This window comes from Brachyhypopomus gauderio, chromosome 1, assembly GCF_052324685.1.
Source record: "Brachyhypopomus gauderio isolate BG-103 chromosome 1, BGAUD_0.2, whole genome shotgun sequence".
Lineage (NCBI taxonomy): Eukaryota > Metazoa > Chordata > Actinopteri > Gymnotiformes > Hypopomidae > Brachyhypopomus > Brachyhypopomus gauderio.
In genome coordinates this window covers 44,519,688-44,590,997 of record NC_135211.1, presented here as the reverse complement: position 1 = coordinate 44,590,997, position 71,310 = coordinate 44,519,688, and the positions used below count along the sequence as shown (strand labels likewise).

General features: G+C 40.6%; 4 protein-coding genes and 2 long non-coding RNA genes across 8 annotated transcripts; 2 read left to right on the top strand and 4 right to left on the bottom strand.

Moving 5' to 3' along the window:
- Positions 1-28,257: 28,257 nt before the first annotated feature.
- LOC143527611 (uncharacterized) lies at positions 28,258-29,184 on the bottom strand. Its single transcript, XR_013134195.1, has 4 exons — positions 29,148-29,184; positions 28,986-29,055; positions 28,751-28,792; positions 28,258-28,279 (listed from the first exon to the last, which is right to left on the bottom strand). It is a non-coding gene; the product is annotated as an uncharacterized LOC143527611 (long non-coding RNA).
- A 5,373-nt stretch (positions 29,185-34,557) lies between these two features.
- Positions 34,558-35,533, top strand: LOC143527603 (uncharacterized). The gene is made up of 6 exons (XR_013134193.1): positions 34,558-34,585; positions 34,697-34,732; positions 34,839-34,874; positions 35,028-35,045; positions 35,155-35,224; positions 35,308-35,533. It is a non-coding gene; the product is annotated as an uncharacterized LOC143527603 (long non-coding RNA).
- A 330-nt stretch (positions 35,534-35,863) lies between these two features.
- odam (odontogenic, ameloblast associated) lies at positions 35,864-37,838 on the bottom strand. The gene is made up of 9 exons (XM_076996080.1): positions 37,833-37,838; positions 37,657-37,725; positions 37,536-37,580; positions 37,390-37,443; positions 36,883-37,095; positions 36,446-36,571; positions 36,154-36,237; positions 36,004-36,020; positions 35,864-35,891 (listed from the first exon to the last, which is right to left on the bottom strand). Exons 1-9 carry the CDS (start codon positions 37,836-37,838, stop codon positions 35,864-35,866), a joined length of 642 nt encoding a protein of 213 aa, XP_076852195.1.
- A 1,008-nt stretch (positions 37,839-38,846) lies between these two features.
- scpp9 (secretory calcium-binding phosphoprotein 9) lies at positions 38,847-44,704 on the bottom strand. Its single transcript, XM_077015383.1, has 13 exons — positions 44,424-44,704; positions 43,700-44,044; positions 43,558-43,596; positions 41,085-42,924; positions 40,856-40,930; positions 40,752-40,766; positions 40,222-40,368; positions 40,005-40,118; positions 39,829-39,888; positions 39,608-39,682; positions 39,259-39,309; positions 39,094-39,166; positions 38,847-38,984 (listed from the first exon to the last, which is right to left on the bottom strand). Exons 5-12 carry the CDS (start codon positions 40,898-40,900, stop codon positions 39,125-39,127), a joined length of 549 nt encoding a protein of 182 aa, XP_076871498.1. The 5' UTR covers positions 40,901-40,930; positions 41,085-42,924; positions 43,558-43,596; positions 43,700-44,044; positions 44,424-44,704; the 3' UTR covers positions 38,847-38,984; positions 39,094-39,124.
- A 5,203-nt stretch (positions 44,705-49,907) lies between these two features.
- LOC143521884 (ribosomal protein S6 kinase beta-2-like) lies at positions 49,908-57,949 on the top strand. Of its 3 annotated transcripts, none has more exons than XM_077015357.1 (16): positions 49,908-50,096; positions 52,094-52,148; positions 52,474-52,511; positions 52,594-52,708; positions 52,834-52,902; positions 53,140-53,287; positions 53,724-53,781; positions 54,047-54,147; positions 54,608-54,698; positions 55,161-55,251; positions 55,663-55,770; positions 55,863-55,925; positions 56,088-56,165; positions 56,568-56,675; positions 56,929-57,041; positions 57,180-57,949. In XM_077015357.1, exons 2-16 carry the CDS (start codon positions 52,095-52,097, stop codon positions 57,334-57,336), a joined length of 1,392 nt encoding a protein of 463 aa, XP_076871472.1. In that variant the 5' UTR covers positions 49,908-50,096; position 52,094; the 3' UTR covers positions 57,337-57,949. The 3 variants fall into 3 exon arrangements, with proteins under 3 accessions (XP_076871472.1, XP_076871482.1, XP_076871463.1); XM_077015367.1 differs by having other exon boundaries at positions 49,908-50,115; XM_077015348.1 differs by lacking the exon at positions 49,908-50,096 and adding an exon at positions 51,509-51,997.
- A 276-nt stretch (positions 57,950-58,225) lies between these two features.
- On the bottom strand, positions 58,226-60,436 carry LOC143521878 (uncharacterized). The gene is made up of 2 exons (XM_077015336.1): positions 60,291-60,436; positions 58,226-59,028 (listed from the first exon to the last, which is right to left on the bottom strand). Exons 1-2 carry the CDS (start codon positions 60,340-60,342, stop codon positions 58,229-58,231), a joined length of 852 nt encoding a protein of 283 aa, XP_076871451.1. The 5' UTR covers positions 60,343-60,436; the 3' UTR covers positions 58,226-58,228.
- Positions 60,437-71,310: the final 10,874 nt, after the last annotated feature.

Below are 71,310 nucleotides of genomic sequence, written 5' to 3'. Positions count from 1 at the left end.
CTCACACACACACACGCAACGTGCAAACTAAAGACAAGCACACGACACTGCGCGAACGCACATTAAATAGACAAACTACATGAGCCCCGAGTGATTACGAGACGGGCCACAGGTGGGACGAATGAACACACGCAGACACACCCACGAGGATCCACAGACGCAGACGGCAAGACGCAGACGACGTAGACACTCGCCCACAGGGAGGGGTCCGGAGCTGTTCCGTGACAGGATAGAATTTTGCCTAACATTGTATGTGACAACAAAATACTTTATTATCACAATCAACATTTTTGTTTAGAAACAATGGATCAGTAGCAAAACAAAGTTTACCTTAACATTAGAAAAATAAATCTTTTTTGAGGTAGAATACACAAAAAATACAAAAATAAATAAAAATGATCGCCTCACTAGATATCTTTTCTATTTCTTTCTTTCTTTGTTTATTTTTTCAAATAGAATTGTTCTTAGTGTAGCCGGGTGGTTTTGTTTTAATAAGAACTAATTTACGATCAATTCCATTGGTGGTAATGTAATTACTACATGTAGTTTATTGGTTCGTTTAATTGCGAGGCTCCTATAAAAAGGGGCTCGATTGAGGCCATCAGGACTGCTCTGGGTTCCCCCTCTACTTCCGGGTCGCTGCTTTGCTCCGAGAGTCTGTCGTTACTGTGCTCTGAGTCTGTCGTCACCGCACTATACCGTGTTTGCCACTATCTGAGCCTGGTTGGCTTAGGCGTTGAGTGGGACTGCCGGCGTTTGGACCAATCGAAAACCTGCCTGCGTTTTGTGCCTCCGCGGAACTAGTTGTCGCTGTGAGCGATTACTAGTGGCTGTTTCAGCCCAGCCATATCCAGCCTTGGGGGAATAAGCTGCCATTTTGCCTCAGAGAAAAGTGTTTTTAACAGAGTGTCTGTCTACAGTTGATCCGAGGCAGATTATCACTGTAGCGTTATTGTTTGTCTTCTAGATGTTGTATATTTCTTTTGGTTTGGCTGTAAAGAGCAGGAACCTCGAGTACAGCTGCTATCCACGACTGTGAAGCAACTTCGAGTCACGCTAGTGGCGTATATGAATATCTGTGTGGTTGCTATTGACTTATCTTACTTATTTTATTTCTTTTATTATGAAGGGAGGTGCGGAGGCCGTCAGGAGGTGAGGTCAGCCGTTTGATTCTGTTCACTGTGCTGTGGGGAGTTTGTGATTGTTTTCTTTTTATGTACACGAGTGAGTGGTTGTGATTTTCATTTATTTGATTTAAGCTGCCTCACCGAGTGTGCTCCTCTGCTTTGCTGTTCTCTTTCTTTTTATGATTCTTGTCAATTAGCAGCCAGGAGTTTCTGCTGGAAGTTGAGCCAAGTCGTCTGTGTCTTTTATTTTATTTGTCATTGTCCATTTCATGGTTGAATAAAATTGTTATTTTTAAATCTCTCTCTTTGTCCCGTGGTACCCATGGACCTGTGTTAATTCTCTGGGTGTAATTCCCAGGGTGGCGTAGTTGGTCTTGGTTTATTAAAACTCCAAATATAAATTATTAGATAACTCTACATTCCTCCTCCTCTCCCGTGCGTCACGTCACATTCGGAAAAAAAGGAATTTTCGTCCTTTCATTGCAATTGTTTTTTTTATTAAATAAAGAGGTTAAAAAATATCACTCAACACAACTTAATTTCAGAAAATCATTAATCTAATTTTTATTACCTCTGTATGTTTAAAGTCTCTATAAATTTCATACTTGTATGGCTGTGTAAATATTCCTTGGAGTTAAATTGTTCAGTTTTTTCTAGTCCACCTCTCATGATATTATGATATATCTTTTAAGCCTTATGTAATTTTGTTTGCACTATGTGCATTTGCCTATTGCTTTAATTTTATAAAATTCCGTTGTGGGATAATTAAAGCTTTATCTAATGTTATCTTAGATAACACTTTTACAAATACAAATGTACTAGGTTATTTCAATGTCTTAATTTAATATATATATGTGACGCTGGGCGGCGGTAGACGGACGAGACACAGAATCCGTTCTTTTCCTTGCGACAAACGTCACGCTTTATTTTACACACACACTTATTGCGCAATAGCGCACGTTGAACAATCAAACATACACAGCAACGTGTAGACTTAGACAACGACGAGCACAGGACACTGCGCGAACGCACATTAAGTAGACAAACCACATTAGCCCCACGTGATGACGAGACTAGGCACAGGTGAGACGGATAATCACTAGACGGAACCACCACCACACGTATCCACAGATGCAGACGATGACACACGGACTACGTGAACACACGCCCAAAGGGGAGGGGCCGGGGTCCTCAATGTGACAGACGCCCCCTCCAAGGGCACTACCCGTCCCGGGGTCCCAACAGGACTGAGTGCCCCGAACCCACGATGATGGGCGGATCCGACGCGCTCAGTCCTGCGTCTGGGAGGTGACTGCCCTTGGCGAAGCGTCCGTCACGAATCGCCTAGCACACCCTCCCTGGGAAGACGGGGGAAAAGACGTTAGACACACTCAACGAAACAGATACAAACACACACACTGGTACATTAACACATAGAGGAACAAACGGGAATAGGGGATTCGGCACACATACGGGAAGACTGACGAACACTGGCACAGACAAACACATAACAGGCGCCAGGCTGCGTGCCAGGAGTAGAGCATAGAGGGTAGAGAGATCGGGAGCCGCAGTGGTCGGTCCTCCGCCAGGCGTCGCTGCGAAACCTCTGTTGGGAGCAGCTTGGCTGGCGGACGCGCCTGGTGCAGCGCGGCTGGCTTGCGCGCCTGATGCAGCGCGGCTGGCTTGTGCGCCCGATGCAGCGCGGCTGGCTTGCGCCCCATGCGGGCCGTTTGGGGTTTCCTCTGCAATGTCCATGCCCTCCTCCCTCCCCTGGCTCCGCTCCATGGACTGCTCCGGGCTGCCACCCCGGGAGCAGTCCATTTTACAGTCGCCGGAGCGAGTGGAAGAGGGCGTCCGCTTCCCTCTCACGGTCTCCACAGACATCTCTGAGGGGGGAGGGCTCTCTTCTCCCTCCGTGGTATAGGAGCCCTCGGACGAAGGGTACTCCCCGTCTTCCTCACCTTTCTCTGCGGTGCGAGAGGGGCACACGGGCGGAGGGAGGTAATCCTCGTCCTCCGACTCGTCCTCCGACTCCTCCTCCCCACCGTAGTCCACGGTGGAGGCATCACCCACAGACGGAGGGTAGTCGTCCTCCTCTTCTCCTCCACCGTAGTCCACAGTGGAGGCATCACCCACAAACGGAGGGTAGTCGTACCCTCTTCTCCTCCGAGTGGGGGCATCGCATATAGAGGGGGGGTAGTCCTCTACCTCCTCTTCCTCCTCCGAGTCCTCTGACCCGAACTCGCTCTCTGGGGTGGACTAGGTAGCACCCATGACAAACGAGCCCACCCTCAGAGGTGAGAGAGCGCGGGCTGGAGGAGCGTGTCGTTCCCTCCACATACGGATCGCGCCCTGGCGGAAGATTTCCGCCGTCTCGGGGTCCCGGTTCTCGAGCCCCCGGGCTGTGGCCAGCTGGTAGGCACACACCGGGTCTTTCTCCAACTCCTCGACCGTCGGTATGGCTTCTTGGCACAGGGAGGAGCCCTCTAGCTCGTGGATGCCCACCCGTATGGGCGAGGGATCCCTGGAAGGAAAGGGGTGCTTCTCCTGCCACACCCTTACCGCCGTCTGGCGGTATTCCTCCGCCAGCCAGGGAATAGCGGTCTCCCGAGCCGCGCACAGCATATAGGAGCACTCCGGGTCTTGCTGGATCTGCTCCATAGTCGGCGTGGCCGGACGGCGCGGAGGGGAGGAAGACGTGCGGTGACGCCGCTTGCTGGGGCGCTGTGCCTTCTTCGGCCGGGTTGCGTAGCCTGGCATGGTGTCTCTCAAAACGGCTTGTCGTTCTGTGACGCTGGGCGGCGGTAGACGGACGAGACACAGAATCCGTTCTTTTCCTTGCGACAAACGTCACGCTTTATTTTACACACACACTTATTGCGCAATAGCGCACGTTGAACAATCAAACATACACAGCAACGTGTAGACTTAGACAACGATGAGCACAGGACACTGCGCGAACGCACATTAAGTAGACAAACCACATTAGCCCCACGTGATGACGAGACTAGGCACAGGTGAGACGGATAATCACTAGACGGAACCACCACCACACGTATCCACAGACGCAGACGATGACACGCGGACTACGTGAACACACGCCCAAAGGGGAGGGGCCAGGGTCCTCAACGTGACAATATATATATATATATATATATATATATATATATATACACAGTGATCCATCGCCACTTCGCTTCACTCTTTCCTCTTTCGCAGGTTTTTATAAGATATTAATTTGAAAAATAATTTACGGCTCTTCGCTTTTTCGCCAGTTTTCTGCATTATTCGATTGGTGGAAAAATATATATTTTATAAATTTTGACATGAAAAAATCCAGAAATGTATAAAAATATATTATAAATATTAATTTAAACAATAAAGGAATATTATAAATAATAAAATAGTACGAATTACAGTATATAGTGCATAAATGAGGGATTACTGTACTTCTCCTCCTCTCAGACATTTCAATACTGCGGTGGTGTCTCTCTCCATACTGTGAGTGTCGACTCGAGGAGAGCGCTGATTGGGTGGGCCAGACTGAGTCTACCTGCATGGCTGGCGCAGCTGAGTCATGTGACAATGCAACAACAAAAGATGAGAGAGGGGCGGGTCGCTGCTCTGTGCTGTGTGATGCAGCGCTTCTCAGTGTCAGTGCGTGCAGGAGAGAAAAAAAGCTAGAGTATCAATCTTTTTACATGAGTATTGTTCAATATGAATACCAGCGTTGGTATCGATAGTATCAATAGTGTAGTTGGTGTTATTGGTTCTTATATAGTGTAGTTGGTGTTCATGGTTCTTATATAATGTAGTTGGTGTTCTTGGTTCTTATATAGTGTGGATGGTGTTCATGGTTCTTATATAATGTAGTTGGTGTTCTTGGTTCTTATATAGTGTAGATGGTGTAGTTGGTGTTCTTGGTTCTTATATAGTGTAGTTGGTGTAGCTGTTGTTCATGGTTCTTATATAATGTAGTTGGTGTTCTTGGTTCTTATATAGCAGGGGTACTCAACTGGCGGACCGCGGTCCGGATTATTTCAGGGCTATTGGAAAAACACTCCGTCACGAGTGTTACGTTCGCCACTCCGCTCAACAACTTACGTTCGCCGCCACTCCCCCCCCCCGCTCAACAACTTACGTTCGCCACCCCCGCCGCACCGGACCTCAGGTCACAGGTATCTGCCAAAATTGGACCCTGGACCAATTTAGTTGAGTACGCCTGTTATATAGTGTAGTTGGTGTAGTTGGTGTTCATGGTTCTTATATAGTGTAGTTGGTGTTCTTGGTTCTTATATAGTGTAGTTGGTATTCTTGGTTCTTATATAGTGTAGTTTGTGTTCTTACCTAGGCGTGTCAACCAAAACAAGCACTGCTGGTCTTCTCTAAGAAGCTTTCTGACAAAAATATACTAATAATATCTCTATGAATTATGAAAAATCATCTTTACAAATCTGAAATTCAGGGATATCTTTATTTCAAAGAACCATCAAGAATCACTGAAAACAAGTCAGTCACATGTAACACAACACACATGTGTCATTGGTTGACTCATTTGCCCCCAAATTGTGGGAAGAATGGGTTGGAATTAGGAAGAAATCCTGGAAAGTAGGGTTGCTGGGGGTTGATGTTGTTGTAGTTGTAGTAAGGATTGTACGATGGTGGATACTGTGGCCTAAACATTGAGTAGCGCTGAAAATGCACAGGGACTCAGTTAGACATGTCAGCTAAATGACCCAGAACCGCATAGAGCTTACAGAATACATTGCATTTATGAGCAGTGTACTTTTATGATTCTGGTTGATATGAGTGACTGCGATGCTTAACACATGTCTCATGAGATACTTGAAGACACGGCGTGTTGTCCTGACTGAGACTACTGACCTCGTTGCTTGATGAGCGTCTGTCTCGATGGACTTTGTCTTCAATCTGTGTAAGCAGAACCCAAGCAGATGAAAGAAGGTTAATCTAATGTCCATTAGTAGTTCTGCACACTAATGTATTGTGTTGTTGTTGGTGGGGGTGGTCTGGTTAAACAAGTGTTGTCCATATGTACCCTCACTTACAGGTAGAGGACAGCACAGTCCGATTAGGCACATTGCAATGAGGACGGCCTTCATGGTTTTCCCTTCATGACAGAAAAAAGGGATCCATTTTCATCACTCACTTTGATTCCATAATATTTTACAATTGCATATACCGTCTTAACATCCGTAGGCAGGGGGATTCACTTCAGGTTTGAGTCTAATACAGTAATTATATAAATATGTGCTACATAAAGAGATTTCCTGGCTGCAAATGAGCAATCCTTATGCATAATTACATGGTGGGTGTAGTCTAATCCCCACACCTTTATGGTGTGAAAATCAGTCTATCGGTTTGGAAATGAGGTTGATAATTTAATCTACATGGAAATTAATTAAAGTTGAAGACTTTGAGGGCATTAGGGAATTTAAGCACAAACCTGGCACATTTCATTTATTTTTCTAATTTAAAACAAATATCTCACTGTACAATTTGTGTACTTAATTGCATTATTTTCAATATGCCACACATATTCATACATTAAGACAATGCTATTGTTCCATCTTACCTCTGAAAAGACTGAGGATTCACAACTTCAGGTGTGGTGTCAATGCAGAAGTGCCCTGGGATTTGCTTTATAAAGATTTTTCAGTCTACAATTGACCAATCAGTATGCAGTGTAACATGGTGAGATGATGGTGGATCTTGGGATTTGGGATGTGGGATTGCCAGTCCCAGACTCTCTGCACCACACCTTTTCATACAATACAAAGTCAGTTTTATGTGTTTATTTGTTGCGCAATGCAAACTGAGCATGATGGATTGGAAATCAATCATGTGCTTTACAGTACCTTCTGAAATTATATCAGACAATCACATTTACTTCAGAATACACACTGAGTAACACATAAAAAAATCCAGAGCTTGCCCATTGTCTTGTGGTCATTTGGTTGATGCAGAATTAGAATAACTGGAATATTGCATTTCTCATGGACTACAAACTCCATTTGTGTGTTTATATAAATTCTGACATATTACACATATTACAAGAGGCATATAATGATAATCTATTAGGAAATACAGTTAACATATTGTCATGCAGCAGGACCAAGAAAACTGCAAATCCCAGAGTCTGCATTGTCTACATAATCTGAGCATCTAGTAGCTGGTTCCCTTCAAACTTTCCCTCAGGAAAGCTGAGGATGACTTGGTCTCATGTTGCTCATAAGACAATTCAGCCTGCGTGAAGACGAGGCGTGTTGTCCAGACTGAGCCAGCGCTGATGTCCTCTTTGCTAGATGATGAGTGCCTCTCTCAACTGAACTTGTTTTCATTCTGTGCAGGCAGGACACCTGGTTTCAGTGTACTGTGTTTCAAATGAACCATGTAACAAAGCTTAACGTAATATCATTTTTAGTTTTCCACACTAATTTAATGCTTTTGTTTGTTTGGGGGAAAAAAGCATGTAAAAACCACAAAAATAGTAATTACCGGTACTATAAAAAATAAAATATTAAAACATGTGCCATACATGCACTAACTTTTATATTTGATATTTAAAACACTTTAGTATGAAACAGAATTGTCAGACAGGTAATTGGCCACAACAGGTAGCAATGTTTTTTGTATGGCATATATGAATCAGTTTACATTTAGATGAAATAAAGTTCAAGACTCTGAGGCCATTGAGGAATTTAACCACATAATCTTGGACATTTTGTAAATTTTTATCTTCCACTTTTGAAATGATGATTTGAAAATGTCACCTCACTGAGATTACTTCAAAATGTTAATGTCTTCTCACAACTTTAAAGAGTTTATGAGCAGTGATGTGATGAATTTGAATGCAGGAAGAATTCAGACAGGCCTAAGGAAGAGGACCATCCTCCTGCTGTTGTTTATGTTTATGTCTTGGTAAAGCAGGTTGTTTCTGTTTTATGGTTTCTGCACTCTGTTGAAGTTTGGACACAGAGAAATACTTAGTACCATGAGAACGGCACCTCTGTTCATTCACACTCATCTTTATTCAAACTTTGTTAGACACACTTGATATTGTATTCACACACTTTGTTTGTAGCTTTCTAGATTGCATGCTATTACCAAAATTGTTGAAACTTCAGTTATTGTATGTATAAATGTTCCATTACTAATTTATCTGTAAGCTGAGATTCATGAAAAATTATGAACTGGTAATTAAATCATATTTTATTTTAAGAGATGACAAATGATTGTTAAGATCATGGTGACCACATTTATCAGGTGCCATTATTAACTATTACTATCTTATTTGCCCGCGGCAGGGGCAGGAGCAGGGGCAGGAGCAGCCAGTCTTGATTGTAGAAGTGCCATCAGGAGGTACATGAGGTTGTTGTTGTTGTTGTTGTAATTTGGATAAGATGGATAAAATTGTGGGAATCCATACCTCTAGAAAGATAAAGATTAATTTAGTCAAATAGTCAAATTTGCATTTGCACAATACATTGGTGTAACGACATAAGAATTTTGCTGCTTCAAACAGGGTCCATAGTTTGCTTTGGTCTCTTCTGAAAAGCTTCTCTTAAAATCTAGAAAGGTTTCTGTGAGGCTGATCAGGGTTGTTTCTAGCTAGGGTTATGACACAAACTGATACCAACCTCCCCTGAACGTTTGTCTCGGTCATGCTCATCATCAGCCTGCAGAAACACAACATTGGAGTCTCAGCACAGTGCATTTAGGACATGATGTCAAAGACTCCTGAGATGAATCCCCAGCTAAACTTGGTGCTTTTAATTGAATCAATCTGGTGCCAAATGGAAGTCATCGTTTTCCAAATTTCCCACAAAGGTGCATCAGCACTTACATGGAGAGCACAGCACAGGCTGAGCAGACACACTGCAATGAGGACGACCTTCATGGTTTTTCTGTGATATCTGGCAGCAAGAAAGCAAATATTTCAATTTGTCTACCTAATCATTTCAAATTTCATCACATTTCATTGCATTAAATGATTTAAGTGCCACACATATTCATACATTAATGAATAATTATTGTTCCATCTTACCTCTGAAAAGACTGAGGATTCACAACTTCAGATGTGGTGTCAATGCAGAAGTGCCCTGGGATTTGCTTTATAAAGATTATTTCAGACTTCAATTGACCAATCAGCATGCAGTGTAACACGGTGAGATGATGGTGGATCTTGGGATTTGGGATGTGGGATTGCCAGTCCCAGCCTCTCTGCACCACACCTTTTCATACAATACAAAGTCAGTTTTATGTGTATATTTGTTGTGCAATGCAAACTCAGTATGATGGCTTGGAAATCAATCATGTGCTTTACAGTAGGTGGTAAGCTGACCTTGTGCCATGTCTCAACAAAGCAAACCCTTCTGAAACACCTTCAGAAATTATACCAGACAATCACATTTACTTCTGAATACACACTGAGAAACACATAAAAAAAATCAGAGCTTAGTGCCTGCCTGCAACCATTGTCTTGTGTTCATTTGGTTGATGCAGAATTGGAATAACTGGAATATTGCATTTCTCATGGACTACAAACTCTCCATAAGTGTTTGAAAGAGTGTCTGTGCCTTGCTATCGATGCCAAAGATGTTTTAGTGTTATTAAGTGTTTATAAAAAGAGAGAAAGGCTTATCGTGTGGAAACAGGTTGCACAACGCAAGCATATAAAATAACTAAGCAGTGATGTCCTGTTCATCACTGTCAGTACTGATCAGTGAGAGAACCCTTTATCTCATAGGTGTCAAACTCAAGGCCTGCGGACCAAATGTGGCCCGCAAGAGCTTTAAAAGCCGAATTTTCAAAAAAAAAAAAAAAAGTCAAATGTGTACAGTGACCAAAAACTATATTTCCCACAATTATGTTACCCATGAAGTGATGGTGTTTCAACACTGCAGTGTTTCCACATTGATGTGATTTCCCCAATAAGTGAAATTGAGAAGTACAAATAATGATCCCTAAAATGTCCAGGAAGGGAAAAACTGATCCAGATTGAAGGGTGTTTCAAGAAAGATGGGGAAGCGAATACATGTTTGTGCTTCAAGGAGAAAAAAAGGTATGTCTTTTGTATAATAAAGCAGTGGCGGTTGTCAGAGAACAATCAATGTACTCGTAATCAAATTTTGAGACCAAACACGGAGCTAACTATTCAAAAATTAGGCAACAAGAAAAACAACAAATTGCCAAAGAATTAAAAGGCACACTGTGATCACAACAGAATGTGTTCCCAACCACAAACTATGCAGCAGTAAAAGCTAGTTTTGTTGAAGAAATCTCCCTCACTTCAGTCTTTTACAGAGGGAGTGTTTTTGAAGCACAATTTCTATTTTAAGTTATTTGATATTTCAAGTTTTGAACAAAGTAAATGTGATATCTTTGAGATTATTTTTCTTTATTCACTTGGATAGTTTGATCATTGATTGATGGAGTAATGTGGGTGGGTTTCATAACCTAACAAATTAAAAGGATTTATTTTATAATAACAGCAACAAGCAAACATTTTTTTTACATCGGTGCAAATATATATAAGTAACTTGAATAAGTAATAAATTCATAGTTGTTTAACATTAAGGACTAGTTACATTTATAAGTTCAGTGTGCAATGATAATTCTGATGTGGCCAGCGGTGAAAATTAGTTTTACACGCCTGCTTTATCTGAAGGGCCCGCTTCAGATCTGGAATCTTTGATGTACTTTGTAGGTGACACTATTGTTTCATGTGTCCATTTGTGTGTTTATTTATACCTCTAAATATTACCTTCACTTTTATTATTAGGCAAGAGACCTATATAAAGACCTATAATATAATAATAATAATAATAATAATTAATAATAATAATAATAATAATAATCTTTATTTGTATAGCACCTTGCATACATACATGCAACTCAAAGTGCTTTACGGAATAAATACAAAGAAACATTAAAAGGAAGCAAAGATAAGACAAAAATAAAATGTTAAAGGAAATGAAAGATAAAAAGAAAACAAACATAATAAAAATAATGACAAGTTATGAAAAATAATAATAATGTAATAAAATAAATATTAAAATAACAAAATGTAACTGAATAAAATAATGTAAAAAAAGTAAAGAAAATAAGATAATAATAATCTGAAAAACGATTAAAATAATTTGAACAGAGTTAGAGTTTCTTAACTAAAAGCAGATCTAAACAGGAAGGTTTTGAGATTCTTCTTGAAGCTATACAGGGATGAAATGCCTCTGAGCTCTTCAGGAAGAGAGTTCCAGAGCTTTGGGCTATAGTGGCTAAAAGCACCCTCGCCAATCTTTAATCGGCTTTTAGGAATCACCAGTAGATTACTGTTTGAAGACCTGAGAGACCTGACTGGAACATATCGAATCATCATATCACTGAGGTAATATAGGGGCCAAAGACTAATCCGATCATCTAGTTGCTGGTTCCCTCCACTTTCCCTCAGGAAAGTACAGGACAACTCAGGCTCATGTTGCTCATAAGACAATTCAGCCTGCGTGAAGACGAGGTGTGTTGTCCAGACTGAGCCAGAGCTGATGTCCTCTTTGCTAGATGATGAGTGTCTCTCTGAACTGAACTTGTTTCCTTCTGTGCATGCAGGACACTCACGTGGGGCAGTCATGGTCTGGTGGTTAGGGAACTGGTTTTGTGACCAGAGAGTGGGTTTGATTCCCAGACACGAGTCCATGATTGAGGTACCCTTGAGCAAGGCACCTGCCGCTCTGGGCACGTGTGCACCACAGCCCCCTAGTAATCACTAGTGTGTGTGTGTTCTAACTGCCCAGATGGGTAAAATGCAGAGGTCAAAATTTGATTGGGTTGAAAATCACAAATGATGAATATGGCAATTTAATTAACAAAACTACTATCTTTTTTTTAGTTTTCCGCACTAATCTAATTATTTTGTTTGTTTGGAAAAAAATGTGTAAAAACTACAAGAACCAGTAATTATTATAAGAAATTAAAATATTCAAAAATGTGCCATATTTGGAATAACTTTTATATTTGATCTTAAAACTACTTTAGTATGAAACAGAATTGTCAGATGGGTAATTAGCCACAACAGGTAGCAATGTGTTTTGTATGGCATATATGAATCAGTTTACATTTAGATGAAATAAAGTTCAAGACTCTGAGGCCATTGAGGAATTTAACCACATAACCTTGGACCTTTTGTAAATTTCTATCTTCCACTTTTGAAATGATGATTTGAAAATGTCACTTCACTGAGATTACTTCAAAATGTCAATGTCTTGAAACACTTAGTACCACAAGAACGGCGCCTCTGTTGGTTCACACTCATCTTTATTCAAACATTGTTAAACACACATTTTGTATGTGGCTTTCTAGATTGCATTACTGACTATTGTTATCTTATTTGCCTGCGGCAGGGGCAGGAGCAGGGGCAGGAGCAGGGGCAGCCAGTGTTGATTGGAGAAGTGTCATCAGGAGGTACATAAGGTTGTTGTTGTTGTTGTTGTAATTTGGATAAGATGGATTAAATTGTGGGAATCCATACTTCTAGAAAAATAAAGATAAATTTAGCCAAATAGTCACCTTTGCATTTGCATAATACATTGGTGTAACAGTTTTGATATACTATGCTGAACTTGAGAACTGTGTCCTCACTACCTAAGAATTTTGCTGCTTCAAACAGGTTCCATAGTTCTTGCTTTGGTCTCTTCTGAAAAGCTTCTCTTAAAATCTAGAAAGGTTTCTGTGAGGCAGATCAGGGTTGTCTCTAGCTAGGGCTATGACACAAACTGATACCAACCTCCTTTGAGCGTTTGTCTCGTTCATGCTCATCATCAGCCTGCAGAAACACAACATCGGAGTCTCAGCACAGTGAATTCATGACATGTCAAAGACTCCTGAGATGAATCTCCGGCTAAACTTGGAGCTTTTAATTTAAATCAATCTGGTCCTTGACTCCCAAGAGCTCTAAGAAAGCCAAATGGAAGTCATCGTTTTCCAAATTTCCCACAAAGGTGCATCAGCACTTACATGGAGAGCACAGCACAGGCTGAGCAGACACACTGCAATGAGGACGACCTTCATGGTTTTTCTGTGATATCTGGCAGCAAGAAAGCAAATATTTCAATTTATCTACTTAATAATTTCAAATTTCATTCATCACATTTCATTGCATTAAATGATTTAAGTGCCACACATATTCATACATTAATGAATAATTAATGTTTCATCTTACCTCCTCTGAAAAGACTGAGGATTCACAACTTCAGATGTGGTGTCAATGCAGAAGTGCCCTGGGATTTGCTTTATAAAGATTTTTTCAGTCTTTAATTGACCAATCAGCATGTAGTGTAACACGGTGAGATGATGGTGGATCTTGGGATTTGGGATGTGGGATTGCCAGTCCCAGCCTCTCTGCACCACACCTTTTCATACAATACAAAGTCAGTTTTATGGGTTTATTTGTTGTGCAATGAAAACTAAGCATGATGGATTGGAAATCAATCATGTGCTTTACAGTAGGTGGTAAGCTGACCTTGTGCCATGTCTCAACAAAGCAAACCCTTCTGAAACACCTTCTGAAATTATTTCAGACAATCACATTTACTTCAGAATACACACTGAGTGACACATAAAAAAAATCAGAGCTTAGTGCCTGCCTGCAACCATTGTCTTGTGTTCATTTGGTTGATACAGAATTGGAATAACTGGAATGTTGCATTTCTCATTGTCACGGTACAATGGCCCCCCCACTGGTCGCCCACGTCTACAGCAGCAGCTTGTCCTGTGGGTGTGGTGTTGTGTTCGTTCTTCAGGTGGGCGGAGCCCGCGATCCGTCTCACCTGAGGGTCGGTTGATCGTCTATATATGTCTTGTCTTTGTACCAGTTGACCGCTGGTTATTATATCCTTCATTCGGATCAGTTCACGGGTTTTGGTTTGCGCACTTTACATGTTAAACCATCCTTTTTCCCTGAGACTTGGTGTGATTCCATTTATTTTTCGCTCACCCTGCCCGTCACACTCATGGACTACAAACTCTGCATAAGTGTTTGAAAGAGTGTCTGTGCTTTGCAAACAAAGATGTTTTAGTGTTAATAAGTGTTTTTAAAAAGAGAGAAAGGCTTATCGTGTGGAAACAGGTTGCTCAATGCAAGCATATAAAATAACTAAGCAGTGATGTCCTGTTCATCACTGTCAGTATTGATCAGTGAGAGAACCCTTTATCTCAAAGCTGTCAAACTCAAGGCCCGCGGACCAAATGTGGCCTGCCGCATCATTTTACAGTATGTGGCCCGCGAGAGCTTAAAAAGCCTAATTGCCCCCCAAAAAAGTCAAATACGTACAATGGCCAAAAACTACATTTCCCACAATTGTGTTACCCATGAAGTGACGGCATCTCGACACTGCAGTGTTTCCACATCGATGCGATTTCCCCAATAATTGAAATTGAGAAATACAAATAATGATCCCAAAATGTCCAGGAAGGGAACAACAGATCCAGATTGAAGGGTGTTTCAAGAAAGATGGGAAAGCGAATACATGTTTGTGCTTCAAGGACAAAAACCGTTATGTCTTTTGCGTAATAAAGCGGTGGCGGTTGTCAGAGAACAATCAAGGTACTCGTAATCAAATTTTGAGACCAAACACGGCCTATGCCAAAATTAGGCATCAAGAAAAACAACAAATTGCCAAAGAATTAAAAGACAAAGTGCGATGGCAACAGAATGTGTTGGCGAAAGCCACAACCACAAACCATGTGGCAGTACAAGCTAGATTTTTTGAAGAAACCTCCCACGCTTCAAAGTCTTTTTCAGAGGGAGCATTTTTTAAGCACAATGGCTATTTTAAGTTATTCGATATTTCATGTTTTGAACAAAGTAAATGTGATATCTTTGAGGTTATTTTTCTTTATTCACTTGACTACATGGTGCAACACGGTGGATTGATGGTTAGCACGTTTGCCTCTCAGCACTGGGGTCTTGGGTTCAAGTCCCTATCTGAGTGGAGTTTCCATATTCTCCCTGTGTCTGCGTGGGTTTCCTCTGGGGTCTCTGGCTTCCTCCCACAGTCCAAAGACATGGAGTTTAGGTAAATTGGCCCTCCCTGATTCCCTGACAAATTCTTCCTGAGTGTGTCTGTGTGTCTTCATGTTCAATAAAAAGCAGTTGTCTGAGTGTCTGTGCATGAATGTGTGTGTTTGTATGCCCAGTGGCGGATGGTGTTCTGTCACTAGGGTCTGTCCTCTCTCCCTTTCCTGCACCCCATTCAGTCCCCCGATCAAACTGTGGATCCCAGTAGAGAGTACGCTGTGTCCAATTGGCTTGCGCTTCTCACCGGTGTGTGATTGGTAGTGTAAGAGTTGTACCTGTGTTAAAATTGTAAAGTGACCTTGAGTATCTAGAAAGGTGCTATATAAGAGGTGGCCCGTGGTGAAAATGAGTTTTACACGCCTGCTTTATCTGAAGGACCCGCTTCAGATCTGGAATCTCAGTCTGATGTAATTTGTAGGTGACACTATTGTTTCATGTGTCCATTTATGCGTTTATTTATACCTCTAAATATTGCCTTCACTTTTATTATTAGGCAAGAGACCTATATAAAGACCTATAATATGGGGGCCAAAGACTAATCAGAGCGTCTAGTTGCTGGTTCCCTCCAAACTTTCCCTCAGGAAAGTACAGGACAACTCAGGCTCATGTTACTCATAATATAATTCAGCCTGCGTGAAGATGAGGCGTGTTGTCTTTGCTAGATAATGAGTGTCTCTCTCAACTGAACTTGTTTTCATTCTGTGCAGGCAGGACACTCACGTGGGGCAGTCATGGTCTGGTGGTTAGGGAACTGGTCTTGTGACCGGAGCGTCATGGGTTTGATTCCCAGACTGGAGTCCATGACTGAGGTGCCCTTGAGCAAGGCACTTAACCCCAACTGCTTCCTGAGCTCCGGGCTAGGCCCAGCCTGCCACTCTGGGCATGTGTGCACCACAGTCCCCTAGTAATCACTAGTGTGTGTGTTCTAACTGCCCAGATGGGTAAAATGCAGAGGACAAAATTTGATTGGCTTGAAAATCACAACTGATGAATATGGAAAATTAATTAACAAAACTACAATCTTTTTTTAGTTTTCCACACTAATCTAATACTTTTGTTTGTTTGAAAAAAAAAGATGTAAAAACTACAAGAACCAGTAATTACTATGAGAAATAAAAATGTTCAAAAATTTGGAATAACTTTTATATTTGATCTTAACACTACTTTAGTATGAAACAGAATTGTCAGAAGGGTAATTGCTGGCAACATGTAGCAATGTTTTTTGCATGGCATAAATGAATCAGTTTCCATTTAGATGAAATAAAGTTCAAGACTCTTAGACCATTGAGGAATTTAACCACATAACCTTCGTCCTTTTAAAAAAAAATTTCTTCCACTTTTGAAATGATTATTTGAAAATGTCACCTCACTGAGATTACTTCAAAATGTCAATGTCTTGAAACACTTAGTACCACAAGAACGGCATCTCTGTTGGTTCACACTCATCTTTATTCAATCATTGTTAAACAAACATTTTGTATGTGGCTTTCTAGATTGCATGTTACCAAAACTGTTGAAACTTCAGCTATTGTATGTATAAATATTCCATTACTAAATGATCTGTGAACTGAGATGCATGAAAAATGATAAACTGGTATTTAAATCATATTTTATCATGTATCAGGTGCCATTATTGACTATTGTTATCTTATTTGCCCGCGGCAGGGGCAGGAGCAGGGGCAGGAGCAGCCAGTCTTGATTGGAGAAGTGCCATCAGGAGGTACATAAGGTTGTTGTCATTGTTGATGTTGTTGTAATTTGGATAAGGTGGATAAAATGGTTGGAATCCATACTTCTAGAAAAATAAAGATTAATTTAGTCAAATAGTGACATTTGCATTTGCATAATACATTGGTGTAACAGTTTTGATATACTATGCTGAACTTGAGAACTGTGTCCTCACTGCTTAAGATTTTTGCTGCTTCAAACAGGGTCCATAGTTTTTGCTTTGATCTCTTCTGAAAAGCTTCTCTTAAAATCTAGAAAGGTTTCTATGAGGCTGATCAGGGTTGTTTCTAGCTAAGGTTATGACACAAACTGATACCAACCTCCCCTGAACGTTTGTCTCGTTCATGCTCATCATCAGCCTGCAGAAACACAACATTGGAGTCTCAGCACAGTGCATTTAGGACATGATGTCAAAGACTCCTGAGTTGAATCCCCAGCTAAACTTGGTGCTTTTAATTGAATCAATCTGGTCCTTGACTCCCAGGAGCTCTAAGAAAGCCAAATGGAAGTCATCCTTTTCCAAATTTCCCACAAAGGTGCACTTACATGGAGAGCACAGCACAGGCTGAGCAGACACACTGCAATGAGGACGACCTTCATGGTTTTTCTGTGATATCTGGCAGCAAGAAAGCAAATATTTCAATTTGTCTATTTAATAAAATAATTTTTCATATGCATATATTCATGCATCTTACCTCTGAAAGCAGGTTTAAAAGACTGAAGAATTCAGATGTGATGTCAATACAGTGCCCTGGGATTTGCCTTATAAAGATTTTTTCAGTTTACAATTGACCAATCAGCATGCAGTGTAACAGTAAGACAGATGATGGATCTTGGGACATGGGCTGTCAGATTGGCAATCCCAGCCTCACTGCACCACACCTTTTCATACAATACAAAGTCTGTTTTAATGCATTTGTTTTTTGTGCAATATAAACCCTTGGTGGCTTGGAAACCGATCATGTGCTTTACAGTGGGTGGTAAGCTGACGTTGTACCATGTTTCGACAAAGGAATTCCTTCTGAAACACCTGAAATTGCATCAGACAGAGACAGTGACATTGTGCTGTTCAATACTACATTGATTTAAGTAATAAAAATATTATTACACATTATACATTATAAATTGTAATATTACTTCAGAATTATCACATTTTTAAAATGCAACTGTAGAGCCTGCTAGCAAACAACCAACCAGTAGTCACTTGAACCTTTAGTTGACAAAATACTGACTAGAATTACCTGAAGTGCAAACAAAAACTAACGTCCAAAAAATTTTACCTAAACTAAAAAAAAAAAACGAATAAACAATAAAAAGTAAAAGCAAACATTTCAAATACTGATTTCAAGGATGTATAAGCATTTCAGCAAGCATCATTGTCATTTTCAGTACATTTTGAGTCTTTGGGGGTTCACACGAACAGTTGCCTTCAAATGAGTTTGTACTAGTTGACCAAATCTTGTGCAAATCTGATGTGCCTTCTTACTAGTATTTACTGGGTTGGTTTGTCTCTGGAACGTGAGAGGTGTTCTAGTAGTGTTTATTTATTGTTATTGTTATTTTCAGAAAGAGTCAAATGTTTATTGTTTGGAATCAGTGCCATGTGTGTCCAGATTTACAGCTGTTTTCTGTGGTGAAATTGTAACATATTGACCAGGCGGAGAGGTATCCAAATGCGGAAGAATACCGCTTTTATTTAAATGAACCACTTGTACAGAAAGGTGAATCACTACCACTAAGATCAGTAGCGGTAGCGTTTGCTTGGGGTGGTCGGGACGGTCCAGGGTCATAACAGGTGAGCAGAAGTCAGGAGGTACAGAAGGACTAGGCAGGAGACGAGGTGTGGGGAGTGAGCAAGGGTCAGAGAACAAGAGATCAAACAGGTAATGGAAACACTCGGTATGTGGCATGTGTCGGCAATACTTCGTGACTAGAAAGTGGAATGAGGGTTTATATGTATGGTGGAAAGGAGTCGTGGTAATGAGTGACAGGTGAGGCTGTTTCAGGGGAGATCAGGTGGCATTCCTTACAGAAATAAAGAATTCGGGGCCAGTTAACAGAGTTCTGGCACCAGCTGTTTTTCCTACAAGGACTGGGCTGTAAGAAATGGTTGGCACTGGGCATTAGCAAACAGGAGAAGCGATGATGGCTGATAAAGGCAGCCGCCGTGAGTTTAATATCAGATGTGTCAATCTGACTGAATGCAAAAGAACATTTGGCTGTAATTTGCTGTTGCATTAATGATAATAACCAACATATCCGCTGACCTGTACTGAGAGGTAAAGTTTCATTAAACACCCACGGCCAAGCACATTAACTATGTTAAAATGAATTCACTGGATTCATGGGGGAATCCAGTCATCTGTCATTACAGACATGCTTGTCAAATGTGAATCTGTGTTAATCTTCCTCATATATGCCAAATCCCATGGTTTTTCCACACCTTAAAACTGCTGGTGAGGAAAAAATGCTTTTATAATCCACGGTTTTGAATGAGATTTAGGGTCAGGCCCAAGGACTTTGCTTTGCTCTGTGCAGGTTGAGTACAGCATTCACTTTATTTTGAATGAGCAACAACACAACCTGCTTCAGCCCTTCACAACAGCACTGCCCTACTGACAATACACAACTCATAAATTGCTATTATTGTCTATACAGGGGGTCCTCGACTTACGACATTGATCCGTTCCTACATTGCGTCAAACTGATTTTCAGTGTAAGTCGGAACATACATACATACTGTACGTAAACAACATACTGTAAGCACTTATCCTATCCGAACACAGTAATTATCAAAAAACAACTCTGTCCCTTGTATGTAACTAAAATCTCTAGGGGTGACCTGCAATAATCGCTGATTCGACTATATTCGACTATACCCCTAGTCGACTATGAACGTCATAGTCGATTGTACCATTCTGACGGCATGGGGGTGCCCAAGGATGCTGCTAAGCATTAGTTGTTACATGAAATGTCTTTGTTTTCGTTATATATAGCCTTTTCTCAAATAAAATCATCCTAATTTCTGTTAAAAAATATTTTTAATTTATGTGTGCACATTAATAATAGGCATCTTCCTTACTACACATTAATAAATCACATCCTGCAGTTGCCTAATCCAAAAAAGCGGAGCTGAACACGCTACAGGATAGGCAGCATCTGCCAAGATTATAATGGCTACTAAAAAAACTTCAAAAGTGTGGGAATATTTTGAAAAAGATAAAGATGAATCAAACAAAGTAAAGTTTAAGTTATTTCATCAACGTCTTTCATTTCACACGACAACAAACATGGCATACCATTTAATTTTTATTTTATTTTATTTATTTAAACTTTATTTTACCAGGGAAAAATCCCATTGAGATTAAGAACCTCTTTTTCAAGGGATCCCTGGCCAAGATGCAACAACAGCAATACAGTTACAGCCAACAAATAAAATTACAAATTTAATTAAAACAGGTGCATGTGAGGGAGGCTGTCTCAACTGCTCTCAGTCTAGCTTTAAAGTCTTTTAACGTGATCAGTTCTGTAATTTTCCAGTCCTTTTGCAAAATGTTCCATGAAGAAGGGGCAGAGAAGGTGAAAGACCTTTTTCCAATTTCGGTGCGGACATAAGGAATAGAGAGTAGCAAATGTTCATTGGAATGCAGACCGTAGGCATCAACACTTCTCTGTGTGATTAAGGAACAGATATAAGAGGGCAGTAGTCCAAGCATGGCCTTATAAATGAAAGTGTACCAATGGACCAACCTCCTGGTGGACAAAGGAGGCCATCCCACTCGGGAGTAGAGCTCACAATGATGAGTCAGAGATGTACAGTTCGTAATGAATCTCAAAGAGGCATGATATACAGAGTCAAACTTTCTCAGGCACTGAGTTGAAGCATTCATATATAACAGGTCTCCATAGTCTAAAATAGATAAAAAAGTTCCAGTGACAAGGCGCTTTTTAGCCTCAAAAGAAAAACAAGACTTATTTCGAAAAAAAAAATTCCAGTTTTAATTTGAGTTTCTTCACAATATTCTCGATGTGGGGTTTGAAGGTTAAAGTGTCATCAAGCAAAATACCAAGGTATTTGTATGAGTGAACCACCACAATTTCATTTCCCTCAAGCGTGGACACTGTAGGGATAGTTTGAGGACCTTTTTTAGAATTAGAAAACAACATGAGTTGAGTTTTATCAGAGTTAAGGACTAGTTTTAGCTGCATCAAGTTATGCTGCACCACATCAAAGGCTTTTTGCAAAGATTTAACAGCATTGACCGGAGATGAACCAAAACAGTAAATGATTGTATCATCAGCATAAAAATGGATACTGGCATCAAAAACATGGTGTCCTAAATCATTTATATACATAATAAATAACAATGGTCCTAATATAGAACCCCGGGGGCACCCCTGTATGAACTCTCATAAATTCAGAACATAAAGCATCACAGTTAACACATTGGCTCCTGTCACTCAAATATTATACTCAAATTTGTGAGCCAAGAAATTACATCATCTGACAAACCAAAACTAGTGAGTCTATGTTTTAAGACAAGGTGATCCACAGTGTCAAAAGCCTTTGACAAATCAATAGAGAGCTGCACAATGCAGCTTTCTATCTAATGCAATCAGTATATCATTTATCACTTTACTTTTGTTGCAGCAGTGATAGTACTGTGCTTTTTTCTAAAGCCTGATTGCAGTTTTGTAAGAAGCTCATTTGAATATAAAAACTCTAAGTTGATCACATACAAGGGATTCAAGTATTTTTGATAAAACACACAAGTTTGGCCTGTAATTAGTTAAAACTGCAGGGTCCCCTCCTTTTAATAAGGGAACAACAAATGCTGACTTCCAAACTAAAGGTATTTCTTTGCTTTCAATTGATAGATTAAAAATTATTGTGAGAGGCTGTGCGATAAAATCAGCAGCCATTTTCAAAAAGTAAGGCTCCATCAAATGAAATGAAATGTGCCATATTTTGTCAATTGTGATTTTTTTACACCCCAATCGAAATTTTTCCTCCGCTTTTAACCCATCTGTGCAGTCAGAACACACACACACAAGTGATCACTAGGGGGCTGTGGATCACACGTGCTCAGAGCGGTGGGCAGCCCTAGCCCGGCGCCCGGGGAGCAGTTGGGGTTAGGTGCCTTGCTCAAGGGTACCTCAGTCATGGCCTGTCTGGGAATTGATCCCACGACCCTCCGGTCACAAGACCAGTTCCCTAACCGCCAGGCCATGACTGCCCCAAATCAGGCCCAGGAGCCTTTCTGTGATTCAGAGCTTTAAGAGCCTTATGAACCTGTAGTTCAGTAAAAGGCACAAATGAAAAATGTTCTCCAGAAACCATTTCAGAGTTTGTACAGTGAGGCACAGGGACAGATCCACGTGTAGAGTCAAATAAATAACTGGAGGACACAAAGTGATTATTGAAGCAATTTAGGACTTCAGCTTTATCATACACTGGGACTGAGTCTTTCAAGACAAAATGAGGAAAAACCTGAGATTTCTTATTTACAGAGAAAGACTTAATAACCTTCCAAAACTTCTGCGGATTATTAAGGTTCTCAGATGTGACATAAGAAATATTCAGATTTGGCTCTTTTAATTAAAGATGTACATTTATTTCTTAGTTGTCTAAAAAGAGACCAATCACTGGCAGAATCACTTCTTCTGGCTTTGCTCCATGCCACATTACGCTGGTGAAGAGCATCAGACAATTCAGAAGAGAACCAGGGGTTTTCACGCCCCTTCACTCTAAATTTTGTCATGGGAGCATGTTTATTTATTAATATCATCATCTGTAATAGATTTGGTCAACCACGTTTCAGAAATGATCACAATATCAGCATCTGTTGATCCAACCCAAATTCTGACCATGTCCAATTTGGGTAGTAAACTGCACACATTAAAATGGACAATTTTGAGACCAGATTTTAATTTACAATCAGCGGGGGTCTGAGTATACTGCAATTCAGGCTCAGGGTTAGGCTGCACATCACCAGATAAAAGTAAGAGTAGTTTACTACCCAAATTGGACATGGTCAGAATTTGGGTTGGATCAACAGATGCTGATATTGTGATCATTTCTGAAACGTGGTTGACCAAATCTATTACAGATGATGATATTAATATTAACGGGTACAATGTTTACCGTACTGATAGGCTTAAAAAAGGTGGTGGTGTTGCCATCTATCTTAAGTCTAGATTTGATGCTTCAATTGTGATGTCTCAGTCTATTTATAAGCAAATTGAATTCTTGGCTTTGAATGTAAATATAGCCAAATCCCTTTCTTTAACCATTGTTGGCTGTTATAGACCTCCATCTGCCAGCAGGGAAGCATTGTCAACCTTAAAATGTCTTCTATCTAAATTAAATTACAATGAGATTTTAATGGCAGGAGATCTCAACTGGGACTGGTTAAATGCAAACTCTGATGAATTTAAATATTTCTGTGACTCTGTAAATTTTAGTCAGTTGATCAGTCAACCAACTAGGCTAAATATTAAAAACCCGGAAAAGTCTACTTTGATTGATTTAATTTTAACAAATTCTCCCCATAAATTTTCATCCTTAGGTGTTTTCTGCAATGATCTGAGTGATCATTGTGTAGTTGCAGCCTGCAGAGACACAAAAATCCCTAAATATAAAGCACATATTATAAAGAGGAATTTAAAGAAGTTCAATGAACAAGCTTTTCATCATGATTTGTCCTTGGTTAAATGGGAACATATAAATCTGTTGCCAGACGTTGAGCTAGCGTGGACATTTTTTAAGGAGAACTTTGATAAGATAGTAAATTCAATTCAGGCTCAGGGTTAGGCTGCACATCACCAGATAAAAGTAAGAGTAGGACAATTATCAGTCTTCGTTTCATACTACACTTTGAAGAAGTCCTTTCATTTGTTGAAGTAAAGCAATGATTTCCATTGTGCAAAAATGTGAGGTTATATAAGATAAAAACACTATGTAGTTTAAATAATTCCCTGGGTAGATCAATCCAGGCATTTAAGGCCCAGTCTGAATAAATCTGCGGCTGTAAAAAATCAACACTAAAACAAGTGCCGCTATAATAAAAATCCCCAAAACACAGAGCATTGTTATATTGTGATATTTGGTTTTCTGTCCCCAATTGCCACCAAACATACCAATGTAGTGAAAAATGCCATCAACTCAGAATAAAAACAAAACCTGTAGTAGACTAATTGGTACTTGCGGTCACAGAAAGTGGTTGTAGCCAGGTTCCAGATGAATGTAGCAGTCTCAGGCTAGTTAGCCTAGGCCAAGATGGATATAGCTGACTCAGGCTAATTAGCCCAGGCCCAGATGGATGTAGCAGGCTCAGGCTGGTTAGCCCAGGCCCAGATGGATGTAGCTGACTCAGGCTAGTTGATCCAGGCCCAGATGGATATAACAGACTCAAGCTAGTTGGCCCAGGTCCAGGTGGCTGTAGTCAGCTCAAGTCAGTTATCCCAGGCTCTAGATGGAAGATGCAGACTCAGGCTAGTTGGCCCAGGCCAAAGTGGGTGTAGTCAGCTCAGCCCAATTTTCCAAAATCCAGATATAGCAGATTTAGGCCAAGTTCGTTCAAAATTCACGTTTCAATAATAACTTGTGAGGGGATTCCAGCAGTAATATTAAACATCAACTATGAGTTATAAAAATGCAGTAAAAGCCATTAAAAACAACTTTATCCAGTGATGCACAGAGGAGACAATTTCACATGCTGCAATCATGTTGCCATCTTAGACTTGGATTTAAAACACGTAGGGCAAAAAAAAAAAAAAAAAACAGTTCAGCCATTTGTCGTTTCGGTCGTGTCGTCTCGCCGTGGTGCGTCTCGGCAAGTAGGCCTATGTGATGATGCCAGTAGCTCTGGCCCATCACCGAGACTCTACAGACATTCATGTAATGGACTAAATGTTGTACTTACCTCTTCATGTGTGATTCTCAGGGGGACTGGCGACCCAGCCAGCTCCTTCCTTATAGTGGTCGAAGGGCCCTCGGTCTACTGAAGGAGGGGAGGGGGGTTACAGTTCCTGGGAATACCTGAGGACGGAGATGTACACAATGGATGGACATATTAATAATTATTCTGGTCTTAGTGCACTAAATGTAAAATGTTATGTATATATTGTGTATTACTGCAGTAATGTAATGTATGTAGGTTATGTTTGTGTTTATAGGTAACCCCTGCTAGTGGTAATGGTGTGCCCCAGCTTAATTAAGGGGAGGGGCTACTAGTATAAGAGGGGCTTCCTCTCAGAGGCTAGGGGAGGTAGAGGTTAGAGGTAGTTGTTGGTTGTTCTATATAATTGCGTTGAGCCCACAAAAGTCGGGCTAGACTGGCTGCTGTTTGCTAGTGATGGGCAAATGAAGCCTCATGAAGCAATGAAGCTTTCCAACCCTTTGCTTTGCAAAAAGGTTCATTACTTGCGGCTTCATTCACTCACTAGTGACATCTGCTGGTGAAACTGTAACAGCCTCGTCATTCAGTTGGATCATACTTTCAAAAAATTGTAAATGCAATATTGTCACAAAGTTTAGTAACAGGAGAATCAATTAAATCATACTTAATTGTCATGTTTTAATTATTAAAATGATTTGTAGCCAATCTAATCCTTGACCATTAGTGGTTGTGTTTGGTTTTCTTGTATGTCATGGACTTATTTGACAATGAAGATGTGTTGTACTTTACTATATTGGGAATTGAGTGATTGTTGAGGCAGACTGAATATTTTGAGTTAGAAACTGATTAAAAAAAAACAGAATGTGTTTAAAATAATTGCTTCTTGGGGGTTCTAGATCTGGTTTGGCAGTCATGGCCTGGTGGTTAGGGAAGGGAAGGGTAGGGAACTGGTCTTGTAACCGGAGGGTCGTGGGTTCGATCCCCAGACCTGAGGCCATGACTGAGGTGCCGCTTAACCCTCAATTGCTCACTTATATAAAAATGAGAAAATGTAAGTCGCTCTGGACAAGGGCGTCTGCCAAATGTAAAATGTTTTTTACATTACAAATAAGGTTTGCCTCTTCCAATGGTTTTTAGTCTGTTTTTGATGTGTGAATCTGATGTACATCCTGATCAAACAAAAAAGAATTTAGAACGTTGCAGATTTTAAATTTAACCACCTACTACAACACACGAAGCAACAGGGTTCATAGCGCTTTTATTTAGAAAAACGATACGCAAAATAAAGCAATGACGTGGCCGAGGTTACGCGAGGCCTCGTTTGTTGCTGATCACGTGATTTTGCGGGCTTGAGTACTTTTTAGATGTTTATTTTCCTCTTATACAGTTTTTCGTTACATTTACCAGTATCAATAATTAACTCCTTTGCTGGAATCTACCATTAAAACACCTTGAACTGGAACTCCTGAACCTGTATTCATCTCACTCTCTGTAGTGAACCCACCCCCATATTCACCCACTCGTACCACGCTCACAGCCTATAAACATTTTTTGTTGTTGTTTGCTTTTTAAACCCTGTTACTTGAACCTTTACTTATAATTTTTTTGCTGTTGTGTGGCAATTTTTTTTATATTTTCAGGCAGGCATATTTTATTTAAAACATTTTTGACATTTTGCACAGTACCTGTCTGACAGTTTGATATGCGCACTGATGGTGACTTTTTTCTGGTAATGTTCTCTAACTTTTAATTAAAAGATAAATAAGTAAATAAATAAATAAAATCTGAATAAAGCCAACCTACCATGTTTATTCATTTATCTGAGTGTTTTAGGTTTTTACTTTGAAGTGGAAAAAAGTCCTGAATGAGAACAGGATCCCGTTTAAGGTGCTCTAGATAAAATAAAATAAAAACCCTATTCGACTATTAGTTGACTAAAGGCAAAATCTGACGAATCAGATTCGACTACGAAAATCCTTAGTTGAAGACACCTCTAAAAATCTCATTCACGTAGGACTTCAATCTAAACATATTGGACCAGTTTTGACTTAATAAAGAGCAGCCCTTTAGCTAAGTAATGCATGTCTTCAGCTAGGTGACATGGTGGATCAATGCCCTCAGTCATGTCTCATATCATCTTGGTTTTTGCAGCAAGTTGACCAATGGATTGACCTGACATCCTCATGCTGTCATGGGTTCATGTCCTCATCCTCCTTATGCCATGTCATCACAGTCCTGGGGAAGTTCAATCTGGAAGAATCTCAAAATGCCATTAACTTCCTACAAGACATTATCCATCTATTTTATTGGCTGAGGATTGGTCTGGAAACCAGTTCAAACTGGTGTGGTGATTTTCTATCTACTTACAGTTTGATAATCGACATCTAAACAATTACAGAAATATAAGCAAATAAATTATTCACCCGTGTCTATTCAATCTGTGTTTGAAACTGAGGGGTTAAGTGGAAGCCTGTGAGCCTGTGTCTCCCCCTATCAGGACTGTGATGCCCGCTGTTCATTTACAGAGGGCCTGGCAGTTATAATTCAGCGCAATACCAGTTTCAAATGACAGTAAAATTGACCAATCATATCTTCCCTCTTAGTGGGCGGGCTTAACTGTATGATAATTTCTGCCCGCTGTGGCGACGCTAGCTGTCGTTAGCGTACCACCGCTAGGTAGTTTTGATTCATTCCTTTGATGCCCTCGTGCGCGTTGTTTACATATTCCGCTCCCGAGGAACACGGAGCTGTGAACCTTATTTTGTTGGAAACTTATTTTGCATAAGAAGTTATCTAGTACAGATATTATTGTTTATTGCATTTCTAAAGCTGTACTGTCGTCTCAGTTTTTTTATTTTTTATTTATTGCAGTTAATTAGTAAAGGAAACAATTTTTTTCCAGGGGGGAGCGGGCCCAGGTATAATGGTCACGGTTCGCTACTGAGTTCAGCTATGCACTGTGAGCGATTGCGGTTGGATAGCTCATGCCTACAAGGAGGATGGCTGTCACCATTGAGTGACATTGTGACATTTATTGACCATCATGTGAAATAAAAGAGAAATAAGAGGTTATTTTATTTTACAAGAATATGTTGGAATATATGTGGAATATGTTTGTGTTTGCACACATGTGATTGCAAATAGGTTTCATAACTTCAGCTACACTTGAATGAGACACACAGGATTCCCAAACCTGGCTCTTAATAATACATTTATTTCAAGCAATGACTGATCATTTTTAAACATATCAACCAGTTGTTGGATCATTTGCCCCCAGCGGGGGCAGCAGCTGCAGGAGCAGCAGCTGGGGTAGCAGCCAGCTGAGTTAGTAGTAGGGGCAGTAGAAAGTTGAAGAGGTTGTTGTTGTTATTGTTGTTGTTGTTGTAGTAGTAGGGAAAGTATGATGGCATGTATGGTCTGTACCCTCCACGGGCCTGAAAATATCACACGTTGACTGTTAGCACTACAATACAAAACAATACACACTCAGAGTCTCACATGCATACACATACACACACAGAACGTCTGCACATAGCAAACACATGAAAGAATAACTGAGCAGCTTGGCGTTTCAGTGCAGACTGGCAGAGCCAGGGCTATACAGGGGTTTCACATTTTGGTTTTTTACTATTCTCACTCATTTATACTATACTATAACCTCATCTAAAAAAACTTTGTTCATTTCATGTTGTTAGTTTGCCAACCAGTGTTGACTAGAGGAAGTTGGGCCTTAATTCTTCTCAGAGTTTCTTCCACTAATTCGGGGGACTTTTCTTTTGCCTTGTTCATCATGAGACCGGACCCAGATTTCCTGCAAATCCAATTTCTGTCATTTCTGTTTTGTCTCAACCACTGTAAAAAAAGAAAAGTGCTATGCTAACAACTTTGAAATCGATTTAACCAACCTCTCCACTCGATGACCGTTTCTCTCGATCATTCTCGTCAACCTGTGAAAACAGGACATCTGAATCTCTGCATTGTACGTTTTGGAGATCATCATATCACAGGGACACTTACAGGTCATTTACATGGCTCTGTTCTTGCTATAAAACCAAGCTATGTGCACATTAGTTTTAGTCAGCTCTTAACCAAACAACAATAAACTTTTCTTCATACTGAGACGTGAGAGCTAGTACTTACAGGGATAGAACAACACAGTCCAATGAGACACAGAGTAATGAACACAGCCTTCATGGTTTTTCTCTGGTCTCTGGTAGATTAAAAAATAAAGTGTTGTTATGTTACAATAATATCTTCATTCATTTGCAGGACCTTTCAAAAATGTCTAGAGCATGCACTTACCTTTTGGATGTGGGGCAAAATGGCTGCGTGAAACAAGTTGCAAATGCAATAGAGGTTTGGCACGTGCTTTTTAAAGTCCCTTTCTGTGCAAAACTGACCAATCAGCATGGCAACACAGATGAACAAGTTCTGCTGAGGGTGAGGCAGTTGCAGACCTCTGCATCACACTGCATGTGGCTAAGTGAACTCAGCCCAGAAGTTAGGAAACATGGGATTTAGGGAGTCGGCTTTAGCGCAGTGTTGGTGGTAATGTTTATGTCATAGACAAAACATATTATTGCAAAACAAATTTGGAAATCACTTCTTGTCCTTTAACACAATAATATTCCATGTTTCTACTAAGATGAAGCACGTATTAAATTAGATAACCCATGCAATCAAGAATTATGGAACCAATAATGTTTTAGTGGTGAGAATTTTTTTGTGAATATACAAAATGTACATATTAACAGAAGCAAATGCTTATCTGTTTAATATTTAGTGACTGGTTCTGGTTTGTATATAAAATTTTAACAAAAATAACCATAAATATGAATAAACAAGCAAAAAAAAATTTATTTTCAAGTGATAATTTTTTTAACTGATCAAAAGTTTCAAAAGTTTCTGATCTATTCTAATTCTGTTTTGTGTTTGGTTCTATTCCTGTTTTGTATAAAGTCTATTTTTGATGCATTCTTTTTCTATTTAAGCTAATCATTCAAGATTCAAGAATTTATTGTCATGCATGTTATACGTCTGTTTAGTGTTTATTATATAGTTTTCAAAATGGACTTAATATTTCAGGATACATAAGGTACATTGAGGGGCCAACCCTAACATTTCCACAAACAAAACGTCTGGGTAATGATGTTTATGAATTTTACATTATATTCACTTTTTATTATTATACAAATAAACTCAAAATCAGATTTACCTTGCACTTTTTTATTGAAATATCACTATTACACATTTTACTCTTCTTGGGATTGCATTTTGCAACTCTTACAAAATCACAAAATCTTTTAGTTTTGTTTTGATTTTGTTTTTTAATGATTTTAAGTCCTACTTATGGGAAAAACCTTAAAACAATACACAAACTACACAGAGTATTACAATTACAATCATGTTACATGTCAGATGCCTATCTGGACATCGCTACTCTTCTGTTCTCCTATAGTCAACACTCAGATGTTTTTCTCTTGTGCATTTGAAAAGGCTATTTTGCCTGGTGCAGAGGAGTCATTGGGACTCAGCGCCCAGCTGGAGGAGGAGCCGGGCTGGTCGGAGGCGCCGGAGTTGGAGATGGAGTTGGAGTTGGGACCAAGGCAGAGAGGAGAGCCAGCAGCAGCCGGTGGAGCTGCTCTGTGTTCAGCTGATTCCAGAGGGGGAAAATGGGCCAGATCTGCCCACAAATGCAACAAAGACCCAGATAAGCAAAATGATCCATTTGCAGCCAACAAACGGTACAGTCTTAAACAGTCAATTATGGGTTTTGATATGGAGATATTGATTTGATCTGAATTTCTTTTTTTTAGTTTTACAAACCTCGTCAGACTCAGAATTTGAGAGGGAGCGAACCACAGGCTTATGATCACTTTCAGTCTGCAATTAAGGAAGGTAGTAAATACAAATTGATTATTGATGATTATTTATTTTCTGTATATGTTGTGTGGGTCATTTAGAAGACTTACTTGGACAGCCAAGGTCAGGCCAAGAAGGCACACAAAACAGACCACCGTCTTCATAATTCTGGGCCTGGTTATGTTTACAAAACACATCAAAGAAAGAATCAATCATATAAGAGAAAGAAAAGTGATCGGAAAATGAACGTTGAATATTGCAGTAAACAAGCAATGGACCAGTTACCTTTACTAGTGACTTCAGTGGTTCTCTGCGTCTGTACCCAAGCTGAGCATAATCTTCTCATTATGAGGATTTAAATATGACTTGGCAGGATTATGAAATCGCATCCTTGTGTGGGCTGAGAACGCACTGTTGCTATGAATGTTGAAATAACATAATACCAGCAAACAACAAGGTGTGTCTACAAGGAACTAGCCTTGAATACTTATTTATATAATTTATGTAGACAGCAAATGGTGTGTCAATGGTGCATCAACTGTCAATGCAGATTTTGAAAGATTAGAATAAAATAAAATTAAAATTAAGAGGGTCCATGACAAAATAATATTGAATCCTGATATCATGGTTATTAAATATATTCATTATATTATTAGAGATGCCTTGTCATGTCATCAAGAAATCATATGTCTTATACTGACATCACTGAAATGAGACATATTAGGGCAGGGCTATTCAACTGGGCCAGAACCGGCCCTTTAATGAATTTGTACCGGCCCGCGGCCCACCTCCCCATAAATAATAATAAATATTTGATAAACTGGCGTAAAAATAACCGACACCGTGTGGCGCTTTATGGCACGCTGTGTCTCTATGTGGCACGAGTGTTACATTCGCTAAACCCCCCCCCCCAACAAATTACGTTCGCCACCCCCCGTCATCAAATTAAGTTCACCACCCCCGTAATTGAATTACGTTCAATTTTACATGAGTATTGGTATAGGTCTAAAAATTGTCTGGCCCACAGTTGAATAGCCCTGTATTAGGGTTTCACAAATGTCACCTCTCCACAAACCACTTTCATCACTCTCATTGACAGATGTCAGTACAATCATAAGGAAAGAAATCAAACTAAAGAACAACAAAAGAAGCTCAGTATTAAATAAACCTTATCATCTCATCATTTAGTGCATCAGCATTTTTAGAAGCACTGGGGTTATTGTACTCATAATTTGAAAGGAGAGGCATGTTGCGATGTAATTGTACGGCCAGTGCTAAGAGCGTCTCGTTATGTAATTAGCAAACGCTGTGCAATAAGGAATGTTCTTTAGCAACATGGCTGTTGCTCAACCATCAGCTTGTACAGTATAAATGTAAAGGCAGAGCCGGAGAGTAGCACTGAACACTGGTATCGAGGAGGTAAGCATGAGCCACATTATGGATTCAAAGTGTGAAAATCAGATTCGGCAACAAGGGCACGCTGCAGTTTCACTGCACTTTTAGTGTAGTTTTACTGTTAAGTGTGTAGTTTTACTGTGTGGTACATATCAAATTAGCTTAAACAGAATAAACATATTGGCAGTAAATGGTTCTGAATGCATGTGTATTCTAACGCTAATGTGTGTTGGTGCCAAGGCAGCTATGGACTTCCTGTTTGTGGTGGTGGTGTTATTTGTGGGAGTGAGTGCTCAGGTGAGTAAAGCCTATTTTTTGTAAACATATCACTTTTCCTGCAGCATTAGGCAGCCAAATAACATAGATAGGTACTGATAGTTATAGCCAGGCTCTTTAATGAGACAATGAATTGTTTTCAGTTACTAAAATAATAAAGTCTCTTTATTCATATGTTTAGGCCAATAATGGTTGGCAGCAAGTGAGCGGACCAGTGGGTGGACAAGGGCACGGATCAATGGGTGGACCGATGGGTGGACCAATGGGGGGACAGATGGAAGGACAGAGGGGAGGACCAAGGGGTGGACCGATGGATGGATCATTGGGTGGAGCGATTGGCGGATCAATGGGAGGACCAATGGGAGGACACATAGGAGGACCGTTGGGAGGACCAATAGGTGGATCGATGAGTGGACAGATAGGTGGATCAATGGGGGGACCAATGGGAGGACAGACAGGAAGACCGTTGGGAGGACCGATGGGTGGATCGATAGGCGGATCAATGGGGGGACAGGTGGAAAGACAGATGCGAGGATCAATGAGTGGACCAATAGGCGGACAATGGGGACAGGGTGAAGGCTTTGGGTCTGTGAAACCTTCAGACTACTCTGGACCAGCGGGTGGAGCACAGGGCAGACCAATGAGTGGACAAGGGCGTGGATCAATGGGCGGACCAATGGGTGAATCGATGAACAGACCAATGGGCAGACCAATGGATGGACCAATGGGTGGATCGATGGACAGACCAACGGGCAGACCAATGGGAGGACCAATGGGAGGACCAATGGGTGGACCGATGGGTGGACAATGGGGACAGGGTGAAGGCTTTGGGTCTGTGAAACCTTCAGACTACTCTGGACCACGACAAAGGGGAGGTTCTGCCAGACCACCTCCAAATGTAAGTATTTGTCCCAGCATGCAACACATCTAGAATAATTGAGCAAATAATAGTTGGATTCAAAAAGAACAATGGTGAAAATGTGTTATGGTAAAGACTTGGCTTTATAAATTTCTGTGAATTGTAGATTCAGCTTGTCGATTTGAAGTAGTAATGTTTTTTACATAATGTCTTTAGCATGGTGGAGCACCAAAATGGCCCCATCGTCATTCAGGAGAGGACGGTGTGCTGTTTGGAGGAAGACCTCTGAATCGTAATGACACGGTGGGTTTTCTTGAAGACTCTTTACCAACCACATGCCAATACAGAATCAAATGCAAATATATCAATATATGAACTCATTAATACACTTTATGGCTTCGTAAAACTTTTCATAATTTTAATAAAAGCAGTAGTACCACAGCAACATATGGTTTATGTTGCAGGCCAACAGAAAGTTTATTCCAATCTTTCGGGTAAGTGTTATACTGTTTAAAAGTATATGATGATTCAATAACAATATCCATGCATATATAGCAAAGTGTTAGTGAAGTGTTTCAGTGTTTAAGCTTGTTTCTTAAATGTTTCATATGCAGGCGGACAATGTAACAATTGAGGTGATTACATTTTATTTATTAATAATAATAATAATAATAATAATAATAGGCTAATAATAATCATGGGATTCTGAAATTGAGATATTTTATAGAACATTTTCTTTTTTTTCCTAGAACATCAATCTCAGTCTTCCCCTGAAAGAGGTGAAGTGATTCATTTAAAACAAATAAACTTCAAGTAAACATAAAGCATTGAAACACATTTTACAGTATTGTAATCCAAGTGTATTTCTTAAGGTATTTCTTGTTTTTTTTTCCACAGGGAGAGACTATTTTCCTCTTACCACCAGTAAGTTAAGAGACTACAGAGTCCATATTCTAACTTTAAAATACTTTGTTCCTACTTTACTATTGGTTATGTAGACATATATATAGCTATACTGTGCAGGATGTAGATGTAGGTTTGCAAACTATTTACTGTAATTTAATTTTTTTCTTAGGTCAGAGGACCACCAAAGGTAAGTCTTTCAATTTTAGAACAGTTCCAGCTAAGTGATAATATTACTGGTAACAAATTTTGTAATTTGTAACATTAAGATCTTGTTATTTCTCTTTAGGATGGGATCAAACGTCCTTGGGAGTTTGGGGTACACACCGATATTTCAGTTCTGCACATTCATTAGCTTTGCACTCAAATGGCTAAAATAATTAATGTTATGTTTTAATTTTTTCTTTGATCTGATCAGTTTGGGTACTCTCTTTACAACCCTCAGGTAACAACAACTGTGCAATAATAGAAAATTAACTAGTAATTTCCTCAATTTAATTTTACGTTTATTGCAATGTATCTAGCTCACTTAGTGCATTTCACCCCAATTCTTTAGCCTTATTTGAGGCTCATCTACAACCCAAATGCCACGGTAATTACATCGACATCTTCTTTTCCCCAAATTTCAACCCCTACATTATTTGGGGAATTGAATATACAATTTACAATAAAACTGCAATTGTTTTCTTTGCCCACAGCAAAAGATCTCGTTTGAATATGGCCTGACACAGCTCGTAAGTAAATACTTAAGAGCAATTACCCAGAAGTGCCAAAACAGTGTGTTCTTGTACTTAAGGACTGCGGAATATTCACGTCATCCTAATTCTAAATCTAATTCTAATCCCCCATGCCCATTCTGCATTGTTGATACCCCTCACCCTCAACAGTTGCCATCATTCTTGAAGGTCAGTTTCTCTGCGCTTCTTGTACCCTCATCAGTAAATTTGCTTGCATCCTCACTTCTCTACATAAATACTTGAAACAGTAGTTTAATAGTCTGTGTCATTCCCCAAGGATGAATCAGAGGACGATGACTACACAGACCTGTAGCACGGCAGAGAACTCAATATCTGCATTGACAAAGGTACAGTTGTTACTGCAGTTGATGTCAATGATGGTTTTGAAGGCCATCCTGTCCTGAGTAAACATGATATTGCCTGTTGACAGGGCATCCGGAAATCCTGTACCTCATAGAAGACGTCTCCAGCTGTAGCATGTTTTAGTTAGCATGTAGCCATTCCATACTGTCTTTCTTCACTGGCCTACAGGATCAGATTCATTGATAGCTCTGATACAACTGAACCTGTCAGGCATTAGGAGTCTTAGAGCAAAAAACAAACATACCCAAAGTCTCCAGCAATGCAGGATCCAAACTGTTCAAGATGGAGGTTAATAGGTAGATGGTGTAATGATGGTGGTGGGTTTTATTATTAATCTCAGGTACTGTACTTAACATATCTGTAAAGATTGTGTGTTACATTAAACTTGTCAGCATCAACAATTCATTTTCCAGTATTTATTTTTTCGATATTCTATATTTATTTTTGCCGAATAAAAATTAGGTGTTGAAGTCAATGCTCCAATTCCATCATACATTGATTACATAAAAGCATTTATTGTTATTTGGTACAGGTGCCCCAGTATAAAACAAATTGAATTAACAAGTTAAAACAAAGAATTGTTTCCTCAAATCACTAACAATACTAATGCATACATTTTTTTATCACAATTTCAGTTTGAGCAGAGGCAATCTACAAAAGAGAAAGAAGAACATCTTACATGTATTCATTCTTGCGCATGTAAACTTGTAGATAGCAAGGCATGACACATTCGAATCAGAGTGTAAACACAAACAGTTCTCACCTCTTTTCCCTTAAAACCTATGGTTCAAAAAATGCAAGTGCAGGATCCTGTTTAGATCAAACAAACTGAATTTTAGTTAATTTTTTTAATGGTATCACAGGATGTACTCAAACACATTAAATGATATTACTTATGATTTAGTTGTATTACCCCTTCCACTCCAGGACCAGGACGATCACCACGGTTATCAGGGGGCGGAGTCATACGTCCTGGGTCTGATGCCCTCCCATTATTCTACATGGCATAGCACAGCGTAAACATTATTCAACATGATAATATCAGGGTGTTCTAGATGACAAAAATAAAATAAGAATAATTAAATAAGAATGCAAATAATAATAATAATAATAATAATAATAATAATAATAATAATAATAATAATATAAATAAATAATGCAAAACTACTCTGTCATGTTTTGTGGCAGAAAAATAAGTAGCACACCTGGATTGGCTGAAGGGGTCCCTGGGTAGGTTTCATTGGGTTCTGTGAGCCTGTGTTTTGAGTGGGGGGTACTCTCACCGGGGTATTCCTCAAAGGGAAGCCATATGTCAGATAATACGGAAAGCCCTGGGTGGAGAAATTACGCCCTGTGTAAATTTGGGATAATCTTGGATATATACTGGAATTAGTACTTTAATCTGTGTGAATTAGGAGATTAGGGCATTAGGACCTGGCCTCCTGTTCCAAGAGAGTAGGGGTAAAACTGAGGGATCCCCTACATAAATACCAAAGGAAAGCAGACACAGCTCAGCCAGTGATGTGAATGTAGGTGTGTGTGTGTGTGTGTGTATATGTGTGTGTGTGTGTGTGTGTGTGTGTGTGTGTGTGTGTGTGTGTGTGTGTGTGTGTGTGTGTGTGTGTGTGTGTTTGAGGGTTACCTGAGCTGGATTCTGGAGGAGTGTAGGGTTGTTGGGGATGAAGGATGCTGTTGGCTGCTCTTGCTGAGAGGGGGGCAGCAGGACCGGGGGTACCTGGTTCTGTTGCGGGGGCAGGAAGGGCCCGGGCACCTGTGGTCCAAAGTTGAGTACCTGTGGCGGGAGCAGCATATCCGGCTGCTGCTGGATCAGGAACGGGGATAGGAACTGTGTTCCCTACAAAAAACATACATACATACAAATGTTGTACAGACACTGATGAAGATCGATATTGTTTTTCGAACAGCCACGTGATTCCTGAAGTCACAGTACAATGTCAGCAATTAAAATTTCACTTTTGCCTTTGAAATTTGCACAGTCACAGATCTAAGGAAAATGACATTTTCTAATCAACTGCTCAGAGATTGCTGATCTAGAATGCACAAAGTGCATTTTTCAAGAAATGCTATCCAGGATGCACAGAACCACAGGACACGAGTTAAGACAGATATTTATGAGCCTGGATAGTACCTGTGCTTGTCCCAGACCGAGGCCTGAGAGGGTGAGACCGTTGAGACGCACAATCTACAAGCAGAGGTGAGATGAAGATAGCATTAGATTCCAGCTGCACCCATAACCAAACGTTGAGCATGTAAATAAACATCTAGTGCCCATACCTCATTGCTGTTGCTTGCGATTATTCCGAGTTGTGTCTGGAGTATCTATAGAAAACAAAACGCTTAGTCCCTGGTGAATAAAATGATTGTCATGACTTTAAGAAATCATACAGACTCTTACGGGAGCAGCAATGCATGAGCTCAGAAGAGCAGCCAAAGGAAAGAGAGTCAAGAGCTTCATGATGTCCAACTGTGAAAGAAAGAAAGAAAGAAAGAAAGAAAGAAAGAAAGACAATCAGGAATTCAATTGCACTCTACATCTGTGAAACACCTGAGGACTTGCGATGTGCACTGTACCTTCATTGCACCACAGAGACGTATGCAGTGAGACTCTCCATGTGCAGACCTTTTAAACCATCACTATGACGCTTCTCCAATGTGTGATCATGGCGAAACATGCCTGCAGGTGACTTCAGCTGACCACAGAGTTCAACATCATCTCCACAAGTATTGTCGTCATACTGTTACATCAAAACAAAACCTTTGCACTGTAACTACCAAAATGTGTGATGACTGGATTCTGTTGAGAAGTGTCTGGTCTTTGCTATATGATATCACACACCTGATTTCCAACCAATAATAGTGTAACAAACCTCTTATAATTGGTGTGAAGTCATTAGTCAGTGTTTAGCCCTAAACTGTCAGACTTACTGGGTGATTAAGGTCCTGACTGAGCCCGGCTTCAGACTAATGAGCACATAGACTGCTGAGATCTCTCATTTGGTTAGGAACTGTCTCTGTCCAGACCTGGAGATGGCGTCTGGGATCCTGAAAATTACTAGTTTGTCTGGCTGAACAAGAATAAAAGAAAGGACAACGCTAATGTTTGGGACGGTTAGTGCTTTAAGCCCAGAAATCTTAAGCCTAGAGCCTAGAGTTCTTATGTGTCTTTTCTGCCTATTCTAGGTCTTCGTGCCTCTTTTTTTTGTCTGACTTTCTATGTCTGAAGCTGAGATTTCTAGACAGTAAACTGCAGGCCTTCTCACTTTATTTGTTGGTGTTGTATATGAGGGATTGAAAGAGATCTGGTTACAACTACAACGCAGTGATACTGTATGCATCACTGTATGCATCACTATTTGGAAACTGTCACCTGTACTCAGTTTTCTTAATGTATCCACTAGGTGGTATCATAAAGCTACAATTAAGAAATTTGAAAATAGCATTAAGGTTATAAAAACTGATAGAAAAAATAATAAAGGGTGCAAACTGAACCATTAAAAATAAAAAAACAGAATGAAACATTTTATCATGCACAAACATTTATTAGAAATAACAATCTGTGTTATAAGCAACCAAAGTAACAGTTTTCTATAACTAGTCATGAATGCATCCAGCTTGTCTTCAAAAATCTGAATATAATAATCATCTTCTTCTTCTTTCCACATCTACAGGAGAGGAAACATTGCTAATAATGTCCAGAAAATAGGGAGGTTTTCTGGGCAATGCCTGTCAGAAACAAATCAAATTGACATTCATTCAAATTCATAGGCTGTTATACTTATCTGTAATACTTATTATTTTTCCACAGTTCTACTTATTGTTCACTGAAAAATACCTCTGAGGTATAATTACGGATCCACTTGGATTTACACATCTGGTTGTTTAGAGGTAGAAGGGGTTGGTGTGGCCTGAAATATGAAACAAGAAAGCATTTAATGGTTTGTACTGTGGTCAGTCTCGACCAAGACGATTCATGTTGATGTGTACTGCTATTCATTACCTGAGTCTTTGACATAGCTGATTTGTCTTGCATTCTCCTATACAGGGTGCGCTGAGGAAGAAGAACCCTGGATGAATTAATCTACATTAATTAATCTACATCCATTTATATCACTTCCACAATGTCAACCTGACATTCACTTGACCAGATAGCTTCAGAGTTTGTTTAGTTGGGTTTGCTAAAGCAAAAACTACGCACATATGATGCTTACTGAGATTTTCCAGTCTCTAAAAGTCTTAAGTGAGTTTTTAATAATGCTGTGGCTTCAGTATCAGGTTAGACAGAACTGCACGAACACAAAAACGTGTGAATGTGAGAAAGCGCATGAGCTCTCTGAGAAGGGGATTACCCTGAATCTCGGCACAGGGCCGGCAGGCATGTCTCCCTGTGGCAGCGGGACATTTCCGCCCAGGTTGGGCATTCCCTGGCGAGACACAAGCACAACATGAGTCATCAACCTGTGGGGCTCCGCATGACGCAAGCGCGTCTGTCCTTCCGAACGGGGTAGCCTAGATACAGGCGGCCCATGGCGGGAGTGTGTGGTGTTAGCAACGTGGGGATGCATCGTACCACGGCTTGTTGCTGAGGCGGCAGGACCTGGCGGTTCATGGGCGGGTAGAAAGGCAGACCCTGCTTAAAAGGACATCAGTCATCTGTTAGATCAGTCGATTCATTACATTGATAACACACAAAGTTTACAACGGTACATCGGTAGTATTTCTATAGGACGCATGTGTGTGACATACCGCGTTAGGTGCAAAAGGCATGGCCTGAGGGAACTGGGCCTGGGGGTTGGGCAGAGCAAAGGGGGCGGCGGCTACAGGCGGCTGCAGCATGTATGGCTGAACTGCAGGGAACATCTGCAAGATATGGAGAACAGTCTCTGTCAACATCCATCCCTGCCCCTCTGCCTCTCCGCACTGCCCTGGTAAGGGCAAACGCCGCTGAGAGGGGCGTTCCTACCTGAGCAAACGGGGGCTGTCCAATCACAGTGGCACCTGCAGGAAACAATGCTGGGTTCACCCCCCCAACCACCAGGCCTTGGCCCAGTAAGCCGCCATTCAGACCCGTCGCCAGACCCCCATTCAAGCCACCGACAACCAGCAGTTTCTAGGCAACAAGACACCATGACATCATGAGCAAAGTATGCCCCGGTCCAGGCATTTCTGCAAAGATGGGTTTGTATAAGGCTTCTGTTTGAGGAACACTTTGTGAAAATACAAATAAACACACAACTGATACATAAATGTATATGCATATGTGATTCCATACCAGTTTATGGAGAAAGATACTTGATATAGGACATCTTAGAATGAAAATGCAGGAATTTCTCCTATATTCTTTTTTGTTAAAGGCTGGCTGACAAGACTGATTTTGTAATTCCAAATACAATTTCATTTTGATTTGCATCATCATTCTCTGACTGAGTTTAAAGTGATTAAGGGTGATGAGGGTTTCAGAGGTTTCAGTCATGCAGTTTTCTGCTTTCTTACCTTTGCTGAGGTGACCTGCAAGGATAAAAGGCAAGATCAGTGGTTCATTTTTACAGTACATAGTGTGTATATATTTAGGTCATAGATGTCAATGCTGAACGTACATAAGCAGTTGAGGACAAGAAGGTAACAAGAAGAAGGAGCTTCATCCTGCAGGTTGTAAACACGGGTAAGAGTGGCTGAAAAAAATCAGAGCACGCTGAGTATTTCTCCCAGCTCGGAAATAATACCCAACATCGGTAAAACACCTGGACAGAATGGATCGCTGTAACAAAAGCGTTTTGTCTCTTATCACCTAGAGCGCCCGAAGAGAGAAGTATCTGCAGAACTCACCTGCCTGTGTGTGGATGCTCAGGAAGGCTGTAGCACTCTGACCTGACCTGGCCTTCCCCAGCTGGCTTTTATTGGTCCTGATGGGCTCTTCCAACAAAAGGCTACTGTGCCCAAATCCAGGTGTTTGGGTTCGTAGTTTGTTTTTCCTGGTCACAGCTGTTGACCGAGTTGACCCATACATGTTGCACTGTTGTTTTGCTCAGTCAGAATACAAAAGCTTTAAGCTGTTCCCCAAGAATAGATGATGAGCAAAACTATAACACATATTTATATTTGAATGTGCAGGTTTATAGGATTTTCAAGTGGTTAAAAATGTTTAAAAAGCCACATAGAAGCATGACATCACTCTAAATGCTGCAGCCTGCTCGGTGGCTAACAGGGTTAAAAATATCTGTAAGGTTTAGCGCTAAGATGGAAAGAAATACCTACACAAATAGGGTTATTTGGTTAGGTCTACTTAAATGAAAAACAAAATACCTGTATTTTAAAACCACTTCCTGTTATTAACATGTACACTTAACAAAATCATCAAATGCTTCCTGTGATTATCTTGGTAAAAATTCTGTAGGCTAGACTACATCTACAAACAGTCTCAGTATCCTGATATGTAGACATGCATTATACACATAGTGTACATAATGTAGGTAAGATGTAAGTTGTAAGTACACTGTTGTATTTGTTAACCTGACAGTGATGTATCCATTTTGATTTTAAAGTTTAACATGTACAATTAGTCAATGAGACGTGCAGACCAAATAATTTCTTTTTAAGGTTTGTTTGTCAGGCCAAACTGTCTGGTGGTGGTCTCGTTTTTGGTTTTAAATCGTATATGAGAGAGTGTTAAGTGTAATAGATGTTAATAGCATTAAAGCATCCTACTGCTTCTGCTTGTCAGCCTTCCTCCAAGGCAGCTAATTCAATCTCCCATCCAACTAATGTCTGTTCCTCCTATTTTGTGTGGCTTCTCATTTACATTTACATTTGCGGCATTTAGCAGACGCTCTTATCCAGAGTGACTTACAAAAGTTCTCCACAAGACACCCCAACTCCCATGATCCTCCAAACCACTTCATCAGATCTAATTCCCCTGCATTTTGTTCACACCTGTTCTCTGATTATTTACCTGGTTTTACCAATTACTAGTGCTGGCGTTCACTATTTGGATTATTGTTTTGCTTGTTTGTTTGTCTACCTGCTTCCAAAGCCCAAAGCCTAAAGCCCAAAGTCCTGGCTGAATCACTGTGTTGTTGGACAACAGTTTGTTTGCCTACTTTATTATGTATAAATAATATATAGCATGTTCGTTGCCTGCTTTATTGAAACAGGAACATTTCTTGATAAATCTTCAGTTCTCAATTTACACATCACACTTCCCAAATCCCAAGTCTTGCAACCTTTTCCGCAGTTAAAAAAGACAGTACTGAAATTAGAAATGAACATTTTATTGTGAAAGTGATAAAACTCAAACGGTAAGGCTTTTGACACATTTTCAAAGCAGAGGTAATGATACAAAAAAAAACCCAACCACCCCCAAAACACAAACATACACACACACACACACACACACACACACACACACACACACACACACACACACACACACACACACACACACACACACTACTAACAACCCATAACGAGTTTAAAAACAAAAAAAGTGATGGTGTAACACCTTGGCTGTTGGACGTTGCAAGTTTCCTTCTTCACCTCTTTGCTTGGGTCTCTCATTTTCGTCTGGTCTTCATATGCACGGCAGTAATGGTGATAACCATGAACAGCAGTCCTCCACCCAGCACGAGGGCAATTACCAGATGAGTCTGAGTAAACGTTTCTGAGTCTGCTGCTTTAACAGAGGGGAGGTTTAAGAGAAAGGGAAGTTAGCATGCTTGTGCAGCAAAAACATGATGCAGGTAGATATGGCTCATAGGAAAGGGTTAGGGTTATGGGACTATGTGGGTGTTTTGAAACCTCTAACACTGAACATACGACACTCCTTTAAAAAATGCACTCCTTTATATATATATATATATATATATATATATATATATATATATATATATATATATATATATATATATATATATATATATATATATGCAGTTTGCATGCTTCACCAATGATAAGTTTGTGACCACAGACTCCTTACTGCTTAAGATTTTTCATTGGTGGATCACTCTCAATGACAGAATATGGTGAAACCAACAACAACAACAAAACTGCCAAATCCTGCGTATTTACACCAGTGCAACAACAGTCACCATGGCGTTACTACATCAGTGTCACCACTGTGTTGACAATGCTCTGCCATAATCGAAATGTATGGCCAACAGTCCTGTGGTCAGAAACAGACCATTGATGAATGGCAAGGTACAAAATGTTTTTTTCTACTAAAGTAGTCAGTGAATGTGAATAAGTGTTGATAGGTTAATTTAAGCTAATGAACAAATTTTATATAAGTTACTGTGCATGGTACCTTGAGAGTTGTTATGATTGGTAGGCTCACTGTGATTGGCTGAAAAACATCACAATAAAATGTAATAAACAAAAAGAGTCTATTGTAGTGTTTACACCCATAAGACGAAGAAGCAGCTTTGATCGTGAGGTTTCGTTCTTACTGTATAGCTCCATTCCTTCGCCAAACTCCATTTTCTTTCCATTTGAAACTGCGCAGAAATATGTCATGAGATCAGTGTTTTGCACTCGCAAAATCTCAAGTCCAATAAATCGGTTGTAGACATGGCCCTTAAAATGGTTTTCATCAGAATTCCAGGCGACAGACAGGGCTCCATCATTTTTCAGACCCAAAATCATTAGTGTTGCCGGTTTCCTGTCCAAACCCATCCTTAGCCAATTGATTTCATGATGATAAGAAATGTCACACATCAATGTGACACTGTGTCCGAGCTCAACCTCTATCATCTTCAAGGCTTTCAAAGACTTTAGTGGAAGAACAAGGATTGCTGGGGAAACAATAGTTTATCATTTACTGGTTGAAAATTAAAGTGCTTTGATGAACTATGCTATAATTATCTTCAAACAGACCTGTGAGACCTGTGTCATAAAAATCTGGTTTAGATAATCACCTGTTCATACTCAGATCACATTTTAACATTCATTTATGTTAAATATGTTTATATTTATTGTTTATTTATATTTGATATTTATTAACACATAATTCAAGCTTTAACATAATTTTGGATTTCCTTACATTGTTTTCAAAAGTCAGGAATTAAAACTAAAAGTCAGGAATTAAAACTAAATGTAAACTCAAAAGTAATGCTTTGAGTGGTTATTCTGTTTTTGTCATATGCAAAGATTAACTAAACATTTGCCACTCACCTATAAAGTTACACCACAGTGACAACAGCATTGTTTTCTTGTGAAATGTCTGCACCGTGTGCTAAGTGAGAAACTAGCTCAGACTGGCGGAAGTACGCTATATATCAACCAGAAAACAGCTGATGCATTCTTAAATTTAGATGCTGAAGAGTAAAGATGAATCAGTCGTAGGCAGACCGGATGTATAACAGGAGCATGGATGGACATTTATAAAGTTTGAAGTAATAAAATACTTTTAAAATACTTGTAATTTTTTTACAAAAACTTGTAATACATTACAGTGATGCTGAAAAAAAGTGTTTTTTGGGGTTTTTTGTTTTTTTCATCACAGATGTAAAGTACGGGTCGTGTTGCACGTTCTTCTTAGGAAAAACACTTTCATGATCTACATCCTTTTTATGAGGTAGTCAGTGAAACCATGCTTATGTCCAGAAACCACTCTACTGCAATACTAAATTCAGTTTGCTTCTCTTTTTGGTTATAATGAACAAGGCATGAAGTGCATCTGTGATGGACACCTGACATAACATACCAAGAAAATCAGCAGCTGTTTGCTTTCCCAAATGTACATTTCCCTGCAATCCTCCTGGCACATAACACATTCAATTGCTTTGTTTGTGCCAGGGGACAAAATCTTGATGTAGCATGTTTTTTGGTTTGAAAGCAACTGAGATGCTGTGAAATTCTGGAAAAAATGTATATTAATTGTGTAACTGTTACCACTTATGGAATCACCACTGGTTCTCCCGCAATGGAAGTAAAACTTTAGTGTGTGTATGATGCTGCTCTTTGCTCTGCACTGGTGCATCCTTAGTTTATGGGGTTTGCTCTTCTATTCTTTGTGAACAGCTCAAGATGTATTAATACCAGTGTTGAGTTGGTTGCTGGGGTGATTGTAGAAGAACATTCTGAAGCATAGTGGAAAACACCCTCATCTGATGTCTGCTCATTATGTCTCCAATCATGTAGTTTTGAACCATCTCTGTCGTTCTTGTAAAAAACTGAAATGGAAATAGAGCCTGTAATATACCCCAATTAGTCACGTTTTCATTGTTAATTCAGCTAATCCAGTAGAGACCATCATTATAGAACAAATAATGAGAAAATATTTTGCATGTTTATGGTGTATATATTACAGAGTAGGAGAAACAGGAACTGTGAAATCTATGAAAGAATTGAGCAGGACTACTTGACTGTGAGACATTCTGGATGTCATGACTAAACTGAAAGGAATCAGTTGTGACCTTGCAGTGTGGAACACATCTACACAACCTAGTAAACATAACTTTGTTACCCATTTGAATTCTGCCCCAGAGCCTTTTTGCTCTAAAAGTTCAAGGAGAAAACGATATAAATAATTTAAATCACATGAAATATGGGCATGTTAGTAGCATCGAAACATCTGTAGGAGAAAATATCACTTTTTATAAACACGTAGTTCTTCAGCTGAATAATAAGTTTTGTCACGGTCCGCCCCCTGACTCCTCCATCGGGGCTGTTTGTGGGTGTGGTTCTGTGAGTGTGTTGCCATCGCACCTGTTTCTTGTCTCATTACTGTTATGTGTTGCTCGTCTTTGTACTAGGCTGTTCCTGTTGAGTGTGATGCATGTTTGTCATAAATGTAAGCTTCTGTTCTGTGCTGCTGATCGCTAACGTACTGCTATACAATAAACATCTTCTTGTTTATAGCAATGACTCGGTCTCGGCATCCTACGTACCCCTAGTTACAGGTTGTAGTATTGTGTGATGTTATACTTACACTACTCACAAAATGTTAGGGATATTTGGCTTTTGGGTGAAATGTATGGAAATTGTAAAAAGTTCATGCTACAGTCTATCATGAATGTAAGGCATTTAAGTAGAAGCATGCAATAGTGATTTCCTCATCTGAAAAGCCAACAACAGTGCTGGGTATACCCCAACAAAAAATGTCAATGTCTCAATAATTTGTCATGTGCCTTTGAGCATCAATTACATTATGACAATGATATGCAATAATATGCTGTTCATAAGTTGACTTATTGTCTGCAGAGGCATGGCAACCCACTCTTCTTGCAGGATGGCCCTCGGGTCATTGATGTTCTGGGTTACAACCCTCTACACTGAGACTAGGCTGATCCCATAGATTTGCCCACTGGTCCCTCATCCAGTGTAAATGTTCACTGGATCCATGCAGGACAATAACACCTGTGCCTAGTGGTGTCGTCAGGTACCCTTGGAGGTCATATAGCGCACAAACCACTCTTATGTAAATGGTTTCGATTGGTCTGACTTAACACTTGGGTGCCTCTCACCTCCTTTAAATGTGTCTGGAGTTTTGTGGCATTTATCACTAGTTTCCACAGGGGCGGACATCAGTGTGGAATGTGACCAAAGTATGTGCAATTTTGTGCATTTCTGTCTCTCTGTATCTCTATTGCAACCTGCTGATGACAGTCAGTGACACTCTACGCTCAGTGGCCACTTCCGTCTGAGAACATCCTGTTTGAAGCCTCACAATGGCAAGGTAGTGTTGGTGTGAACTAGGTGTCTTCAACTAAGGATTTTCATAGTCGAATTAGATTCGTCAGATTTTCCCTTTAGTCGACTAATAGTCGAATCGGGTTGTTTTTTTTATTTTTATCTAGAGCACCTTAAACGGGATCCTGTTCTCATTCAGGACTTTTTTCCACTTCAAAGTAAAAACCTAAAACACTCAGATAAATGAATAAACATGGTAGGTTGGCTTTACTCAGCTTTTATTTTACTTATTTATTTTTTAATGAAACGTTAGAGAACATTAACAAAAAGTCACCGTCAGTGCGCAGTGCGCATATCGAACTGTAAGACAGGCACTGCAAAATGTCAAAAAATATATTTAAATAAAATATGCCTGCCTGAAAATATTTTAAAAATTGCCACACAACAACAAAAAAATTATAAGCAAAGGTTCAAGTAATGGGGTTTAAAAAGCAAACAACAACAAAAAATGTTTATAGGCCTACTTGCCGAGACGCACAGCTACAAGATGACACGACCAAAACGACAAACCTTGCCTTTCGCATTTTAAATGGTATGCCACGTTTGTTGTTGTGTGAAATGAAAGACGTTGATGACATAACTTACACTTTACTTTGCTTGATTCATCTTTATCTTTTTCAAAATACTCCCACTTTTGAAGTTTTTTTTGTCATTATAATCTCGACAGATGCTAACTACCCTGTAGCGTGTTCAGCTCCGCTCGTTTAGATTGCAGGGTGTGATTTATTAATGTGTAGTAAGGAATATGCCTATTGTTAATGCGCACACATCATTTAAAAATATTTATTAACAGAAATTAGGATGATTTTATTTGACAAAAGGCTATATATAACGAAAGAAAAAGACATTTCAACTAATGCTTAGCAGCATCCTTGGGCACCCCCATGCAGGTAGAATGGTACATTCGACTATGACGTTCATAGTCGACTAGGGGTATAGTCGACTATAGTCGAATCAGCGACTATTGCAGGTCACCCCTAGAGTGAACACTTTGATTAGGAGGACTGTTTAGCCACCAATTCTAGTTGAACCAGGAAATGTGCAAAAGGTACTAAAATACTGAACAGTTGGATATTCAAAGGTTTAGAAGAGAACACATTAAGTGCATTTTAGGTTCATTTTGAAATTTTACCCGAAAGTCATATATCCCTAAAGTTTTGTGAGTAGTGTTATTGTGTAATGGAGAGCTGATCCTTGAGGGGGCACTATTATGTTTTGGGGTAATGGGTGTGTTACAGGTGCACAAAAATAGGTTACATTGCAAGAGCATGTCGAGCTGCAAAACAAGACAACCTGGAGAGAAAAAAAGGAACCGAGCCACAGGAGTTCCAGCACATATATGTCACAAAGTTAGTCGTGAGGAAGACACTACAGAATCGGATGAACATGCATTCTCATTGTACAGTCTCGAAAGCCCAGGCGTGAAGAAAGTGAAGCCATTCCAAGTTGAAATGACAATTGAAGGTCATTCTGTTCTAAGCTGGACACTGGAAGTAAAGTCATGATCATGAATGAATCCGATTTCAGGACAATTTGAAAGACTGAACCTAAATTAGCATCCAAAGATCTGCTCTTAAACATATACAGGGTTGCCAACTCTCACGCATTGAGCGTGAGACACACGCATGTGACCGTTTTCACACGCTCTCACGCCACACTTCCGATATCTCACGCCGAATAAAAATATCCAGTTTATTTATCTACCCCCCCCCCCCCCCCCCGCTCAACAAAATACACTCGCCACCGGCTCCAGGTTAAAATCTCACTCCAAGCGAACGTCAAAAGTTGGCAACCCTGCGTATAGCTGTATACAAATCTGTATAGCTATGTCACAGAATTACACACATATTTAGGATTGCTGAACTATTAGCAAATTCCTACCAAATATGGCTCCACTTAATCCTTTGAACCAGTTTCTGAGGAAACACATGTCATAGCAAAAGCTACAAGAAGATGTTTTCTGGAAATCCAAACATAGATCAGTGGATGTTTGGTTCATTTTGACAAGAACCTAATACTGTCTTGTGAGTCATTACCTTACGAAGTAGGGGCGGTGTTGTCACACTAAATGGACGATGGCAGTGAAAGTTCATTGTGGTTTATGTCTCGCACATTGACATCTGCTGAAATAAGTCTAAGTTAGACAAGGAAGGTCGATCATTTTTGGAATTAAAATGTTCCATATCATATTGTGGCGTTGCCACTGGTGTATAGGGGTGGAGCATGGAGTTCGCTACCTCCCATGAGCACTTGCGGCACGAAGCGGTACGCTAAAGAGTGAATGTTCTTCGTTTAAATGTGATGGATTATGTTATTATGTGGTTTTTATTATGTGTTTTAGTCATACGTGTCTGTTCCGTACAGTTACTCCTGTTTATTTTAGCACTGTTAGGCTCACCGTGTTTATGTTATGTTGGAAGCGTAATGACCTGGTTTGAACGGTTTATGTAAAAGGGCGCATCAAAAACGTTGAGTGAATGTGTGACTTTTTCCCTTCTGTTCAGTAAAGCAGTCAATAAAGAGTTAGGATGAACAAACAAAACCTGTCTGGTATTCTCACTCCCGCCGACACGCTACAATATGTACCTATATGGATGAGTGTTTACTATATACATTAACCATAATTAAGCCACTTGTACTTTTCAGTGAAAAGAAGCAATTTTGCGATATGGTTTCCCCTCGTATTCAGAGATGTAAAATACTCATACGGTTATCTGTTCATTCTTCTACAACTGTGGGTTTTGGACACGTTAGACACCATGTGCATTTGACTGCTATTCATTTTCAAGAAAAGTGTTGTGATAATATTCAAATAATGCAATGGCAATGTAAAAAAAAAACTAGTTGTCGATCATATATACATAACTATGTCTTTCGTGAATGGCGAATGCAGAGCGCTGAGCCCAACTTCACCGCGCTCACGTTAAGCGACGCGCTGACGTCGCACACCGATTACGTCGCACACCGATGACGTCTCGCCGTGTCAACAGTGCCGCAGCAATATTTTCAGCTCAGAAACGATGTACAAGCGGGCGTTGCGGCTTTACTGATGCTTTACTGATAAGATAATATAGCATTAACATTTACAAGGAAGACTACGTTAAACTGTGGAACCAAGAAGTGAGTTTGGGACGCGGTTGAGGATAGCGCCAGGTAAACTGTCAGATTGGACGTGAGTTCGCTGGTTTGACGGGTGTGCTGGGTGTCAGTATGAGGCTGGTCAGCCCAACACACCCGCTCACTCACTCTGTGTTTCACACACTAACAACGCTTAATTTGCAGGATTCTCCATGTTTCCCTTTCATTTTGTCACGATAAACCTAGTGCATGATTTTGTAACATTATGATAGCCAGAACATACTGTTAGCAAGCTTGCTAACTTTGGTAAAATGTATGAAAAATGACGTCCTAGATAAGAGATGTTCACAAAGTTCAGTTCACGGTCCGTCGGTCATTTCAGTTATTGGCCTGGTTCGGGTGACACTGGTCGGGCAATGAATGTTAAAAACCTGAGAAATAACTTACAAGTATGTATACGTTCGTTAAATTGGTCGGACATCTAGCTGTATAACGATTAGCTTAAAAATATTCGTAATCATAGATTATGTTTAATTAACTTGTTGTTAATATATATAGTTGGCTTAAGTAAAAGCCCAGCTTTGTGTCCTCTTAGAAAGAGTATTCTGCAAACCACATTCACCTAGACGTTTTTTTCTTTTACACAGCTCATCAGTCTCGGTGAATAACGTAGCCTATACAAAGTTAAAATAAACACACACACAACATATATAACTAAGACTACAACGTACTACACATGGACGAGAAACAGGCTGTTTTGCAATTATAGAGCCCCGAAGGACTTCTACTCGATACACACTGTTGTGCGTGTTGCATATCGCGGCCTTTACTCCATATCTTCACGGAGCAGATGTGCCATCTGTAGTGTAGTGAACATATCTGTAGTGTAGTGAACATATCTGTAGTGTAGTGAACATAACTGTAGTGTAGTGGACATATCAGCACGAACAAGCTGAAAGTCGACACCGACCCTCTGGGCGTCAGTCATAAAAGACCTCGCGAAGACCTTTCACACGATTAAAAAGACATATTTTGTGTAACAGAGGCTTTATATATATATATAAGTTATACCCCTATAGAGCTTGCTTTTCAATGTCTAAGCTTAAATAGGTTAAACAAAGTAGTCTACACAGAAAAATACTCAGCTGCTTTTTGCTTTAGCATTCAGTACAGACTTGTGTCAATGACAATGCCCTGATCAGTAAGCATTGTAGTGGATACACTGCTTTGTTTTCTAAACATATGACTCTGTGCTTTTTCCTAGAATTGCTGCACAGTGGTGGGGCACCAATATTTTACCATTTGTTGCTACGACTTTCATATAAAACAAAGCTGCTCTTAAATCTACAATTTGATGTCCCATTTAAACTCTGCTGTAGCTGGTTGACACACTGCACTCTTTTGAAACTGAAATGTCAATTGCCTTGTAGTGAGGTGAGGTAATGATTGTATTTGTGGTTAGTTTAATTTCCAGTGATTCAGAATGTCCTGCCTCTCAGATGACTGACATCTCATTAACTGAGCTTGTGGGTGTGGAGGTTTGCAACTGGATAAACTTGAGAGCTAGTTTGTAGCACAAAAATGTGAATCAGCCCACTCAGTTTAGAGACTGGCTCTATAAGTAGCCTGAGAGTCACAAGTATTTGTCACTGTAGTTCTTCTTATTCCTTCCTATGTAACTTTTCCAGAATTCCCAGCTCCCCTAGGTTATCTCCTCCCAAATTCAAGAATGACTCATAAACTCATAAACCGATACTGTGCTGGAAGAACAAGCAGCCGATCTGTGGCAGTTCGCGATTGTAACTGCACTCGCGTATTCAGACGAGACTTCTCGTCACTGCATTTTCTCACACGTCCAGCACAGTTTAATTTAGCCTGTGTGTCCATAATACCGCCAAGTCAAGACCTGATGAACACGGCCCAGCAGTGGACAGCCCAGTGTAGGGAGCTTCCATGTTCTGCTCTGCCACAGACCAGTAATTACACACTTGCTGCATTGTCTTATGGATCAGACACTGTGGAAAGTTGGATTTCTCAGTTTTTCTCTTAAGCGTTGAACTTTTTTTCTTTAGGATGGCTGGTGTTTTTGATATCGACCTGGAATCTGAGGATGTAAGCGATACTGAGGTGAGAGAGCACGACCGCCTACCGGCCTCCTGTCAGAGACACTCAAACAGACACTTCGATCTGAAACATCATTCTCATAAAATGGAGCATAAATGGAGTGGTAATTGTAACCATGAGCTCTGATAGTGTTGACTTATTCTGTACCGCAGTGAAAGTTGATAAAGGGTGAGAATATAACTAGAAACTGCACAATGTCTTAATGTCTTTGGTTATGACTGTTTGGTTACATTAAAAGGCTGAATCAAGATCGACCACTAACCTTTGATTTTATCATCAGTCAATGTTTTTCTTCAGTCAATATCTGACAGCGTTTATTTGTTTTTAGGATGAAGTTTGTAACTTCACAGTGGCAGAAACAGAGCCGTATGTATCTGATTTGTGACGGTTAAGACTCAGGAGTGTACATTTGAGAAAATGGCTATTTTCAAAATGATCTCTTTAACAGTCCAGAAACTGAAGAGGTGGAGCTAACCAGCGAGAGTGTTAATCGGGACAGTGAGAGGGTGGGACCAGACTGCTTTGAACTCCTCACTGTACTGGGAAAGGGAGGCTATGGCAAGGTGTGTGAGAAACCACTGTGCGTTGTGTGTACACGCGGGTGTGTGGGACCGTATAGGCAGGTGTGTGGCTGTTTCTGCACAAGTGCTGTATGTGCAAACATAATTCTCCCAACCTCTTTGTTTAGGTCTTTCAGGTTCGAAAAGTGCAAGGAAGTCAGACTGGTAAAATATTTGCCATGAAAGTATTGAAAAAAGTAATTTTTAAATTATTATTACTACGATTACTATGATTATTATTATGGAAACAATGGAAGAATGAAGATAATAACTTGATGTCTGTCTCTCACACTCTCAAACATGCTCTCCAACATGGTCACTCGCACATCCCGGCCCCTCCCTCTCTCTCTCTTTCTTTCTTCTCTCTCTCTCTCTCTCTCTCTCTCTCTCACACACACACACACACACACAAATGAACATACACTCACATCTAGGCAAAAATCGTGCGCAATGCAAAAGACACTGCACACACTCGGGCGGAGCGGGAGATCTTGGAGACTATACGGCACCCCTTCATTGTGGACCTGTGGTATGCCTTCCAGACTGGAGGGAAACTATACCTCATACTGGAGTGTCTAAGTGGTAAGGCTATGGGTGTGTGGGTGTGTCTGTGTGTATATATAGATATGTGTGTCTATATGTAAACACTTGAATTGTTAACACTTATGAGCAGGTGACGTTTATGTTGCTTAGGTCTACTGTTTGCAGACTAATTCACTCATACGAAGTGTGATGTGTTAATTGAACAGTGCCCAGGTGCTCAGTTCTGACTGACAAATTAGTCTTGTGTGTTACAGCAGGATTCCGTGCAGGACTTGTGTACCATTACAGTTTTCACAAGCAAAATCAATGCATGATTTGTAACTGTATAATTTACTGAGTCTGTTACTAAGAATGTCAATTAGGTCAATTAGTATTAACCATGTGGTATTTTTCTATAATGAACCAGCAAATATATGGTACAGTCTTTCTTGGCCTCCATGAGATAATTTTTCAATACCCTTTTAATAAATGGCAGGTGGTGAGCTGTTTATGCAGCTAGAAAAAGAAGGGATCTTCATGGAAGACACAGCCTGGTAAGAATCGCCATGGGAACTTCAGCCGTGTAATGAAGAGAAAGCAGTCTGGTGTTCTCTGCTGAAAATGACAGATTAATGTAGCATTAGAAACTGTATTTAGAAACCATTAATAAGTCATTCAAACCCAGTGCATTATATCATGTGAAACCTGCAGTGGTGTCAGAACTGTGGAACTGACAGACCCGAGTGGGTTGCTTGGTCAGACATTTGACGTTTCATTGCTGACGGACTTATGTCTGGTAATGGAACTTTGTGTTGTCAGTTTCTACCTTGGCGAGATAACGCTGGCGCTCGGCCACCTCCACTCTAATGGGATCATCTACAGAGATTTAAAGCCAGAGAACATCATGCTCAGTCATGAAGGTACGTCAAGCCGAAACCGGAACGCCGACGCCCAGAACCTGCTCGGCAGGCTGCGTCACGACTTTGATGTGAATACCAAAGCTACAACACAATGTTCATTGTTGCCAGAGCTTAACTATATTCTAAAACTTTGTGTTTGGGATTATTTTGGGGTCCCTCAAAGCTACAGATCTTTCTGACCATTCGAACCTCACTGGCATTTTAAGAATAAAGTGTGGTCCTGGTCGTCACGCCGTTCTGTTCAGTTCTGCAGATATATCTGCAAGGCATGAAGCTTTCGCAGCCTTCTAAAGCTAATCCCTCATTTAAAGGAAGGAGCTGCAGTGAATCACAGCTTAAGGAATAAAACGTCTACTTACTTGGAGTTATGTTTGGGTGCAGACGCAAGCTATCTTTTTATATAGCTATATTTTATATGTAACACACCGGGCACGTGACATGTAGTCTTCCCTTCCTTAAGGCCATATTAAGCTCACGGACTTTGGCTTGTGCAAGGAGTCCATCCATGATGGCACGGTCACGCATACATTCTGCGGCACCATCGAGTACATGTGAGTAGTGGATGGTTTTACGGTGGTCGTCCAATTTTTGTTTACATGTACTGAGAATGGGGTGGTTCATAAATTCTATTGTAATAGAATTCAGCCACAATAAAAGAATCATAATAAAAGAGATTATCACTGTGTAGAATCAGCGTTAGACTGTGAAATCTACTCTGTGGAACTGCGGGGCATTTTAATGTTTGTGCAAAGTACAAAAAACTATCAAACTGTCTTCTCAAATCTGTGCTAGAGGGCAACAAAGGAGTTAGTTTTTGCATGCAGAATGCATTCATGCTCATGTTTGATGCTCAAATGTTCCTAAAATGGCCAAGATTGTTGCTTCACACACTAATCAGTAATGTCACCCGTTGTACTTGTACTTTAATCAATATCGGTGGGTTGATGGAGAGAACATGAGAGTCTTTGGGTTTAGGGGTGGGGCTAAGCGTGTCATGATGTCTGGTGTTTCAGGGCCCCAGAGATCCTGATGCGCTCAGGACACAACAGGGCAGTGGACTGGTGGAGTCTGGGGTCGCTGATGTACGACATGATGACTGGCTCGGTGAGAGAGACACGCACTTCCCAAACTGAACAGGCTTCATCCAGGCTCTCAAGTGCCCGATCATCAGGGGATCTCAAGTTCAATCCCTGAATCCCTTACTCTCCCCTGTCAATCACAATGACATTGGCCAGTCATGGGCATCTGTGAACTCATTCATTTGAAAGGGGCGGGTAGTGCTGTCCAATGGGTGTGATATGCTCCCCTCTGATGTTGCTTGGGGGATGTGGTGATTGGTTGCAGGTGCCTGATTTTTTGTTTATAAAATAATAACTGTTTACTTAAAGTACAATGGCATTTTTAAGTACTGAATGAATTTGGGGAATTCCACATTTGTGTTCAGAAGTTTCCAACATACTCTTACGGCCTGTCATCTCTCTAAAGGAGAGTTTCTCTTTTGTTTTTCACTCTTAGCCTCCATTCACGGCTGAAAACAGGAAGAAGACCATCGACAAAATCCTGAAGTGTAAACTCTCCCTTCCCCCATACCTCACGCCTGATGCTAGAGACATGATCAAAAAGGTCTGGACTCAGCGGGGTGTACTCCCCTTCTCCGCACCTGTATTTTTTGTTCCAGAAAAATACCTTTTTTACCATAATTTTTCACTTCACAGCTTTTGAAGAAGAACCCATCTCAGAGGTTGGGCTCTGGAAAGGCTGACTGCTCTGATATACAGGTACCTGCTAGCAATATGCTCCACACACACACACACACACACACACACACACACACACACACACACACAGTATATATCATAAAGAATCATAGAAAATCTCAGGTTGGATTACAGTTATTTTTGTTTGCTTTCATAAACCTATTTTACCCTTGCATCTTGCAGAAGCATCCTTTCTTCCGACACATCGGCTGGGATGACCTGCTGAACAAGCGCCTGGAGCCCCCCTACAGGCCTCCGCTGGTACTGCGGTTCTAACTTTCCATCCCTGCAATGCCTGTGCTTTTTCTTCTCTCTCCATCATCTGTTCACTCCCAGTGTCAATTTCTATCTGTTGTCCGTCTCCTCGGGAGGCTCAGGGTCCCGCAAAACTAAACAAGTTTTTTCTGAGTGTCCACAGATTTGGTTGTGGTCTCATCCCATTGGATGTCATTAGCACATACAGTAGACAGGAGTAACCCTGCCTGTGGTTTTCTGGGTAGTGCAAGTCAGTGATTAAGTTTGTTTATGTGGTGCACATCATTTCAATGAATGCCAGTTTAGCAAAATTTCAGCTGTCCTGCCATAGATCTCGAGAGTAGTGTAGTAATTTCAAAATAAAAGCCTGTCTCTGCGCTATCTTTCTCTTTCCACTGCCACCTGCAGCATTCAGAAGAGGACGTCAGTCAGTTCGACAGTCGCTTCACCAGACAGACTCCTGTGGACAGCCCCGATGATGTAACCCTGAGTGGCAGTGCTGATCATGCTTTTGCTGTGAGACACACACACACACACACACACACACACACACACACACCCCAACACTCTTCTAGGGGCTTTCATACCAAAAAAAAACAATAAATTATATGATTCACACATTTCTTAAATGAAATGACACGTAACCATTTGTCCTGATATTAATCATCATTCCAATCCCTACATCAAACTAAAACACGTGTTGCCATGGGTTGCAAGGCCTGCTGATAATGTGTGTGTGTGTGTGTGTGTGTGTGTGTGTGTATGATAGGGCTTCACGTATGTGGCCCCCTCGGTGCTGGAGAGTCTGAAAGAAGGGTTCTCGTTAGAGCCACGATCCCGACCCATCCGCCGACATAACAGCAGCCCGCGCACACCCATCAGGTCTCTGATACTTCCTGCAGGACTTTCCGCAAGACTTATAGAGCTGTGCCACAGTGGGGCGTGGTGCTATGGTGTTCTGTATGCTTATCTTTGTTAATTCCTCTCATCACCCGTTGCTTTCTCTCATTCTCTCCACAGTCCTCCAAAGTTTTCTCTCACTGACCCCTTCAAGAACAGTGTTGACAAAGACGAAGAGCCTCCAGTTCAGAAGCTGCCCCTGCCCCTCGAGAACTGCGCCACACAGCCAATAAGAACACCAGGGCGAAACAAGAAACAGAAAGGCCATCGGAAATGAAACCACCCGTCGTTCGAGCATTCGGCATTCTTCAAAGGGGTTTTGCCTGAACCTCGCTGTCCGTTTTCGAACTGACTGATCAGACCCAAACCAAAGCATCATGATGCAACGCTGGGGTGGTGACTGCGTCATGAGTGGTATGGTTGGAGTACGTTATATCATGATGGAAGCTGAACGTGACTAATTGCAGTGAACCTTTTGTGTTTTTGGGAAGCTTTTCTGGAAAGCTTTTCTATTGAATGAGTTCATGTGCAACAAGAAATTGCTGTTGAATCATTGTATGTTTGGTTGTGAAAACCTAAATCTGTAAATTAGTGTCGACTCCGTTGTTCTGTTTGCTGTAAATGGAAACCTTTAAGTTACACGTATCGTGTAAAAAGAGAAATGCCAACAGGTGTCTTGTGTAAAACCGAAAACCGACAGTCATTACTGGCTATTGTACCTACAGGAATACAAGAGACGTATATATTATTACAAAAATTTGTTACTATTTACAATTAATATATTGACTGGATTGTAATATTTTTAAAGCTTAATTTACCCTGATTATATTTAATTTTGGTGACATTTAGGGTGGTTGCTTGAAAAAATAAATATATCGAGTAAAAGGAGACTGATGTTCTGAAACAAATTGGACTATTTTGCATATTCTACAAATGTCTTTTATTAAGATTGGTACATACAGTCATTTCAATTTGCAACATACCTTTATAATTACAAACCTTTTTTTTTTTTTTTTTTTGCTTATGGCTTTTTTAAAAATACATTTTCAAAAACAAAACAAAATCTTGCAGAAATTATCCCTTAATAAATCCCTTGAAACCGAGCAACTAATGCACCCACCCCCCCCCCCCCTCCCCCTCACTCCCCCCCCCCCCCCTCCCCCAAATGTTCACAGTGGCGTCACGTCTTCCTCGTCCTCCGTCTCTGAGCTCTCATCCCCTAACAGGATGGGTGACATTTCTTCCCCCTCTCTGTGATCCTCCTCCTCCATCTTCCTCCTCTCCTCTCCCTCCTTCCTCGCGGATTCCACCGCATTGCCACTTTCCATGCTGGAGTCATCGTCGTCCGACGAGTCGTCTTCCTCCTCATCCTCCGTCCCTCTCAACCTGTCCTTTTCTCCCTCCACATCTTTCTCCACCCCCTCCCCACCTCCTCCCACGGCCACCACGGCCTCTGGCGCCTCTTCATCGCCTGGCTGCTTCTGTGGCCGCCGGATCTGCGTGGCCGCAGAGGCCCAGGCCAGCCGCACACTCTCCACCACGCTCGTACGCAAGCCTCTGAGTGAGCGCTGCTCTGGATTGCGGCTGTACCATCGGAATAAGGCGAACAAAACGATGGAAATGCATATCAGGATAATCAGTATTACCACCCATGTACCTACTTTTTGTTTAGTGGTGGAATTTGTTGATGGACTAGTGTTAACCGATGTACAGTGTTGTCCGCACGTAGTTTTAGAATAAGCAGTGGCCTCTCCTCTGGTGATCGTGGGCGTTGGTTTTGATGGACTCGGGTTGTAATTGGCAGCTGTAGGAGTATTGTTTGTATGCATCGGAGGTGGGTTCTTTGTGGTGCTCATCGAGGTTGTGTGGGAAAACGTTTGGTTTGCAGTGGTAGTGCTCGTCATGTTGTCACTCTTTACAGCGACAGTTGGTAAAACCAGACACAGGAAAAGATAGGGATTCATAGTGCCTGTGAAAAGGAGAATAGATATGTGCCATGCATTAACATCAATCCAGAGTGCGTTGAGCCTTTTGAGATTATAATCTCACAAGTAATATGTTATCGTGTAGCTTTAAATCTGCTGATGGTACAACAGTAGTGTCGTGCAGCTTCAAAAGGTGTATGCCACTCTGAACGGTTGGGAGATGCAGACCTCAAACGTTGGTGTGACAGAACAGATGTAGACGTTTGATTCTTTTGTGTTGCCAACAGGAAACCACCACTTTGGAAGCAAACGCAGCTGAACGGGGAGGACACGTGTCTAGGTGACACCGTTGCACTACACCAAATTTTTTAAATCTGCTTCATGCTGAGCATGTGTATTAACATTTATTGCATTGATGTAATTATTTATTTAAGCTAACGTTCTGTCCCTAAGCACAGGACGTGGCCTTTTTACTGGTCGGTGTTTGACACAAACTGTTCATCCATGTCGTGCAGAGAGCAACCCGCATATTTTGGCGCGCAGGCTGTGAGGTACAGACAAAGAAAAAAACAGTACAATGCATGCTGCTTCCTGCCCTTGTGCGTGCAAAGCACTGCTCTTAACTGTTGAGCAGCGTTCCTTGTTGCTAAATTTACCATATTACCACAAAACAAATTAAATCATAATTATGCTGTTGGTTGTCATGCCATCATATTTTTCGAACTGCATCAGTTTCTAGTGATGAGGTAAAGGACTCAATGTTAATTAGTAATAGTTAATCTGTTCTACATAACATCACCATAGAAGCTTTCAAGATATATAGTTTTTTCTCCTGTTGTAAACTCACACTGCAATGATTAATTGTCATATTATTTTTATACTGCATTAATTTTCAACCAGCATATGTTACACATTTTCCCCATGTTTAATTCTGAATGAGACATAACTGACCTAGATGTTACAATTTTATATATCCACTATATAACTCGTTACACAGTAAACATACTATTAGAGTTATGCAGTTAGAGTTGCAGAGTAAATGAATGTGATTAGAGTTATGCAATTAGAGTTATGCTATGACTTTACGTTTATCATATGTGTAAAGCGAGACGTATGATGGTGGCATTAGGTAAGCCAAGGGGTTAAAACAACACAAGAATAGGTGCAACTAACTGCAGAGAAAAATCGTACCGTACAACCCTAAAATTAGGCTGAATGTGTGTATATATATATATATAATATTTAACCCTAATTAAAGAGTCATTGGCTTGTTTGTGGTTTGAAAAGAATAGCTGGTTATACTCACTTGTCTTTGACTTGAGAGCGAAGAATGTGACAGGAAGAGCCGTAGAGCGCATATGTAGGCCCCGCGATGTGTGTGAGAGGTGGAAGACGTTATCAAAGAGTTCAGAGGAGGTGAGAGAGGAAACACAATGAAAGAAGAGCCAGATGAAGGACACAATCTGTGTGATTAATTGTTTCACATGTTTAGTCAAGTTTCCAATTTTTAGCACCTAGAGAGGGAAAGGTTATTGCAGCAAACTAAAACTTATTTGTTTATTCCTGCATAGCACATCTGTGCATTGAACCATCAGTCAGCTAATGTCAGTGTAGATATAACTAGTAGTACTGTAGTGTAAAGTGATAACAGTGTGTAAGTAGTGGAAGTCTCATGTTGTACTTTCAAACATAGTGTCTAGGGTGGCTAACTTGGTTTTATTCATTTGTGTTTATTTTCTACTTGAAAAACAACTGGTACACCAAATCTACCAAAAAACATATTTGCCAAAACTGTCAGTTTGACCTGCAATCTATATTCCTGACAGTAGCATAAGAGACATGCTATAGATCAGGTTGTGCAATTGGCATGAATCCACTGAGCCCAAATCAAAGCAGCCATTAGGAGCCAGGGGTCAACTAGCGCTTGTGCGTGCATACTCTAATCAGTCGAGTGCAATCTGTCCAAGTTTAGAGAGATTTGCAAATGCAGTGGTGGATATACAACCAAAAAAAATTTTAAAAGACAAGTAAATATAATATGACAAATGACAAAAAGCAAACAGAAATGAAATATTTAAACCAAGCCTGAGATAAAACAAGTGTAAACATTGGGATGGCTTTTCAGAGGTAGAACAGACTCTAAATCTACTTTGAGTTAGCCACTAGGTAGCTAATTATTTCTGCTGGATTACACCCGCCAGATAATTTTAGTTGATTTTGGACAATAAACAACGCCAAAATATTTACAGTAACAGTCATTTCTCATTTTACTTGATGGCGATGCTAGGTCTACTCTTTATTTTTATGTTGAAAGATTTTCTGAGTGCCCAAGCAGTGTTATCAGTTTGACGTTTCTCCTGATATTGATGTGCAGGTCTACGTGTGCTCTCACAGCTAAATTTTTTCATGAGTGGTTTACTCTTTATTTAGCACTACATACGTTATCAAAGAAATTCCCAAGCACTGAAATATGCATGTGCTCAAATATTGTTATAGATTACATTGATTGGATATTCATATTGATATTCCACAATGTGCACAGCGGAGAGAGACTATGGAGACGCAGGTAGTTTGAATTTTGACGTCCACTGTCTTATGGGTCTTTGATTTCAGACTCCTACCCCCTCCTGTTTCCGTGATTTTCTTTGTATGTGAGTTATTTTTTTCTCAGTCTAATGAGCCAGAAGGATTTTTCTAGTCATGTTTCTTAGTTGAAATAAAAAAAAAAGTCCTCCACATTTACCCGTCTGTGCAGTGAGAACACACACACACAAACACACATGTGTGATCACTAGGGGGCTGTGACACACACATGCCCAGAGCGGTGTGTAATCCTAGCCCGGCACCCAGGGAGCATTTGGGGTTAAGTGCCTTGCTCAAGGTCACTTCAGTCATGGCCTGGGGCCTGGGAATCGAACCCCACAACCCTCCAGTCACCAGTTACCTAACCACCAGACCATGACTTTCTTAGGTTTTCTGAATTTGACTTATTAATTAACAAGACCACACACATTTTGAGTTCACCACAATGAGTTATCAGCACTCTACCTTGGCATTCTTATCATGGCATTTTGTTCTCGTGCCATTACATACATATCTGTTGGCACACTGGTTTGAAACCTACTTTTCTGATCTGGATGTAAGAGTTCTGGGTGTTCCTTTGTTCACACTCCAGGATAAATACTGTTTTAGCATTTTAGGTCTTGGGCTCCTTCCCTGTCTAGGGTTCCTTCCCTCATTTTTGCTTGAGGGATCTCCCAGTGAACACTCGTCTGTCTCACAACAAGACCAGGGTGTGTTCCTTACCTTACCTTCACCTTAGGGTGACCCACCATGTTAGGCCAGTGGTTTGTAGATCTGCTGAATGTTAATGTTCAAGAAGACAATTATGGCTGTGTGTCTGAAGTGTCAACAAATCCACAGGCCTGGTCACAGAGATTTTATGTTCTTGTCCGAGGATCATTAAACATCCCAGCATTTGATATTTATCTCTCTTGGCAATTCTGTCTATAAATGTATGATGACTAACAAAAAGTCAATGTTGCCATGTGCATTTTGGTTATTTGTTACTCTGGTGCCATCTACTGGACTGAAAGTCTTTGACCCAAGAGTGTTTTTCCTGAAGAGTGCAGCTTCAGTGCGCCTCTATTGAGTCAGTGTTGCTTGGGAGGATGGAGTGATCAGTACAGGTGCTCAACTCATAGTAGCAGTGTGGACAGACTTTGAAAATGAGGCCTGTTTGGGTTTTCATATATGCTGCAGGTCAATCATGGCAATGTGTTCAGATGTGTCCAGTGGGTTTTGACTAAAGATCATGTAGGCCTACTGTTTTTTTATGGCTATCAAATAATGATTGATTAAATAAGATTGATTATTTATTCAGTTCCCCTGCCTTCGCCCGGAGATGCTGGGATTGGTATAGTATGTGGGATACAGGTATAGTATGTGAACATCAATTTAAACAACCATTGATTTAAACATACATACATAGCTCACGTGCCAGTGATTAGCATGTGACTCCAGCAGGCTTATCTATACCAGCATAACTAAAGGGAGGGGCCTGGAGGTGACCACAGTCATGGGGCTAACTGAGCCTTATAGGTCTACAGAAGAATTTTAAAATCAACTCGATATTTAACCGGAAGCCAGTATAATATGATAGACTAATATGATAGAATTTTCTAGCCCTAGTTAAGCTAAATACTGTTTTAAATAGTCTTGGATTGTTTTTATGTTTTTCTATTAAAGTATGAGGATTTTGCAGTATTGAGGGCATGCTTATATTCAATAAGGTTTTTTCCCATGAAAATCTGTATACTTCTAACTTAGAATTTAGCCATTTATGCTCCAGGATCCGTGCAGCTCGTTTGAGACTACGTGTATGCTCGTTGTACCAATGCGCCATTCTTCTCTCACTGATTCTCTTACATCACAATGGTGCAACCTTGTCTAAAGCTGGACAAATAGAAGTCTCAACATGCTTGGTAATATGCTCTAGCCCACAGGCGTCAAACTCAAGGCCCATAGGCCAAATGTGGCACGCTGCGTCATTTTATTTGGCCCGCGAGAGCTTAAAAGGGCTAAGAAAAAATAAGTAAAATACATACAGTGTCCAAAAACTACATTTCCCAGAATTATGTTACTCGCAAAGTGACGGCATCGCAATACTGCAGTGTTTCCACATCGATGCGATTTTCCCAATAAGTGTAATTGAGAAATATAAATAATGTCTAGGAAGAGAAAAATGCAGATGGAAGGGTGTTTGAAGAAAGATGGGAAAGCAAATAAATGTTTCTGCTTCAAGGAGAAAAACCAGTATGTCTTTTGTGTTATGAAGTAGTGGCAGTACCTGCAAAAGCACATACTTCACTCAAAATGATTTGTTTTTGAGTCAAAAGCAAATATTTAGGTCAAACAATTTGTCAGTGCCATCAGAATATCTAGTCTGTGTGCCTTAGCTATGTTGTCAGTGCAGACTGTAAGTATATTCTGATGGAAACTAGCTATGTTTTTTATTTCAAGAACGCTGCTGTGCTATATCAAATGAAACAATACATGTTACACACAGAGGTGAGTAGAGTATTCAACAATTTTACTCATGTAAAAGTACTGTTACTTGAACCAAATTTTACTCAAGTAAAAGTATGCATCCAAAAATTTACTTGAGTAAAAGTAAAAAAATACTTTGATTATAAGAGTTATGGTGGGGTAACATATAACATTTACTTATGTGAACAATAATTAAAGTGCGGCGCGAACAGCGCGAGCACTTGACACATAACACTCACAACGGCACGAGCTTTAGACAAAGACGAGCACAAGACATTGCGCAAGCGCACATTAAATAGGTGATTAACACATACCCTCGTGATCACGAGACAAAGCCAGGCCCGTAGCTAGCATTGTGATGGGGGGGATCTTTTTCCCCCAAAACTTCATTTGGCTCTCTACTCCAATGCCCCCTAAATACACGAGCACATTTCAAACCTTTTAATTTAGACATATTTTATTCATTATAAGCAAGGTTGCCAACTTTTCAAAATCACTAGGACTGAGATTTGATTTGGGGGCGGGGGGCGGGGTGTGTGTCAAACGTTGACCGGGAGTGTGGGGGGTTATGTCTTATATGTTTCCTCTATGCTGCGCCTAAAACGATCGATCACCAGTGGTTGGCACCAGAGCGAACTAGTAACTCATTGAATCATAGATGTAGATCGGAGATAAATAAACTAGATTTTTTTCAGCGTGAGAAATCGGATGTATGGCGTGTGAGTGTGTGAAAAAGGTCAAATGCGGTTTACGCTCATTACGCTCATTGCGTGAGAGTTGGCAACACTGTTATAAGTTTGTTGTGAGTCTTTTGTTGCTGACCTACCTATCTTGAGGGGCATGTGTGTACGGAGGGAGGGTGTGGGGGCGGGGGGGGGATCGAACGAACCCTTCGATCCCCCCTGGCTACGGGCCTGAAGGCACAGGTGAGACTACGAACACGCTCACAGATGACCCACACCCACGGAACTACAAACATGGACATAACGGCACGCAGACAACGTAGCTACATGCCCACAAGGAGGGGTCCGGAGCTGTTACTGTGACAGAGTCCTCCACCAGGGGCTCGCTACTCCCGGAGCATCCCACGAAGCTGGAAAGCCCCGAACCTACACCAACGGGCAGGTCCGGAGCCGCTGGACTCATGAGCCCCCGAGAGGCATCTCCCCCAATGGTGGGAACCACCGCAAACATCTCTAAAACACCCTCCCTGGGAAGACAGGGGAAACTACATTAAACAATGGTATAGCAACAAACACACACACACTGGAACATGAAACACAAGAGGCACAAAAGGGAAAAGGGGATTCGGGAGAAACACAGGGATCCACACACACACACACACACACACACAGGAATAGGCAGCCATGACATCATTCTCCCTGCTTGTAGGAGCGCGGCCAGCGGTGCAAACCCTCCTAGGACCGTGGGCGAAGCAGGAGGCGGGGTCCCCCCCGTCCCTGAACGCGGTCCTCCGGCGCGCGCTGCGCTCCTTGGAGCCCCAGGAGAACGCACGCCCGTTTGCTGTGTTCTGGGCGCGTCAGTAGCTCCTACGGGTGCCGCCGGGGGGCTTTCCTGTTGCTGCTCTTGGGGAGTTTCTCGCTGTACCTCCAAGGGTGCCTTGAACCTCCACACCAGACCTTTGGCCATACCGGTCCTCTCTCTCACTCCCTGAGGCTTCACTGGGGTGCCCTCCGACGTCTCCATCTCCTCCTCATCGGACACTCTCAGGCTCTGGGACATGGCCTCCTCCTCCTCCTCGGACCTTCTCAGGCTCTGTGACATAGCCTCCTCCGAGGGGAGGTAGGGCGAGCAGACCATGCGGAGTGCTGTCTCGTGTCAGTAAATTACATAATGGAAAATGTGATGTAATTTAGAAAACAATTACTTTTAATGATAACAAAAATAATTTATTATAAATAAATATTATATATAAATATTATTAATTATAAATAATAAGTATTTTTGTTTGTTCCTAATTATTAGGCCTGTGTAACTTCCAGTGGTGAACCGTACTTACTGGCCATGGTCCTTCACTAAACATAGCCAAACGAAAACATGACCGTAGTATTAAAACACGTCCATAACACTGTTGTCATCATTGCCTCTACTATATGCAACATACCTACACAACTTCTGCTTCATTTAACTACCAAATGAGCCAGTTAGAAGTCCAAACATCACAATTCGTTCACAAAGGTTTAATCGCAAATTATTAATAGCTGAACACTTATTTATTATAAACATACCTAGTTACCAATTTGCTGACAATATCCTGCGATTCCATCCTTTCTGCTTGTAAAACCTCACGGTAGTGCTGGCTAGTAGCTGCTAACTAGATAGCACGAGCTAAAAGCTCACGAGACACCAACCACGCAGAACTGATGCACGAGGACCAGCGAGAATACCCTGAGACCATTGGAGCACGCCCCCACCATTCTAATTTGAAATATGATTGGTTGATTAAACTGCCAATCCATAATAAAAGCTCTCAATGTAAAAGGCAAGGGTATGCGACAGATGAACAGAAGTTCCTGGGGAGGTCCTTCCTCTGTTTTACCTAGAAACAATGGTGTGAAATATTCTGATTGGTTGATTTTTTCAATTCAGTAGTGAGTTTTTTTTTTCAAGCCCAAGCACGAAAAGTGGATTTGAAAGCAGATTTAGAGGAAAAAATACAAATTATTGGTGAAGCGTTATTAACATATATTACATATAATAGATAAAGCATCTTTTTCTAGATCAATGGACTTTCAGAGAAGGCCTTGAAGGCACTGACGGTTCACCACTGGTAACTTTAATGTGCTTCATGTAGCCGGCAGGGCTAAATACGAGGAAGGTACTTTTCATGTGAAGTCTGTCTCCGGGGGCGGCCATTTTTAAGGTGAGAGAGACTTTTAATATGAAAGCTGAGCAGGGTAAACAGTGTAAAACCTGCCCTTCAGAAGCCTAAACTAGCCCAAAGCCCAAAGTTGTTGGGGGGGGTGGCGAGTGTGTAAAATGGTGACAAATTAGGTATTATATCACGATCGATTCTTAGTGTTGACTTGTAAACTCCGCGACCCCTGAATTTTTACCCGCGGCTGGATTTTCAAACAAGCCCAATTTGGCGTGAAAACCGTGAACCTGGCAACTCTGAAGCTGAGTGTGAGGGTATATTAGTCCCGCGACAGGTGGTCAAAATATCAATCTTGTTTGGTCTCCACCGGTCGCGTGCAGCTCTCAATTCTGGTTAAAGGCTGATAGTTAAGAGATTTCTCTGTTCTTGCGCATTTTAAGGTTGGTTAGCAAAAGCAGAAAGTATAGGGTGGATTGTGGAAACTGCAGTTTTAATGTTTGAATGAGGATCATCCCTCGAGTGGATAGTGGCCCATATTTGGTTTGAATGGACCAGTTTAGTACCGGTAGCCATTAACAAGCAGTTCCAGCCAGGTTTGGCTGGCCAATAGAAGTTGGAGAACTGGGTTAAAGGGGCCTACCACTGCTGTGATACAGGTACAAGCTTGGCTAGTTTTAGTAGCCGTTAGCTTTCACACCTAGGCTTGATTGACTAATGGCATGTTTGTGCATCCGTTGCAGAGTACCGGTGCCTGTGGGGACAATAGCCACTGTTTTGTTTTTACTGTTTTTTTCTTGTTTTGTTTTTCATGTTTTATTTTCTTGTTTCCTTTGTACTGTTTGGTTTGAGTCTCTTTTGTTGATAATCGGAGGATATTGTAATCTGGGTTGCCAAATTATATAGGTATATTGAAGCTAAAGGATACTCAGTCCCTTCCTGGCTAACTAGTGTGGCCTTATATGATATGTACTCAGTGTACTGTACATATTTAACCCTAATTTGGGGAAGTACGTGTGCTGTGTATGTGGTTTGGAAGTGTACAGTGTGCGGTGGAAAGTGAACTTTTTTTGGGGTGTAGGTTTGATTTATTTATTTTTTTGATATGCATATGGGATTATAAAGTGTTAATACGTCAGGAAACTGAGGGAGGTATTAGAGTGAATGGTCCGGCCACATTTGGGGTGCTGGGAATGGTACCGTAACTCTGAGGGTTGGTCTTTAATGCTAACAGGTTCTAGTTGACAATTTTTACTGATTAAAGCTATTGTTTATGCCTTTTAGATATAATTTGTAAATTTTAAAATTGTATTTTTATAGAAATAGCTTGTATTTTATTACACGTGTTCCTGCTCAAGCCATTGGGGTAATAAAAAAAACCTTCTACTGCATCAGTCTCAGTCGAGTTCTGTGGGCCCTGAAAAAAGGATAACTGGTTACAGGGAAGTGTCCAAAAGGGATAGTGGATTGGGTTTCGAATTGGTGAGGGCCACATTTACAAAGGCACTAACTTAGGAGACGGTCAGCCAATACGTGTACTAGCTACAACTTGACGCCAACTGATTCAATTTGTAGCAAACTTTGGTTCAACTTAATCATCATATATTGCTAGAGTTTGAGTTTGAACTGGTTTTTAGTATTGCACTGTTACATTTAATAATTCCATCATACAAAATTATGCCTCCAGTTGTAAGAGACACAAAGAAGTCTCTTATAATAGAGCAAACTTATCGCAATGTATTTCCTCAAATTTGACGTCGAGTTTTTGTAGGCTGAAATGTCCACACATTTTGGCAGGGGGTTGTGGCGAGTGTTTAAAATGGAGACAAATGAAGTATTATATCGCAATCGATTCTTTGTGTTGACTTGTAACTCCCGCGGTTGCCCAACTAAAAAGTAGCCCAAAAAACCGCACCACGCGATCCAGAATTTTTACCCGCAGCTGGATTTTCAAACAAGCCCAATTTAGCGTGAAAACCGCGAACCTGGCAACTATGACTGATGGAAAAAGTTTGCGTATGCGATCACGTGACTGACCAGCTTCATTTGATTTGATCATCACATACTCAGATTACGAGACGTTGGTCAGTCTTCACACTGAAAAAACAAATTATTTACAAAACTAAAGTAACGATAGCGCGCGGCGCAAATCCGATTGTAACAGAGTAAAAGTCGCACTTTTCTCACCACATATTTACTCAAGTAAAAGTCTAAGTCTTTCATATTAAAACTACTCTCACAAGTACATTTTTGTCCAAAATGCTACTTGAGTAAATGTAACGGAGTAAATGTAACTACCCACCTCTGCACACAAAATACAAACTTACACAGAACACAAAGTTACCCATCACTGTGGGAGACTGATAGAAAGAAATTGGACTGGAATCAAATTTGTACAGCAATATTGTTTCACTTAGGCCTGTGTTGAAAAAATGGATTTTCCGATTCAGAATCGATTCGCATAAGATGATCTGATAATCGATTCGTATGTCCAAAGATCGATTTTTTAGTGAACTTTTACCCCCACCTCATCACTGAATTCACGCAGGCGTGCTCGGTCTAACTAACTGTAAAACAACATGGCGTCGGACAGTGACGGTAACGACGATAGTCAAATCGGCAATCTAAAAGCAGAAGTACAGTTTATCCAGTGTCAGTGACTATTTACAGTTAGTCCATGTCACTGAGTTTACCCAGTGTTTTTAGTTTAAAAAAGTTAAAAATGTTCTTGTAACGTTGGGCGCAAGGCGATGGACGAGACATAATCCTTTGCACTTTCCAAATTGTTACGTTTATTACATTTACCAAAGCACAGACAGCGCACATAAAACACATTTACATAGAACATGTGTGACTCAAACAACGACGAGCACAGGACGCTGCGCGAACACACATTAAATAGACAAACCACATAAACCCCACGTGATGACGAGACGAGTCACAGGTGAGGATTATCACAAGACGCACCCGCACCCACGGAGATCTACAGACGCAGACAACGTTAACACACGCCCAACAGGGAGGGGTCGGGGACTGTAACGTGACAGTTCTGTTATTATATTCGCACTTTAAAGAAAAATACACGTTTACATTTTATACTTTCAGTTTATTAAGTGTGAGCACTTTTAAAATAAAAATGCATTTGGTAGCAACAGCTTTTGGGTGAATTCTTAATTATTTCAATCATAATAATAATGCACTGGTTAGTGTCCCAGTAGGAGTTCACTGTTGCAGATATAGACACCTCAAAGATGTCCTCTGTTTATTGTCCAGCCGTCAGTAACTACCAGTAACTGATTAATATCGATATAATACTAGTTTTAACATGTTGCTTCTGTACATAGTCAGGAAACAGCTCAAATACATTTTTAATAACACTAAACCCCGAATTGGATCGAATCGGATCGAATCGATTAAATCGGATTAAATCGAAATAAATCGATTCTTAATCTTCAGAATCGGAATCGGATCGATTCTTGGAATTTGAATCGATACCCAGCCCTAGTTTCACTGTATTGTTCGCACTGCAATTTGTTGACAAAAACAAATTGATTGAAATTCAGAAAAGACGGCCAGGTGACTGGAAAAACTGCAAAATTAGAAACTTACTCTACACATTCAAAACAACCTGAGCACATACAGCCTCGTCTTGTTATGTGAAACTGGAACCACTGACCCCCCCCATGTGCTTATTTTGATGTCCTATATAGTATAAGAATGCAAAAATGAAATACAAAAAATTGTATGATGTCAGAATTTGTCAGTATGCAGCATTACAGCAGAGAGCACAATTCTGAATTTACATACATGTTTTCTCTATAAAAAGTTTCAACGATTGAAGACACAGTTGTTCTTCCAATATTCAGCTGCACCCAGCGACCAGCTTCAGCCATTGTAAGACCATGATTTACTTGTAAAACATGGTGCACAATTGTTGCCCTTATTTCACTGTTTTGTCCCCTCAGCCTTACACCACACAGTCTTAAGGTCCTACTGGGCTGTTCACCTTGTACATGGCCTTGTGTTTCCATTATGAGACTTTGTGATACTGCAGTGTTTAGCATCTATAATGTTTGCCAATTGCAGTAAAGGTTCATGAGACGCACCTATGACCATGGTTGAGACCATTGGTTGAGCTAAACCACAAATCACAAATTCCTTTACTTATTGTAACTGAATGTTCACCTGCGAATAATTTAATCACGTTAGGATAAAATTACCAAAATATAACAACAACAAAAAAAAGTAAAATGATGCCTTAGACCAGTGGTTCCCAAACTTTTTCTGCCGTGCCCCCCTTTAGTAGATGAGAATATTTTTGCGCCCCCCCTACACCCCCCCCCCCCTCCCCATATTGACTAGGGATGTGTTGAAAACTTACAAAAACAATAGGTTCACAACTTTGGTCAGACATGAAAAAAATAAACTGCAAGAAACCTTT

Coding starts and splice junctions, on each gene's coding strand:
- odam (XM_076996080.1), bottom strand. Junction 37,096..37,389: donor TCGGTCTGGGACAAGCACAG/GTACTATCCAGG, acceptor TGTTTTTTGTAG/GGAACACAGTTCCTATCCCC. Junction 36,572..36,882: donor TCCTCCAGAATCCAGCTCAG/GTAACCCTCAAA, acceptor TTCTCCACCCAG/GGCTTTCCGTATTATCTGAC.
- scpp9 (XM_077015383.1), bottom strand. CDS start 40,900: ATGAAGCTCCTTCTTCTTGTTACCTTCTTGTCCTCAACTGCTTAT. Junction 40,119..40,221: donor GACAGCCCCCGTTTGCTCAG/GTAGGAACGCCC, acceptor CATATCTTGCAG/ATGTTCCCTGCAGTTCAGCC. Junction 39,683..39,828: donor CGCCTCAGCAACAAGCCGTG/GTACGATGCATC, acceptor GTGTCTCGCCAG/GGAATGCCCAACCTGGGCGG.
- LOC143521884 (XM_077015348.1), top strand. CDS start 51,975: ATGTTCTGCTCTGCCACAGACCA. Junction 53,782..54,046: donor TTCATGGAAGACACAGCCTG/GTAAGAATCGCC, acceptor TTGTGTTGTCAG/TTTCTACCTTGGCGAGATAA. Junction 56,676..56,928: donor GTGCTGATCATGCTTTTGCT/GTGAGACACACA, acceptor TGTGTATGATAG/GGCTTCACGTATGTGGCCCC.
- LOC143521878 (XM_077015336.1), bottom strand. CDS start 60,342: ATGCGCTCTACGGCTCTTCCTGTCACATTCTTCGCTCTCAAGTCAAAG. Junction 59,029..60,290: donor CGCTCTCAAGTCAAAGACAA/GTGAGTATAACC, acceptor TCCTTTTCACAG/GCACTATGAATCCCTATCTT.